Consider the following 71,191-nt stretch of genomic DNA (forward strand, 5'->3'; position numbering starts at 1 on the left):
CCCTGGGGACCCTGGCGCTGTTTCTGGATGCCAGCTTCAACTACACCCCTGACCAGCCCTTTGCCTGAGCCCAGTCCGAGGCTCGGCCCATTCACTCGGCCAAGAAGAAGAGAGGACTACACTTCCCATGATTCCAGAGCGGACCTTCAGCTGCATTCCAAACCTTGGCTTGGAATGCCCACCTTCTCCTTGGAATTCCCACCTCCTTTCGCGTTTGTTAAATTTGAGAGCTATAACAAAGGCATCATTCGGGTTGGCCAAGGCTTGAGGATTTGAGAAGTAAATCCCTTCCAAAAATCACAGGGAATTGGTACAGTATGAGGAAGCATACACACTAGACTAAATATATCAAATTATTGTTAAATATATACAGTTACACAGAGGCAGCTAATTTGCTAGCTATTAGCCTAAGAGCATTTACAACGACATTGTGACTATTGATTGTTTCTTTTATTATCTTGTGGCGTCTTTTTATGGAGGTACGGTGAAAATGCAACTGCTGCTGTGGCATGGTTCACAAAGGATACTGAGGTTCTCATCTTCCAGTAGTTTAAGAGGCTCTGCTTTCTGACTGCACCCTAGGCTTTTGAACTGGGAAGCCACATTTATTTATTTTTATTTTTTTTATTTCTACAGAACCTTTATTATTTTCCTATAAGAAATGTTGACACGTAGATATACAAGCAATGGACCGAATCACACCCTGGTACCATTGAAACGTCATCAGTGTTCTTCGTACATTAGTAGTTAACAAGCGCCCCACCACTCCCAAGGGGAAATCAGTGACTTGGGGTGATAATAAACCGAATGTCGGAAACCATAGCCGTATCCACGTACAGGCCGTAAAGTCAGACGTGTATGTCGTGAATTATGACACCAGGGGGCAGCAGAGGGTAACGGATCATTTTTGACCTCAGTATTCTCATGTCATTTGGTCTCTGGAGGGAAAGGGTCTGTGTAGCAACTCATAAGTATGCTTAGTACACATGGACAAACAACTCAGCTATCATAGAATTTATTAGTATTATGAATAAGAACTGCTATTATTATTTAAGGAAGCTACTGTGAAGCATTTTCAATTAAGATATATTTAATATTGTTCTACCTTGATCAATTGGTTACTCTGAAAAGTCATGACGTTAATATTGATCTGTGATATTTCTGTCACACAGTGGTAAAAATTGGGCCTGCAACACATACATGATGTCCATCTTAACAGGTGCTCCAGGACCTGTCAAATGTTTCACATTTATGGCATCTAATCCTACATCAGTTTCACCCTTCCTCCCTCCATTGGAATTACATGGTACTGCATGTGGGGAAATTTATGTAGGAATAGATCCTATGCATTTTGAAATATGGTGGGAGGTCTTTAAAAAAAAAAAAGAGAGAAAAAAAAGAATATTTCTACAGGTCTTGGAGCACCTGTACCTGTTAAGGTATACATGATCATGAACATAAGTACCTACCATGATATTTAAATAACAAAATAATGACCCCCCACCCCCCATTGCGTTTACAAGTTTTCCATTTTCAACTTTTGAATGCAATTCCCTTATGATTATCTGTGTATATAAGTACACATATCATATAATAAAATCTTAAATCTTTATAGACATGTTTATACAGTTTAAAGCATTTTTGATCATGGAAAAACTGGTTTAAGCAGGTGGTTAATGTTGTGGCTGATCGGTGTATATGGTGTCATTCACAAAGCATGTAAATGTAAATAAAGCGCTATATTTAGCAGTTTCTATGACTTCTCCAGTTCAAAGAACAAAGTCACCTTAAAGACACTGCTATTTGTACTTGTTATTTACCATTAATGATCTTCTTATAGAGGATACTAATGTGTGTGCATTATAAGAAGACTTTTGTGTGTGCGTGTGTGTGTGCGCCCGTGTGTTTGTTTGTGTGTGCAGTTGTGAGCTATTGTCAACAATATCACACACCAAAAACCTGACCTAGCAATATGAAAAGAATCAGAACATCTGTAATTATTAACTCTAAATCCAGAGCAGTTTGTTTGTGTAAAGATTAAGCACTCATTTCCCAGAACTCATGCAATCCGGCATAAGTTACACATGGATAATAATGACTTGAACCCTCTCAGCCTCTGTAGGGCTGTCTTGATGTGGCTGTCTCTGAGAGGGTCAGGAGATACTATAGGGAAATGTATTCCTGGGTATTTGCATGGCTGTACTTCCGTTTGCCTCGAAGCCCCTTAAAAGCCTTCTGTCAGGAAGTAGAACTGGTTTCTGGGCAGAGAAATAAGCCGCAAAATAAAAAAGAGATATAGTACGTAATTCAGTGCTTTATTCCTACTTAGAGCATACTAGCCATTTTTCAATGGTGTTCAATAATTGGTCTGTTCCAGCTGATTTGACAGACTTCCCCTATAGTCAGTGTGTGGTTGGCTTGTGGGAACTATCAGGTAGCACACACACACTCAATCACACACACTTCAGCCAGGTAACACACACACACACACACTTCAGCCAGGTAACACACACACACACTTCAGCCAGGTAACACTCACACACACACACACACACTTCAGCCAGGTAACACACACACACACTTCAGCCAGGTAACACTCACACACACACACACTTCAGTCAGGTAACACACACACACACACACACTTCAGCCAGGTAAAACTCTCACACACACACACACAGTTCAGCCAGGTAAAACTCTCATACACACACACACACACACACACACACTACCTAACGCTCATCACCATTACCGGCTGTGCCGAGGGGGAATCCCCCAGAAGCCCCTGCTCTGACCCGGGGAACTCACTGCAGCCGAACGATAGCTCCCACACAACACCCACTCTCAGTCATTTCTGCTCACGAGGTCGCGTGCAGTTATTGTTTCTACAAAGGCAGGACAGAATGTCTCTGGGTGTGTGTGTCAGGTAGGTTTATTTGTGGGTGTGTGTGTGTGTTTCACTCACTGAGTGTCCATTCACGATACAGTGACTTGGCATTCTGGCACTACAGAGGTTTATGTCACACAAATGTACATTCACACTTGAATGAATGCTATGGATCCGTAGTGCTGTTCATTTCCTAAGGAATGTAATTCATGCACCTTCGTCAAGAAAAAAGCCACAATGATTCATCAATGCATCAGACCAGCAGCATTTATATAACTATCCTAGTTTCTCAGCCCTGACTACACCACGGCAAAACTTAACCTGCGGTGTCTAGTGTGACGTAGGAGTTTAACTTCTCCGAAGGCAAATAGACTCTCAGGTGTGATTATAGCATCACAAGATTCAGGGGCCTGTATCACAAAGCAGAATTACTGAGTTAGCTGGCTAAGTTCACTGAGTAAAACCTGGCGTTTTGACAGGTCTTCCTGACAACGGGTCTTGTTCGATTCCTCCAAATTCTTACATGGTTGTAAAAAAAGCTTTCGATTGGTGGAATCTGTTCTTGTGATGTCATGTACTGTATATGGTTCACACTCGCACATTGGCAGGCAGAGAGGAAGTTGGAGTCTTCATGGGGAACTCCTGTTCTCCACACCGTTACAGCTGAGGGCCCTTGGGTTTTGGTAGCACTAGACAAAAATGTTGTTGTGGCCCTAAAGTGCCCCATACATCACAAAATAACGTTATAGAAATCGAATTGTGAGGCTGAGGGATTGCTCCGAATCCTGGCTGAGGGACGAGGGATGGCCAGGACTGCTCCCATGGAATCGCTCTTAACGTCCGTTTTTCTTTGTAAACATTCCTCTGAAGATGCAGAGGTCTGCTTTTCAGCTGACATTTTTTACAGTCCTCTAACATTTCTCTTGTACTATTATTTCTGAGTTATCGTTTCCATTGTGGACAATTTCAACTTTAACATAACACCTTGAGTCTTTGTCTGCATAGTGTCTGAGGGGACAGATGATTGTCTTCGTTTCTCACTTATCCAATTTTCAACATTTCATCAGCTTTCAACAGCTTGCTGAGATCTGGTCTGCAGTCATAGATACCATAGGGAACACACAAATACATAGAGTATACACACACAGAGAGAGAGAGAGAGAGAGAGAGAGAGAGAGAGAGGAGAGAGAGATGAGAGAGAGAGAGAGAGAGAGAGAGAGAGAGAGAGAGAGAGAGAGAGAGAGAGAGAGAGAGAGAGAGAGAGAGAGAGAGAGAGAGAGAGAGAGAGAGAGAGGAGAGAGAGAGAGAGAGAGAGAGAGAGATACACCAGTAGGGATAAACAGAAACTATTGAGCAGGGGATAGTGGTCTCTCTCTCTCTCGTTACTAAGAACACTGCTGCCTAGCAACCAACCCTGCTCATTGGCTGAGCTGAAATACACAAATCGCAGAACAATAGCCTGGTTATAATGAGCCTGGGCTTGAGCACTACACAGCTTACAGTAGGTGACTGCATGCTGTTCTGTACCCACTGCAAAATAGCAATATGGCTTCTTTCTATTGAAATAAGCCAAAATATTAGCTTGTTTTTAGTTAATATTAGTTACTGTTTGCTATTTTCTTAACCCATTGCTAAATCTTGTAATGAGACAGAATCTCTCAACCCATTGGCAATATTTTTTTTAACAGTAACAAATAAGATTTTAAATCTAAATATAAGACTAAAATACTTATATTGACTTTGGTTCTTGTTGCGTACCTCATTAGACAGACTCAGATGCTTTGTACCATTCGGTCATATAGTACTGATGTCTTAAAGGTGAGTTACAGGCCCCAGGCTCTGATGGTTGGTAAAAAAAGGGGGATACATATTCAATACAGGCATGAGAAACAGTCAAATGATTTTCTTAGGATGGAGACAATAGTGCTCCCCGGAAATGTTGGTTCCACCCTGGTGTGAATGTTGCTAGGCTGCAGTTACCATGAGAGCAGTCTGGGCCTTATGGTTCCAAGACTGAGCTTTGGTTATGTCACTAACGACATGACCATGACCCTACAGCAGTGGGGCACAGCCGGCCTCATTCTATCAGAAATAGGGTGGATTCATTGTCAGCCTAAGTCATTGGGTCACTGAGGGGGATAGCTCATACAAAGATTATACCAACTGCCGAATCAGATACCATTAGTGAGACATACCCCTCTCCTTTAAGCTTAAATCAGTAAAAATTCTAGAAGAATGGTGAAGTTACTAGGTGTTACTTCACCATTAAGCTTCTTTCTCATGATAAGTATCAAGCTCTATGTTCAAGTAAGGTGTTGACTACACATGAGAACAATTGAGTGCTGCCAGTTGTTGAAACTTGTCGTCATACATCCAGGAAGCCGTTGGCTCGTTAAACTGTAACAGGCCGGAACAATTTGTGATAGTAGTAGGTTGTCTGCGATTATGAAAGGCTAAATTGTGTACTCACTTTGTGAAACCAACAATATTTACTTTATCTCAAAATGTCAAGAAAATAACTGGGCTAACTCAGTTAGCCATGTAGCCTACACTAAACGGCTCTGTCTGTATGTAAAGAAAGCCAGCTTCAAACCAGGAGAAAGTTTAAACAATTTGAACCCTGATGCCGCTCAACTTGGCTTTTTTTTAGCTGTGCGCTATGCCAGGCTTAGTGTTGCTGCCAAGTCGGGTTCCAACGCTCCCTCCATAGGTATTTAAAGGCTTGACACCATGTCGAGCGTTTAAACGCTGATCATGTGAAAGCAGCTTTAGAAAGTTCACTTAAAAACATTCCAATCACATATTTGTGATCTTACTCCTTAAAGGACTAATTGGTGCTAGCCTTCTCCTGTAATACAGTGCGGCCAATCCTGGGGGAAATAGGCACAGGAGTGTCAGTGTGTTCAACAGAGGACTGCATGTATTTCAACTCCAGGGTTCAGTGGTGAGTCAAGAGATGCAATTGGTGATTCCGAATTAGAGAGAAAAAAAACAAAAAAAACATCAAAATAGAAAAAAATGCAGGCACCTCAGCAGAAAAATCGACTCCACAACACGTGAGAAAACCATCTCCTACATTCAATACATCTAGGAAAACCTAATTCAGTGGCTGAATTTGAGTCTTTGTATAATTATGCAATAATCTGTTTTTGAGACTACTATATTTTTGCTCAGGGTGTTGCGCAATCGCTGGGCGGTGATGGCACCACTCCAGGAATGAGGAATGCTTCAGCTTCCTCAATGGGCGCTATAATCGCTGCGAATGACAAGTCGCTTTCAGGAAAAGTCACAGAGTGGCATGTTTTATTGGTGACGGTTCGGCGACTCCTTAAAAGCCGGGAGCCAGTTAATCCCAGCTTTTCTATTTGCCTGTTCTCTCGAAAACAAGAGGAGACGCTCAGAACCTAAGGGGTGTTTGAGCGTTTTTTGTGCAGATTTAGTCCCTTTTTCCACCCTGTTGCTCATTGCTTAATTGCTGGTCAACAGACGAATGTGCGTTCACGAGAAAAGAAACTAAGGCGATCCTTTTGTGGGCGCGACAGCTTGGCCCGGGACTCACTTCAGCAGAGGGAGTTTAATCGTGTAACCAGGAGCAACGGGCCTGGTTGGCGGGAGCATTCTTGAAACGAAATCCCCCGGTGATTCTGTGTGCCTGAAATTCCTTGTGTTGGGGAGAAGTTTGCCCAAGATACAATGGGGTCTTTGTTGGCCCAAGTCTGCCCTGGGCCCCTTGCGACAGATCCGCGACCCATTATTTAGTGCTGCTTCAGCCCACGATGAGCAGGAAGCCTCTGGAACATCTTGTACGTTTTGGGAGGGGCATGTTCTCAGGAGGGACATCATCTGTTTGGCATGTAACGGGCAAAGTTCAGCATTCTAAAATGGATGCCAGGTCACTTATTTTCAGTGTGAAGTAAAACGGATTGAGTAAGGCAAGGGTGTCAACAGCTAGCGGACAAACTTTTGGTATGTTCCAGTACGAGTGGTTCGTTTAAGCCATGATTTGGTAAGTAGTCCACTCGCCTAGTTCTCAGGCCCTTAAAATCACCTGCTGATTTGAAAGGAAACCACACACACCTGCAGACACTGTGTCCCACCAGGACCAGACACTGTGGCCCACCAGGAATAGTGTTTGACATCCCTGGACTAAAGAAATGGGAGCTTGGGCTGAAACTGAACTGAAGACGGGAGTTATGGAAGGTTGTGCAAAACCGATGGATTTTAAAGGCTGACTGTGCCCTGCAGTGTCCATATGTGGACACAACTGTGTCTTAAGCTCAAAACATCTGCATGAAACCAGGGATCTCCAACTGCAGGGTCCTGGAGATCTCCCATACACTCTAATAAAATGGTTCTGATAGGAACCCTGTGATTCCAAAGAAGAACCCTTCTAGTTAAAGGGTTCTATGTCAGGCAAAACGTTTTTTTGTCAGGATGTTTCTACATTTCACACATATGACAGAGGAGGTAAGTCTTCAGTTAATCATCAACCAGTCACTTGGTTGAGAGAACAAGGATGTCCCAGTCCCTAGAAAACACTCCCTAGTCAAAGGTGCCTCGCTTGCATATTTGCTTCTGATGCAATAGGGTAGGGGTGTCCAGATGTATCCAAAACAAATGTCCAGTGTGGGTACAGGGATTTTTTTGCAGCCCAGCACAATGACACCTGATTGAACTAATTAACTAATAATGACCTTCAATCAAGACCTTGAAGAATCAGTAGAATCAGGCACCTTCATACTGGGCTAAAACTAAAAGCTGCACCCTTTCTAGAGAAGATTGTACAACCCTGCAATAAGGCTTTTCAACCCCAAAATTAAATCTCTGCCAACATTTGTGACCACAGCCAAACAATCTGACCCAACCTGTTATTCTCTAATTCAGTTATTTTTCCTCTACTGCGATTGGCTCATTCAACTGATCCAGCTTCAATATGAGATTAAGTCACAGCCCCAAAAGCAAATGTCTGGAGGACTTTTGCCTGGAATTAATCAACATCTGCCCTTATATTTGACAAATAAATTTAAATAGGTAAGTTATTTTATTATCGGCCGCATAACTGTGTGTCACAGTTTAGGACAAATATTGATGGAATCTTGACCTTGAACTTGATACCGCAAGATTTCCAGAAAAATATTTGGTACCCATGTGTAAATGTACACTGGAGTTAACCCGCCATTGTGGCTTGTCTGGAAGACAGCCACCCATTCATGGAAATGTAGGTCAGAACTGCTGTTGATTTACAGGAACTGGAGGGAGATGCACGTTGGTTTCTCCTTGGAGAGAAAGACAGGACTATAGTATAACCCCTTCCCACAACTACATTACCTGATTTATACTACCATATAAAACATATAAACCATGACAACAATACTTACCCACAGTCAGCGCAGTTACAATGTAGACCTCACATTAAATATTCAATCTTATATCAATATCAAATGTTTGTAAATCAAGATGGATTTTTATATGTCAGTGATTCGGCAGTAGCGAAATTAAAGGAAGTATAGATTTATTTATTTATTTATTTATTTTTATCTTTAACATAGCCTCCTAGCCGAATAGTTTCAAGATTTTGTACCAACTCCTGTTCTTAATGATTTAATTAGCTGCAGATTGCAAGTTCATCCTAAAGATTTTACAGTACAGGAGTGAACTAATGTAGTTTATAGAGCTGTCAGATAACCTAAAACTAAGGTAATTACCTTACGAACCATCGTGGTGTTCCGCACACCTAGTGCAACCTGTGTTTCTGCAATTAAATGGACAAATAAATGCAAAACCGTATTCTCTATTGGGAAGAGCGGATCACTTCCTGGGAAGAGGGAACGAATTAGAACCCCTGTTTTGTTTGCTGTAGTTTTATAACTCACAAAAAGGACAATATGTGATGCCAAAGGAAGAAAGTTGGGAAAGACTATTCTATCCTTGGATACAGAGACACTTAACAGTCAAATGTTGGCAGTTTAATAGGTGGCTATCGTCCATAGATGGTCTGGGAAAGTGGATCCGCTAAGTAGGCGTTTTGTCTCTAAGCAAATAGTCAATGTCAGTCGAAAAAATTACTTTCTCGTACATTTAAAACGAGCAGCGTCGGTTAGAGTCCACTTCAATAGATGTCCGGTATAGTGCCTGACGTAACGATACTCCTGCAGTTTAAAAACACAGAGAGAGGAAAAAGGACTGCGCGCGTCCCCTCCCCCGTTCACTGGGACTTAAAACGCACGTCCCCGAGGGTTTCTCATTACATATTCAAGGTGCGGCTTTGCCAAACAGGTGAAGCAGATCCGGAGATCTTACACTACTCTGTAGAGGAAAATATTATATATTAGTTGTTATTTACCGACTTGTTAGGATACTGGACTATCCTTCTCGTAACTTAAAGATAAACAAATATTTCTTTTAATATTCTGTTTTGCCGGCAACAGGTGTAGCGAGAATACGCTGGGTTAAAAGGCCCTTTGTGAAGACCCCGTGGTTCTACGAAGGAGTTTCTGTTCTCGAAAAATACTTTTTATTTATTCTTTTTCATAAATAATTTACATTTTTGTAACAAATCTTGTTTTTTTTGTTTTTTCAAAAAAAAAAAACGGAATTCGTTTTTAAAGATGGCCAACTCTGGGCTTCAGCTTCTAGGTTTTGCTCTCTCGCTTATCGGGGTCATTGGACTGATTATCGGCACTATCCTTCCGCAATGGAAGATGTCGGCTTACGTAGGAGACAACATTATCACAGCCGTGGCGATGTACGAGGGGCTATGGATGTCGTGCGCCTTTCAGAGCACCGGACAGATGCAGTGCAAAGTCTACGACTCCATTCTGCAACTTGACAGTAAGTCTCATTTCAGAAAAAAAAAAACAATGCAGTGTCACCATTCGTGTTATGTCTGTGTCCTTTACTATAAGTCCACTTACCCGTTTAACGACGTCACTGCACCCGGCTGTGCATCGGGGTGCAAATATTGCCATGTTGGATGAATAATGATTTTTAAAAGCGATTTATTTGGAATTTCTTTCCGTTCGTCGGATATTTTGAATTTATCCAGAGCGAAGAGTTGGAAGTAAGTAATGGACACACGTCTCACGTAAAGGTCGATGTTTAAATACTTTTTTTTTTTTTTTTTTTTTTGTGTGGGTGGTAGGGGGTGACCGGAGTGCATACACCTGTGCCTGGCCTATTACCTGGCCTCAGATATGTTGCGTGATCTGCTGCGTCGCCCTTGAAATGTGAGACTGAGTATTTTCGAGAAGTACTGACTGAGGTGTCACATTGACCTGATTTGGTAGCACCTTGTCTGCAGTCTCTCGGTACGTTTACCCACCCAGAAACGGTTTGATTTGTTATTCCTAAGCGTTATGCATATTCCGGGGCAATGGCTCTGTTTTGACTGTTATCAGTGTAGTGTTTTCTTTCTGTTCATGTCCTTTCTTTTCTCCCATACGCTCCCATAATTTGCCTCGCCTTCACCTATGTATGTGATAGTATCGCAGCAGTTTAAGGTTTGGGTTTTTATACCCAAAAGTCAGACACTGTACACAGGTGGGGCATCATCCTTGTACCCTGATCCAAGATGCTGAACTTTAACTGCTGCTGTAACTATCCTGCTTTATTAATGGGTAATGCATAAAAAAGTAATCCAGGAAAAGGTCAATGTTGTGAAAAAAAAGCTGTGGGGCACCACATAGCTGGCCTGGTAACGAATGCTTGAATCCAAGGTCCTAAAGAGGCTGAGCTGGGAATGTTTGGTTCAAACAAAACAAAACAAAACACACCTTCCATTTTGTCTCCTGCTGCAGCAGCCCAATACACTCACTGATGCATACACAGTTTAAAGTATTCATGCCCTTGAGGCACATGTTAAATAGTCTTTCTTAACATTCACAATGGCACAGTAGTTCATAGAACTGATTTCTCATGTTAACAATGCAGTGTTGTAGTTCCTACTACAACTCCCATGTAGTAGGAACTCAATGCAGTCGGAACTTAATGGGCCTTTTTTAAATATGTTTTATTGGCTTGAAGCCTCATTTGTAGCTGTGGTTTGAACATTAAGTTGAGCAAATCCCACTGACTGTGACCTGTCCTAGATTATTTTCCTAGGTTTAAAATGGATGGCTATGTGCAGTGGTTTTTCTAAATGCATTTGACTCCTACAGCAACATAAAGGCATATTGGCATATTGAATTATTGCCCTGTGTAGCGCTGCCAGGTTTCGGGCTGAAAGCTAAACTGATGGCCGCCTTTGTGTGTTTCTCTGGCTCTGGGAAAATACCTGATGCAATTTTCCCAGAATGCAGTGTTCCCAGAAGTATTTTTTTCCCCTCCCTGTTGATTTGTGTGAAGTTAGCATGCTATGCTATGGTTGCCCAGTTGCCAAGGAAATGATTAGGCTGGCTTTCAGTGGGCATGATCTGTGCTAGACCACACCTCCTTGGAGTGCTGTTGGCTGGGTAAACCTTAGTTTAAACGTACGCACCGGAGAACAACAGCAGTGTTTAGTAAGCACCTGTGGTGTTTGGGGTGAGGTGGGGGAGGGCTGAGTGAAACCAGCCAACCTTGTGTTTAGTCAGCGAAATCTCAGGTTGCATTCCTGACCCCTCCCTCCTGACCCCCCCACCCCCACCACACAGAGTTGAGAGAAATGAGGAATTGGTTTGGAATGCTAACACTTAAGAGGAAAAAAACGGAAAGGTCAGTTTTGAGAAGCACCTGTAGGCGTTTGCTCTGAGGCTGTTGTGTTTCATCAGACCCCCATGCACTTGAGTCACAATGAGTGTGTATGTTCCGGGATATCAGCTTCCCACCCAGCCAGTGGTCTGGTGCCCTCATATGGCCAGGGGTGTGTTCAGGAAGCAAACCTTGAATGCTGCATTTACTCTGAACAGTTTGGAAAATGTTTGACAATCTTTGTGTTTGGTCCGTGTTAGGGGTGCAATAAGCGGTGTGTTTGAGTGCTGTACACAATCGCCTGCCATAGTAATGGAGCTCTGTAGCAGGATGCTCAGTACAGTAACATTTGGACACAGCCCAGGAGTTCAAATGTGTTTTTGGTGGGAAGGGTATCCTTTATGCAGCCACAAAGGCTGTGGGTGTGTGCTCTTCAAGCCCATGTGATTTAATTATCTGGACTGCTTTATTTAAACTTGAAAGGAGGAGACATTTTGTAGTGTGGATCCAACAAGTGTGCACCTGGTGTTTTTGCTGAATTCCAGCCTGCTTCCTGAACTTGCGTTTTACTGTGGGGGCCCTTGGTTGGGGGTGTCTCGCCCATGTGTGAATCTCTGCACTGCACAGTTAGTCCACATACAGTATTATGTTTGCATTTATATGACTGGCAGCCACTGTAGGCCCTGGCACAGTTCAGTTTCTGTACCAGATCATGGGAGTGATCTTTGGTATATACTGCAACAGAATGAGCCACTCAGCCTGGGGGCAATATTATTTATTCATGTTATCCAATGAAGAAATATAGTTTGTTCTCAAGAAATGTCTCTACAAAATGGGTTATAGCATGACGTTTCAGCTATGCCCTTTTCACAAGCTATTTGTAGTGTTTGGCTGTGAGTGGTAAGTAGAATTAATCCAGTCTTTCCTCATAGTATATTAATACTATCCATAAACACTGTGTTTACTGTAGAAGTTCAGGCAAAGTCCTTGGCTGCAGACATAATGGCAGTACTCCTGAACTTAAACATGAAATTCAAGGTCTGCTTCACCGCTAACCCGCAAAACTGCCCCCATTGCCAAAACCGGATTCAGTAGGGTACTTCTAATTCTGTACAATAAGTTAGTGAACACCATAATTCATTGGACAGTGACACATTTATTTTGTTGTTTTGGTTCTGTACTCTAGCACTTCGAGTTTGAAAGGATACAACGACACTGAGGTTAAAGTGCAGACTGTAAGCTTTAATTTGCAAGGAACATTGTATGCCTGTATCGAGCCATAGAACATGCCAGTGAGATAAAATGTTAAAAAATACTTTGTAATTGGATTGTTTCCTCTTCTTGTTACCACTGGTATGTGTGGAATGTTTTTCAATCAGTCAAACTCATATGTGGTGTGTGCAGTAGGAGTGTGGGTCTTACTGAGTTTGGGGAGGACTTCTTTCACAGGAACTCGGGTCAGAACATTGCTGGTGTAGGACTGGAATTTTGTGGGTTTTGAACTCCAGTTGCCACTGCCAGTGTCCTTTTGAACGGGGAGTCTTTCCTCCCTGAAGCACGAAGCACATGATGCAAGGATGAACGAACAGGAAGTGTGCAGCCGTTGTGCAGGATGTAGTGAATAACATCTTAACGTTTCAGAAGAACGCAGTCGTCAGTGAAGGGCTGCACGAGCTGCGATAAACAGGCTGGCTGCTGACCGCTATAACTGCGTGCCAGTGTTTGTGTTGCTTATCAGACCTCCTGATAAACATTAATTGCTTTATTATGCTTTATCTCAGTGTAAATACTATTTACAATATTGTGAACTGATTAGAAACACAATGACTAGGTTTAAACGCCGTTTACGATCCTTCTCAGAAGAGAGTTATTTTAACCTTGCTCTTAATAATGTAAACTCCTATCGACAAGGTTACACTGTCTGCGTAGGCAATAAACATTTGCATATTATGTCCAAAAACTTGCCACGGGACTAAGAATTGATCAATTAACGGCGCAGAAATAAAGGTCTACTGCTTGGTATGTTCAAGGTGCATTCTACTGAACTCGTCCTCGTACTGAATACATTTGTGAAATATTTGCATCTTGAATTTCAATATTTACCTGCGGGTAGGAAGTGAGCCCCGTCAGTGTCACAAATTAAAATTACAGGAACAGAGCAAAATGGCGTCGGCATATTAACCCTTTGAAGGTCTCAAGATCACAAGATTACATTCATCGGAATGTTCTCAACTGTTACTGGTAATTGAAAAGCAATGGGGTCCTAGAAGATTGAACATTTTTGAAACAAACATTCCAAAGAACCTTCTCTTCATGAGTTTAACATGAGAAGTATTGCATGCTGGGGATACAGAGGTGGGCGGGGGGGGGGGGGGCAGTCGTTTGGGAAGGTGCTGAATTTGAGATCTGGTGGTAAGCCGGTCCTGTGAGGGGGGGAGTTTTGGCAGTCGGTCCGGTGGACCGGGCGCCAGTGGAGCCCAGCATCTGCTCCAGTGGTTGCCCAGGCCCAGCTGTAGGTGGCAGTGTCTTTGTGCCCGCTGATGGACGGGCCCTCACGGTACCAGGCCCTTTGTGCCGACCCATGAGGCATGCCACGTCGCCGTGGTGACGGAAGCAGGCCTGTGTGCGTGTGACTGTCCCCCCCGCATTTAGGGGCGGGAACCTGTCACGCCCACCCCAGCGCTCGCGAAATGTGATTCCGAACCTCCCCGCAACCGCCTCCCAGCTCATGGGCTTCACGGTCAAACCAGTACTTCCAGTTAGCAGTGGGTGGGAGGGAGGGGGGGGAAGGTGGCCACAAAGGCTCTTGGGGAACACTTCCGGTTTAAACCAGTTTGGACCGCTCACACCGGACTGGAAGGTGGAAAGTTCAGTGGGGGTGGGAAGGTGCAATGGAGTGGTCAGGGGAAGTTCTTTTGGACAGGTGGGGTGGGGGAGAAGGGGCGGTGGGGGAAGGGGGAGAACGACAGAACGGGCCCTTTTTGCCTTCGTGGTGAATGAGCTTTTTGTGTTTGAATGCTACAAGAGAGGAGTAATTCTCCTGTATGCCTCCTTGTCCTCCTCCTCCCCCTGTAGCCCTGAGAGCACAGGAACATACTGGAACAGACTGGTTCCTTTTAGTCCCCCCCCCCCTGTCCGAGATTCCCTTTTTATGGGGAGGCGAGGGAGAGGGGGGTAATAAATTGAATTCGCTGTGCTGCACTTTCAGTGACTTCTTTCACAAAGGAGCAGATGAAGCTGTCTGATCCGCATAATAAAATATCCTGACACATTTAACCAAAGGCCTGTCACGTCTGCTAGGCGGAGTGTGTAAATTCCTAGTTTGGTCGGCAAATAATGTTAATCTTTGTGCTTGGAAAGGCTTCTGTTGACCTGATGGTGTGTCATATGCTGTTTGCACAGTATCACTTTGCGTCTTCACACACTGAAGGAGGCGTTTACCGAAACTATGATGTTGTTCCCCTGCTGTGGTAGGACTGAGTTAATAAAATAACATAACATAATGTAATGCCAAGAACAGGCCATTCAGCCCAGCAGTGCTCGCCTTTTCCTACACTTAAGTGTACCTACTGCTTAATTTGCCTAAAGGCAAAATAGTAACTAACAGCGTATCGAGCCTGGTCTTGAAAATCCCCAGTGTTTCTGCCTCCACCACATGTCCTGGCAAGCTATTTCACATAGTGACCGCTCGCTGTGTGGGGGGGGGAGGGAAACAAAACTTCCTAATATCAGGATATGTAAGCAAGTCTTTGCTGCTTTATTGTGTCCCAACCTTTTGTGTTTCCTTTTGTACTATTGTGTGTGTGTGTGTGTGTGTGTGTGCACCATGGTTCTCCATGTTCCTGACCAAACATTTAATTATTTTGGATTAAAATGTTTATGCCTTACTGAGGTTGTTTGGCGTATTGGAACCTATGAAAGGCTCTCGAATTGAAACCCCCAGCTTCTGGCTCAATTACACCAGGCAAGGTCAGTCGAGCACAGAAAAGGATTTTAATCCAAATGTATTGCATATTTGACCCAGGTCTGGTGTACTGCTCATCTCTGTACAGAGGTATGCATCAGGGACTTGAGTATGATTGACAGATGTGGTAAATGGTAAATGGCAGGCATTTATACAATTGGCAGGCGCTGTACAATTGATGCTTCTCCATTCACCCATTCATACACACACTCACTGACGGCAATTGGCTGCCATGCAAGGCCCCGACCAGCTCGTCAGGAGCATTTGGGGGTTAGGTGTCTTGCTCAGGGACACTTCGACACAGCCTGGGCGGGGGATCGAACCGGCAACCCTCCGACTGCCAGACGACTGCTCTTACTGCCTGAGCCATGTCGCCCCCATGTGGAAACGTCAAGGAAAATGGAGTTTAACTAGCCATCATTAACCCCGCATGGGCAGGTGCGACCTGCACGTTACATCTCCCATAACAGACAAAATGCGACGCCAGCGTTGTATTTGATTATATGACCGTCTTTAAAGACCCATGACCTAGGCCTTTCTATGGGTTTTCTGTAGGGCGCCTCAGTCAGTAATGGGTTAACTGTCCTCCCTTCTCTTCCCTCAGGCGCCCTCCAGGCGACCCGGGCCCTGATGATCGTGGGCATCATCGTGTCGGTGGCGGGGCTGGGTGTGGCCTGCATGGGTATGAAGTGCACAAACTGCGGGGGAGACGACAAAGTGCGCAAGTCTCGCATCGCCCTGACCGGGGGCATCATTCTGCTGGTGGGGGGTGAGCCTGCACTGCTTTAATTTCTTCTTTATGATTCTGTTATACTTTCTGCTTGTCTGAATTTAAAAAAATGTTTTTACAAAAAAAAGTTGAAAAGGGCCTAAGTTTATTGTGGGTGCACATATCCAAGAAGCTTAACTGTCAGTTCCTGAAGATGGTCTGTTAATAAACTATAGATAATACAGTAATGGCATTAGTTGTAGCTCAGACCACGCCCTTTTTTCACCCTAATTAATCTCACACTGTCTTCCTCAGCTCTGTGTGCGATAGTGGCATGCTCCTGGTTTGCCCATAATATCATCAGAGCCTTCTACAACCCCTTCACCCCCGTCAACACAAAGTAAGTTTCCCCCCCTTCACCTGCTCGGGTCCCTGTTAGTCTACCGTTTCCGCTCCAAACCTAGCAAAGCTCAACAGCTAGAGCTCTCATTCAGCTGCTATTTGGTATTACATTGAATTACATTATTGGCATTTGGCAGACGCTCTTATCCAGAGCGACGTACCGTTGAGACTAAGCAGGAGACAATCTTCACCTGGAGCAATGCAGGGTTAAGGGCCTTGCTCAAGGGCCCAACAGCTGTGCGGATTGTGGCTACACCAGGAATTGAACCAGCGACCTTGCGGGTCCCAGTCATTTACCTTAACCACTACGCTACAGGCCGCCCTCGGTAGAATCAGGTGTGCCCATTTAGGGTTGAAATGAAAACCTACTGGATGGTAGAACTCCAGGAACAGGGTTGGGAAGCAATGCTGTGAAGAGTTTGTGAGCATATCTGTCAAGTGCCGTAAAGATAAAAATTGAATTATTAACTAAACCCTGGCACTCCCCCACCACTCCCAATTATTATAATAATATTTAATAAAAGCATTGAACACTTTTCCTGCTGGGGGATCCCTTCAGGGATGGCGTTGGGTCCTGTGGGAAGTGTGCGGGTGTGTCCTCGCCTCTCACCCCTCTCTCCCCCGTGCAGGTTCGAGTTTGGAGCGGCCATCTTCATCGCCTGGGCCGGCTCCTTCCTGGACGTCCTGGGGGGCGCCATGCTGTCCGCCTCCTGCCCCCGGAGCAAACAGGTGTCCAAATACCCGCCTAGCAACCGCCCCCCCAGCAGCGCCAAGGAGTACGTCTGAGTGAACCAGCCCCCCCGTCCCGTCCCCCCCCCCACCCGCTGGTCTCCCCTCCGTCGGCACACGGACAGGACACGGGCGTTAATCAACCTGCGATACCCCTGGTCCCGTCTGGGTGTTTTACACGCTTTGTCCCGTTTTCGATTCCGTGCATGCTGGCGGTCTCCCTTCGGCGAAGGCATTTCTTTTATTGTATAACTTTTTTAAAAATAATTGTCATGTGATGAGATGAGCACACCGTTCTTGATTTCATTTTGCGGTACATTGCTGAAGTGTTCCTCCTGTAGAACACATTTTATCGTTTTACACCTAAATGGAGTGTGCTCCTCATCCTCCAGAATACTCGTGTCTGTGTTGTGTAACTCTTCTCCCTCAATGACTCCTTTAGTTGTCTCTCAGGTAGCTCTTCTTGCGTTTCTCTTTTACCTCCCGTCTTCCCCCATCCCCCTTTCTTTTCTCCTCTCTGCCCCTTCTGTACCTCCCTCTCTTCTTCCTCTTTCAGTTGAACAAACATTGTGTGCTATCTCCACCTGCTCCTCCCTTAGGACATTCTGATGCAGATTCTACATTATCAAGTCAACCTTTATGTTGGCACCATGATGCCCATGTGTTGACATCACCCCCCCCTAATTGGAGAAATCGGCCATTTTCAGTTTGGGTTTCAGATGTTTGGCCCTCGCTCCTGACCTCAGGGTGGACTAAGAGGGTGTGTGTATAAATACCCATCAGTGTGTCTGTCCTGGTACGCCCCTGACTTGGCTGAGTCAAGAAGGGGTGTGTGATTAGTAAACGGGTGTGACCGGTACACAGGAATTCACAGCTCAGAGCTCTCTGAACCGCAGGCATCTTTCACACCGTTTTCCCATTTCACCCCCAAAAATGCTGTTTTGCTTCTTTTCCACTAATTTCAGTACTCGTCCATCTGGAGAGAAATTTCATTTTAATTTGTGATTATCGATTATATTCTTTAAAACTGGAGGTCATTGTCCTTTCCAAAAACTGCACCTTTTAGAAATGTCCGTTCAAACAACTGTGCATCTTAGAACTGATCTTCTTTAAGCCCCCCCCCCCCCAAAGAAATGTATTCAAATCACATTCAAATTGAGTGAAAATCAGGTCATTTCCGTGCCCGCCATTGCAACACGCTGTAGAATATGACTGAAGTGGGTGGGTGCCCCTGTCCACCATTTGCTTTATTCACGGGTTCCATGTTGATCCAACTGGAGTAACGTTCCAGTACTATAGTTGCACAATCCTTGGCCAACTTTTTTTTTATTCTTTTTTTTTTTGTCTCCCTTTGCCCACTTCAGTAGACCTTTGTTCTTGTACACACATCGTCTTTGTTCTGTATTTCATGCGTTGGAAAGCCTATCCAAGCTTTTTAAATTATTCTTTTTTTTAAATACTGGAACACCATTTGATTCAGCTTCTTCCCCCTTTTTAAAATGTTTGTAACATAATGGCTGAGGTGCTATGGTGGGGTTTTTTAATGTAAAAGTTCAGATTAAGTCCTTCCACGTGTCAGAGCACCATTTCTTGCTGACTTTTTTTATTTGCAAAAGTGTTTTAATAAAATTATGAAATGCCATATTTGCTTGGGACTGTTTTGTTTGATACTTCAAGGGAACCTTGTATGTGATTAAATTCACTAGATGATTACAAAGGTCTGTGTGCAAGCTGTTTTTTTTTTTTTTCTCCAAAAAAGAACACACCTGAATGATAACGAATGCAATTTTAATCAAACCCATTTCATAATCATTCATGTACAACAACAGTCAATACAGAAAATAACATGGCGTGCATATATTGAAAGCGAATTCAAATTCCTACGAATTTACTGCCATCTGTTGACTGGTTTCACAATTTCACCGGCCACAGTAAGAGATGAACCGCATACTTTCAGCCAAGATTCAGGTGATAAGGAATGGAATCAAACTGTTTTCCGTTGTTCAAAAGCGCAATGTTCCAATAAATGCATGCAATCTTCCAATAAATGCATGCAATCTTGGGCCGTGTACGTACGTTTGATTTCCAACAGCCGGGCCATGGCCTTGAAATAGACCCGTGAGACGTTTTTCAACGTCAACTTAACTTGTACTGGAAAATGAGGAGTTGCCCAGTGTTACCGACTTAATGACCACGTCACCAGGTGTCGAATAGATATTGTATCGATTAGGTGACCATAAGTACCATACACAAAAAAATGTTCAATGTTTTTCTGTTTTCCAAAAACGAACATGCATTGTGTGTTTATCATAGGAGACTGTACAACATGCAAAACATGTACCTCTGGATAACGCGCAGTCGTGCGTCTGATGACTTCCGTGGAAGTTGCTTAACGTTTTGAGATTCACCTAGTGAGTGTACTGCGAGGCAGGATTGGCAACACTGGGGGCACATAAACCCACGCACATTTGCTGCAGTGAATATTAACCTGTGTTCGACTCTGAAACGCATGCACAAGCTGTACAAACTGCAACTTGATATGAATGTACTCAACACCAACCTCAACACCGGTAAGACCCGTAAACATGAATTCTTGGTTTAGGTATGCGTGATCACTTGGCCTACTCACAAAACTGCACCGCTGCTGTAAAATGTAAATTATACTTGAAATATGATAAATATTTCATACAACTTAATGTAATTTTAAAAAAATGTTTTCCAAATTGTTAACGTTGTTTCAACAGGCTATACTCGCCTAATAAAGGAACAAGGACGGGCCCTTTTTATAATCGCATTTGGTCTTTACACACTCTTTATACTTGTTCTAGACCAAATATTCCAACATATCTTCTACATAATGTCTCCAAACTAAATAAAATTACAGCTTTTCATGTATCTTCATTTTAACACAAACATTTCACATCAGCTATGAGCAGCGCAAGCTGAAAATTCACTCGGGAGTCGGGACTACGTTTACTTCGCCCTCGTCTCTGATATTATGATGTCAGAAGACCCTAAACAAGTGGTCTCAAACTCAATGCAATGGAGGGCCGTAGGTATGCTGGCTTCTTATTCCGGGCTCAGATATGTATTATATAAATTGGCAGATCTTTATAATGCAATTACTTGCTAAAATATGGTTGTAAGTTCGCACATAATTCATATAAAGTGAAATGCATTATTTATGTTGTCTAAATAACTGTTGCTTACGGTCTGTGCTTTACTGCTGTTACATGCATACGAATGCAGGTTGAATGAGTAATTGAAATCAATTAAGGCAACATGAATTGATTCGCATGAGAACCTGCATAATGTACACACGGCCCTCCGTGGCAACGAGTTTAAGACCACTCCCCTGAACACTGTTAAATGACAACAATGTTCCAAATTAGCGATGATGTGCTTGTGCATCGAGCCCTTTGGTAGTTTAAACGCCACCATAAACTAAAGCGTAATCCTCTCCCAAGCGGTAGCTATGCAGACTAACTTAGTGCACCAAGCCCTCTTTTCCTCGACAAGGTCGAACAGGTTTTTAACCAGCGTTTCTCAACCTTGGTCATGGCGAACCACTGAATGCTGGTTTTCTTCCAAGACAATCTCTTGATTCATTCTGCTTGTTGAAAAGGTAAGATCTACCAAAATAGTGTGATTAAACATACATACACAATTAAACGTTTCCAATTTTCTGTTATTAAATTATTTTTTAATGAAACCAATTAAACATCTATTTTATGTGTAGTATTATTTGCATTACAAATAAATTCGTGGTTCATGCGTAGTTAATAAAAACATAAGTTGGTCTGACTTATTGAAATTCCTGGGATGTGAATATGGGCCTTTTATGGCATAGCAAAAATAAAAAAAATAAAAATGGTAGGCTATGGCATAGCTACATTGCCATTTATGGCATAATGTGACAGAAGAGGGTAAATTGACATTCCGTGGAAGTAACAAGTCTAATGAGCTAGGCTATTGGTTTATAATTAAGAACAATTGACAGCTCATTGCAATGAAGGTCGTACGAAAACCAGCATACACAGGGGGTCCCAGCCAGGGTTCCGAAACGCCATTTTAAACAATAAAGCTCTGATGTAGCTAGGCCTTCGTGCAGTTGGAGGCGCCGCTGTGTGTTGAGTTTGCGTTATAAGCGCAACTGTGAAACTGCCACATGGTAAGCTAATGTGACTGCTTCATAGAAATTTGGGGAAAACTTGCGTTGGCTTGTGTTTGCAGAGGTCTCATTTACCAAAAGGCGGCGTAGCCCATGGTTCGACCTGACACTCAAACTTGTTGATTGGGCCTACTTAGGCGATAGGCGAGAGGTTGAGGGGAACAGGAAATTGCCCGTTATTGTTCATGATGTCGTCCAAGTCTTCATCTTCTATGACCACTGTAAACAAAAGAAAGAAAGAAAGAAAGAAAGAAAGAAAGAGAGAGATATTTGGAGTGACTATCCTCTCTGCATCATTAATACAGCCACCACTAATTTATGAATGATAGGCTACATTATTTAATCAATAGCCTACGATGAACAGCAGCATTGAACTAGTGGGCGGGTATTAGGCTATTGATCTCTCGCTAGAAATCCTAATGCTGAGATTATACTGTACCTACGTATAGCATATGCACGTAGCATTCCTCCATGAGGTCTTTAGTCCAGGGCAGGCTATCACCCACTGCTGCACTAACCTCTCTTCGAGCGTCCGATTTGTCCCAATTTTGGAGCCCGCTGTCCGAGCCTCCTCTGCGGCGAGTCGAAGCTTAGCTGACTGCCCAGTACATTTCCCAAGGCTTGAACGTGGACCGGAGCGGGCTGGAGCGAGCTGGCCGGCGGGAGAAGATCGGGAATTCCCGACATTCCGTACATCTCCGGTTCTGGTCGTGCGTTCACCGAATCTCCCTCACTTTGACTTCTCGCCAACGCTTTCTCCCCGTTCACGCTGTCCCCGTCTGTACTTCCACAACAATACAGCATACAGAAGCTTGACTCCCAGCGGCCAAATGTAGAGGAAATTGGTTTTTATCACGACCTAAGGTTTAGAAGAGAAAGGAAGACATACCTTGAAAATGGAGCACGCAACGTCTTGTTAATAATTAATACACCACTCCAACGAGGTAAGGCAGATCCATTACTACTGCCTTCGTTCGAAACTGCAGATTGTCATGCTGGTATCGACGTTGCCTACGTAGGCCTATTAAACATGTATACACGTTATTTATTAAGCTATAAAAAGCACCGTTATATATAACTAGATGTGTAGGCCATGGTTAATGTATGCTATCGTCAGGATTATTCCCGACGGTAGGACAATATTTAGTTTCGAGGCGCCGTTGTCTAGCTATACAATAACAGCATTAAGGATCTGGCTCAAGGTGCGTAGCCCGCAAACATTGAATTTTTACATTATTTTTGTTTTGTTTGCCTTGTATCTATATCGATAGGTAACATTTTGCTCCTTACCTGGTAGATAAACTGTCCTCTTCAGCGAAGAAAGTCTGCCGTAGCCTCCTTTTGTCGGCGATGTTGTCGTCTATTTTGACATGGCGCTACAGTTTCAGGAAGTCCCGACCTCTTAAAGGAGAAGGAGCGCTTGCTGAAAGCGTGACTTGGGGATTTCCTCACGCATATTTACTGGCTGCGTCAGAACGCATGAAGTGTACTTTGAAACCTGTTACATAACATTCTCAACTGCAGGTGTGGTTGCGTGGAATATCTCCACTCGTCACGTTCAGGTGTCATGGAAATAACTTTAACTTCCTCATATCTTGCATTACGGTGAGAAGTGGATGTAAACAGATTGGCTGTTGATTTTTTAAAATTAGACTGGGATAAATCTGACCACCTGGTTTTCATATATACAGTAACTGATTGACAGCTCGGTTTAGTGACTGATTAAAGTCACTGGCCGGTGATTTTTGCATTTTAATCAGCCCGACTGTGGCCTTTAGGTTATTGATTTTTATGTTTGATCCCGTTTTCTTTAGATGTTTTCTTTGCCATTTCACGATTACTTATTTATTCAGAAAATTCGTAAATTCAGATATTTATGTAAGCAAAAAAAAAAAACAAAATAAAAACTGTTGGTGAACAATGTTATTTCTTATTCATACAGTACATTCATAGATCCATAAAACATAGATTCTGATGATGATGTGTTATAATTTATAGCAAAGTAGCAATAAAATAAAACAAAATGACATTCCTGTGGTTCAGCTATTTAAAGTACATGGAAATTACTTTGGAGTAACTGAAGTGGTGATCAGTGCGTCAGGCGCAGACTCCAGGAACTCCAAAGATGAGACGGCAATAGCAGGTCCAATAAGGACGCACACAGTGCATCTCAAAAGGCTCGTCTGGAGTCACATTCTTACAGATGTTCCCCTCCCTTGCTTCAAGGGGGGAATCCCCAAAAGGCCAGGATGAAATATCGCAGTCACGCCAAGTGAGGTTTGGCTCCAAATTATGACAGGGGGAGTTATTCCCTTGCTCCCTCATTCTCCACCCTCCTGCCAAGGGCATGGAATGCAAGGTTCCGACGAGAAGGAAAGAGGTCAGCTGAATCAGTGCTTTCAGACGGAAGAGGCAATATGTTTTGTAGGATGAGTTAAGAAGGTTCAGGAGTAATTCTTCAGCACGTGTTGAGGGATGGGCGGGGGGCGGGGGGTGGGGGGCGGGGGGCGGGGGGAGTTATCTTTATCAGATACTTTGGCCTACATGTTTTTTTTTCTGTTTGTGTTCTTGAGTGATTTAAGAAATCCTCACTAGTGTTTTATAAGACTGGCTGGTGTGTTTTTATTATCACTGAAATAAACTAAGGTGATTGTTGCCATATATAAGACGGTTCAATATATTCACAAAAGAGAAACGTATGACTACAAAACATATTAACACCTGAATACAATGTACATCTACAATACATATGATAGAAAGGATAATTAATTATTCATGAGTTAGTCCTTTATTCAGTCATCCAACAGAAAAAGAAAATACTTGCACACGAAGCCGAGGCTACCATAGGGTAGCACTTCCTTCATAGGTTGAGAAGGGCATTCGGTTCCGTTTCAGGTTGTTCGTCATCTGTCTTCCATTGCCGAGCACTTGTCACATATGTTTGCTTGTGCTTCCAAAAAGGGTGCGCTGATGTCTTCTTGCTCAAAGGAAAGATTCTTCTAGCTTCTAGCTCATTTAAGGGGTTGGGATGTCCTTAAAGGTGGCGGACCTCGATCGGTTTCCGGGAGCAAGGAAAGGAAAAGTGTTTAGGAAAATAAGCTATTTGAGCCCGTTCCCTCATCAGGGTGCCCCTCTCCGCCCCTCTCCATGTCTGCCATCATGCCACCAGTTGGGTTGGCGTCATGGCCTTGTAGCTGTGACGTCTGACACACATTAGTCCCCAAACATGAATCAGGCCGTGGAAAGAAAGTGAGGTTATAAACTCTCAGGAGAACCCATAATAATGGGTACATCCTCAGATAATCAGATCCACCTTGGATGTATACACTCACTCATTGACTACTTTATTACTTACGTGTTATACTTCTGCTGCTGTAGTCCTTCCACTTCCATGTGTTCATAGATGCTCTTCTGCATGCCACTGTTGTAACGCCTAGTTATCTGAGTCACTGTCACCTTCCTGTCAGCTTGAACCAGTCTGGCCCTTCTCCTCTGACCTCTCTCATTAACAAGGCGTTTTACCCCACAGAGCTGCTGCTCACTAGATGTTGTATGTTTTCTGCAACGTTGTCTGCAAACTTTAGATAACGTGTGAAAATCAGCAGTTGCTGAGAACCATCCCGTCTGGCAGCAACAATCACTCCACTGTGAAAGTCACTTCGATCACATTTTTCCCCCCATACTGATGTTTGGTCTGAACAGCAACTGAACCTCTTGACCATGTGCTTTAGTTGAGTTGCTGCCACATGATTGGCTGCTTAGATATTTGCATGAACAAGCTGGTTTACATATAAAGCACATATTATCATAGGCAGTTTCCTGTATCACACATTTGAATAATTTTAATGAATAGTAATACTTTTGCAGAAGAAAATGAAGTACTGCATCACCGTGCGTGCGGTAAATGAGATGCACCCCTCTGTTTGGCCAGAAGGGGGCATAATAGAACTACTCATTGGCTTTGCAGAGAAGGTAAAGGAAGACGTGGGATGCACCACATTTCTCTTGTATTATGTAATTAAAATGCCATCTCCACTCCTACTAAAACTTGAAACTGTAATATTAATTAATTAATTAATTATCCTAACCCACTTATCCTGAATAGGGTCGCAGGGGGGCTGGCGCCTATCCCAGCATACATTGGGCGTAAGGCAGGAATACACCCTGGACAGGTCGCCAGTCCATCGCAGGGCACACACACCATTCACTCATACACTCATAGCTACAGGCAATTTAGACTCTCCAATCAGCCTACCCTGCATGTCTTTGGACTGTGAGAGGAAACCCACGCGAACACAGGAAGAACATGGCAAACTCCCCGGCCGACCGGGATTTGAACCCAGGACCTCCTTGCTGTGAGGCGGCAGTGCTACCCACTGCACTATCCGTGCCGCCCAACTATAATATTGATAGTGTAAATTTGTAGCAATAATTAATATTCAAATGCAGATTAATTAAATACACAAATTTGAATATATTCACAAACATTGTGTTTGTTTTTTGAATGTTGTAATTTCTAAATATCTGTATGCTCTTACGCATGCATGCATGCATGGAGCCCATGGGCACACCCACACACATCCTGTGTATATTAGGCTGAGAAATGGTACATTCTTTACATTACATTTGGCAAACGCTCTTATCCAGAGTGAGGTACAGTTGATTAGATTAAGCAGGAGACAATCCTCCCCTGGAGCAATGCAGGCTTAAGGGCCTTGCTCAAGGGCCCAAGGGCTGTGTGGATCTTATTGTGGCTACACCGGGGATCGAATCACCGACCTTGTGGGTCCCAGTCATGTACCTTAACTACTGTGCTACTGGCTGCCCCCTCTTTATCCTTGATGACGGGTTTTTTTTTGGCTCCCCTGGCCAAACAGAGCTCAGCGGCATGTTGAAACACAACCAGGTAATCACCCTTTCTGGTCTCTGGATTGGAATATTTCACCTTTTCAGATTAAGTGAATTCCTGCTTAGTTCACAATGGGGTTCATGTGTCTCATTTCTTACCTGGAACGGGCTCATTGTTCCTCTACAATAAGCTTTATTTTCCACGGAGGTAGAGGAAGAAGAAGGGTAGTCATGCACATGATTCATTACCATTTAGAGATTGTTGTTGGATCGCTTGGATATTTTCAAAATGAACAATAAATGGTAGAGTTTAGAAGCCAGATACCACTACTGTAGACTTAATAATTGAATATGACATTTTGGGTTTGGGCCATTTCAGAACATTTTGGATGTGCCTTATCTGAGGAAAACACATTCCTCAGTCAGCTCATCAAACAAAGAAAATACTTGAAAAAACATGGGTTACCTTACAAGAGCTTTTCGTGTCGTGCCTTTTACACAGAGTGTGACTGCTTTTTCTATGAGGACACTTGGCTGGCTGGCTCAAAAAGTGAAGCAATTTCTAATTTTGTAGAAAATACCATGGATGTACTGTGATTACTCAGTGAATTGCTGGATTTTTCTGTTTTCTTTACCATTCTTTTGTCAAGAGTTTGGTTAAATATTTGCTTAAAAGCACAGATTAGTTAGTACCTCACTGGGCAACTGCAGGACCTATATTTACGATGACCTACTGGCAGAATTAACAGGAGATAATAAAACAAAAATAAAACATGTTCAGGTACTCGGCTCTAACTGGACGTCTTTTGAAAATTTACATTGTGTTCTTTCTGCGTAATCTCACGATTGCTTCAAGGTCTGCTTGCTCGACACTACTCTTCTAGACGTAAGAGCATCTGAATGTTATGGGTTTGTCCTGGCATTGTAATTTTATCTAGACTGACTGAATTCTAAAGACGGTAGCTTGGGTCACAGTGTACTCTGTCCTGGCCTCTGTGCTGAGTATGGTAGGAGTTATGAAGAACTGTGTAGATTGTGAGTGCCACTCTCAGTCATATTGGTATTATGGCATTTGGCTTTGAGACTTGGGTTTTCTATACAATGGTGATATAATGAGGTGATATGTCTCTTCATTGGGGTAATGCAAACTTGCACCTGTGTTTAATGTGGGTAATTATTGGAAATGATGCTGTTATATTTGTAATGTAATGTAATTGTTAGAAATATAATTTGCAGTTTCTTTCAAGTTCGTTCAACTGTTTCCTTCACACGTGCTAAGTGTAGTTCATTTACGACTTCAATCAGTTTTTCATAAACTGCTTTACATTTTTTTAATGCTGCACCTCGTTCCCAAGTGCACAACTCATCCATCGCTGAAATGATGTGACGTAGTCCACCCACCACAAGAGATATACACGCGTACAGTGACGTAGTCTGCATAACACAACAGACATACACGCGTACAGTGACGTAGTCTGCATAACACAACAGACATACACGCGTACAGTGACGTAGTCTGCATCACACAACAGACATACACGTGTACAGTGACGTAGTCTGCATCACAAAAGACATACACGCGTACAGTGACGTAGTCTGTATAACACAACAGACATACACGCGTACAGTGACGTAGTCTGTATAACACAACAGACATACACGCGTACAGTGACGTAGTCCATCCACCACAACAGACATACACGCATACAGTGACGTAGTCTGCATCACACAACAGACATACACACGTACAGTGACATAGTCTGTATCACACAACAGACATACATGCATACAGTGACGTAGTCCACCCAGCACAACAACAACAGACATACACGCGTACAGTGACGTAGTCTGCATAACACAACAGACATACACGCGTACAGTGACGTAGTCCGCAGAACACAACAGACGTATACGCGTACAATGACGTAGTCCACCCACCACAACAGACATACACGCGTACAGTGACGTAGTCTGCAGAACATTATTTTTTTATTTTTTTAAACCAGTGTTGTTGATGCTTTGACCCTGTAGTTGGGCTGTGATGTTAGTCACATAGACTAAATAGTCTCTCCATTGACTCTGTCACAGATTATATGACTAAAGACTCTATAAAGCACTGTGACTTAAACATCGTAGTGTTAGGATCCCTGTGACAGTTAAATACCGGTCGACATACAGAATAAGTAACAGGACCAATCCAGAGCCACCCACCATAGTCTGGTGTCATTCAGAAAGCTGATGTTATCATGGATATCGTCTGTGGCTTGTTGAAGAGCGAAGAATGCATGTTTTTCTCTGGCTATGATCCTCCTTCACATTGTTTAGACATAAACAAAGCCATAGTCTCCTTCCTCATGGTGGATGATGCCAAGGAATTTGCCAGAAAAAGGCAACAAAACGTTGAAACGTGTCCTGGCAAATGTGAATGAGGAGAGGAGCTGGCACTCACACAGGGGGCTGGGTGATCCGTGTGTGTGTGTGTGTGTGTGTGTGTGTGTGTGTGGAGGTGGGGGGCGGGGAATTATAAGAAACAGGAGAAGCAGGTGCCTCTTCCACTGGGACACTTATTCACATTAAGCACCGTATCGGGATTGTCTGGGAGTGCAGCCGGGATGTCCAAACTCTTCTGCCTGAGCGTTCTGCTCCTGCTCATTACCTGGTGTGGCTCCACAGGTAAAGCCCTCACCTGACCTGAGACACAGGCTTTTTTGTTCACCCGACATCCACAAAGGACACTTAAGGCACAGATTTTATTCCTCTATGTTTCCCCCCCCCCCCCCCCGAGTCAAAGCCATGATTAGCATTTGACCGTGAAGCTGTCGGAGTTGTCCGCTGCCGTGGCATTTGGATTTCATTGTTTTATTTCACATCGGTTCATCTCTTCCTAGAATGTGTCGGTTTTTCAGTTTGTTTTAACTGCTCATTTGCGAAACAACCGTGAAACATCTCTCTGCCTTATCTCTGCCCAGTCGAGTCCCGTCGATGGAAAAGGGGGAATCTTCGCGCTCAGTCCCGCACTCAACCCCGCGCTCAACCGCACAATCAACCCCGCAATCAACCCCGCAATCAACCCCTGCTCGAATGCAAGTGTAAAGGTGAGCCGACCAGCCAATATTTGGGTCTGAGTTGTATAATACTTTTTGGATGTTTTTGAACTCTTCGGACAAGTGTAAAATGTGAAACTGCTCCTGCAGACTGAGAATGAGAGAATTTTAATGAAACAGTTTCTAACCAAAGAATAAAATCATGCAAAATAAGACTTTTGTTCTGGGTATTGGTGAATGAAATGTTCATGTGGTCAGTAATCAGTAATTATTTAGATCTTTTGTGTGTGTTTTAAGAAGAGTCATTGCTTAGATGATAGCAGGTTGTGCTGAGGAAGTTCTGAGGAAGCAGGGGTGTAAATGATAATAATAATAACAAGTTATTAATATTGTTATTATTGTTGTTGTATTATTATTGTTGTTATTGTTTGCCTGGACTGTTCAGGTATTTACAACCACAGGGATTATGATGTGCATTTGTTTGTTCATTGTTTGGGGTCTTTGTTAGATACACGGTACTGCTAATTTCCTCTTGCCCTCTCTCCCTCCCTCCCTCCCTCTCTCTCTTTCTCCCTCCCTCTCTCTTCTTCCCTCGGTCTCTCTCTCTCCCTCTCTCCTTCCCTCCCTTCCCTCTCTCTCCCTTTCTTCCTCCCTCTCTCTTCTTCCCTCGGTCTCTCTCTCTCCCTCTCCCTCTCCTTCTCTTGTTCGCTCCCTATCCCTCTCTCCCTCCCTTCCCCACTCTCTTTCTCCCTCCCGCTCTCTCCTTTCCTCTCTCTCTCTCCATCACTCCCTCCCTTCCCTTTCTCTGTCTTTCTCCCTCCCTCTCTCTTCTTCCCTCGGTCTCTCTCCCTCCCTCTCTCTTCTTCCCTCGGTCTCTCTCCCTCTCCCTCTCCCTCTCCCTCTCTCCCTCCCTTCCCTCTCTCTTCTTCCCTCGGTCTCTCTCTCCCTCTCTCCCTCCCTCCCTTCCCTCTCTCTCTTTCTCCCTCCCTCTCTCTGCTTCCCTCTCTCTCTTTCTCCCTCCCTCTCTCTGCTTCCCTCTCTCTCTCTCCCTCTCCCTCCCTCTCTCTCTCCCTCTGTCTCTCTCCCTCTCCACACAGTTTTGCCCAACATGAGAGTGGCCTGTCAGAGGGCGGCCTTGCCACGGACCCACAAACAGAAAATGGATATTTTGAAATGCCTGTGCAAGAAGCACCGCTTTGGTATGTTAGCACACCCGGTGGACAGAGTGGGTACTGCTAAGGCAAAGTACTGCACATGCTCAGTGTAGATGGGAGGGTGCCCTGGAGAGGCTGCCACTGATGTGTCTGTCTGTCTGTCTGTCTGTCTGTGTATGCACAGAGCGAAGGATGGATCTGAATCTTCGAAAGACCTGCAAGAAGATGTACGGAGATTTTTCCATCCCCCTCACTCTGGCTTGAAGAGCTGTGCTCAGCGAGGGTTCAGCTGTGTCTCGTGCGTTTGGAGGAGTGCTTTCGTTCTTCAACACATCGCTGTCTTCATTTATTCTTTTTTCAATTCCATTCTGACCAATTAACTCACTTTCCCCTCACAGTCTGGCAGCATTGTAAGAATGGGATATCCTTTTGTTGCGATATCCCACAGGGCGGCTGTAGAGTAGTGGTTAAGGTAAATGACTGGGACACGCAAGATAGCCACAATAAGATCCGCACAGCCGTTAGGCCCTTGAGCAAGGCCCTTAACCCTGCATTGCTCCAGGGGAGGATTGTCTCCTGCTTAGTCTAATCAACTGTACGTCGCTCTGGATACAAATGCAAATAATGTAATGTAATGTAGAACACCTTATGCGGGACTCGCAACTGTAAAAGAAAGTATTGTCCCTCCTGTAACCCAGAATGCACCACACAGGGAAATGATGTGGAAAAATATGCAAGTGATGCTTCACCGACACCGAGCTTGCGATTGTGACTTGTGATTAAACAGCTTGTGCAGCAGTGTGCAGTTATGTGCCTAGTTATGAAATGGCTTCTGCTACAGTATTGAATGATTGGCTGGTGAATATACACTCACTGAGCACTTTATTAGGTATTTATTAACTTTTCTTTTCTTTTTTTTTTACTTATTGGACTTCTGCTGCTGTAGCCTATCTACTTAAGTTGTGTGTTCAGAGATGTTCTTCTGCATGCAACTGTATTGTGTGGTTATTTGCATTACTGTCACTTTCCTGTCAGCTCCTGTCAGTCTGGCCCTTCTCCTCTGACCTCTCTCATTAACAACGTGTTTTTGCCCGCAGAACTGCTGCTCACTAGATCTTTTTTGTTTTTCGCGCCATTCTCTGCACACTATAGCGACTGTTGTGTGTGAAAATCCCAGGAGATCAGCATTTTCTGAGATACTCAAACACCCTGTCTGGGTGCAGTCAAGAGCAATCATTCCACGGTCAAAGTCACTTAAATTACATTCCTTCCCCATTCTGACATTTGGCATGTCTGTATGCTTCTATGCATTTAGTTGCTGCCACATGACTGGCTGATTAAATATTTACATTAACAAGCTGGTAAACCGGTTTACCTAATAAAGTGCTCAGAGTGTATAAAAGGCTTGAGGAGGCATAGTGGGGTGTCCTTAGGTTTATTACAGCGATGCTACAATGATGTTTATACCTGCAACGTCAACTTTCCATAGGGCTTTCAGATGCCATGCCTTGTGTGCAAATGAGATTATCATGTCACACATTTTGCAATATGTGTATAATCCAAATATCTTTCAATAAAAACCTAATTTCTTATGATTACAGACGTCGTGTGCTTTATTCATGTCCTGTTGTTAATGTGTGTTAATTTGAAGGATGGCAGATTCAAACATGCAGCTCTTCTATTTTAATCATATTAATATTATTACGTCAATTATCCGAAATACCATGATGGGACGGTTAAAAATGGTTCCCCCCACACCTTCATCTACCCTGATCCTCAACCCATGGTCATTTCACATTTCATCAGGGTGACAGTGTTTACTGTCTACACAGAGGAGTGATGGGGGGAGGACGTTGTCTTTCTTCTTTACCTGATCAGGGTTATTTGCCTTCCAGCCATGGCCTTGGTCCAATGTTGATCTTTCCCAATGCTTTCCTGACAAACCACACCAGTTTCTCCAGAACGAAAAGTTTCATCTTCACAGCTTGGGAGTCAGGAAGGCTTGAAGGTTACCCTGGGGAACGTTGACCAAGTTCTCATTTGCTCATCCGCGGGTCCTGGTCTGATGCATTGATTTTAATCTGTCGGCGAAGGAAATTGATATCCAGAGGTAATTAGCGACCGACACTGGCGACATATCATAAAGAATCTGGAACGGGCCGCATTATCTGCGGGCCATCACCATGCTCCCAACGTCCTTCATGGGAACTGAGGCCATCCGTGTCAACCTCGGGGGGAAAAGCTGTTTATACTAAACAAGATGCAGCAGTGAGCTAAGAAACGCGACCGGCCTGTTTTTTGACCAGACCCGTGGTGTGACGACTCCATCTCCCTCAGTCCGGTCCATCTCCTGTTGGGACAGCAGGATAGCTATTCCCCTTACCCGACCACCCGGGACCCGATTCCAGATTCACCTCCGCACAGGTAGGACCCCCCTCGTCAGTGAGCTCCACTGATATTTGCCATGATTGTGAGAAAATAATAAATCTTTTCCGTCTGCTTCACTAGCATCGTTACTTCCTTGCTGTGTTTTCTTACTTGGTGATATAGCCTCCTAACCGTTTTAATAGTAGGTGTTTTGTAATATTTTTTCAAGTAAGTGTACCAGAACTCCATTGCTTTCAATTGCCAGCAGTGATCGAATGCATTAGAACAACTAGTTCATTCTTATTTCTTGTGAATCGTAACTTCATTGTTATTACTAATGTACTTTGATGTACAAATATATTTGGAGTTAAAGGTGGAGCATGTGACCAAAAAATGTTGTCCAAGCACAGAGCCTTGTGGTACAACTGGCTAAATCAGAATTTATAATAATGATAATAAATGCTGTTTTATTAGAGCGCTTTTCCAGAGCTCTAGGCTACTTAACAAAAGTTAAATACACGGTATGCATAGAAAGCAAAACACATACACAGTGCAGCGATGCAGTAGAGAGGACAGATTAAAATATGCGTCTTAAACAGGGGTTAGGAGACGTATCTTCGACTGCGGGTTAGACACGAGGTGGTCTCTCTCTGGTCTTTAGTAGGGATGGAGAGAGATCTGGACTTGCAGGAGCCACTTGTGGTCCGGTCCCAGCCAGGGAGGGCCACGGAACCGGGGCAGTGGAGTACCGGACTGTGTGACTGCTGCAGCGACATGAGCGATTGTGAGTCCGTGGCCCTGAATCGAGTTTGTGTGTTTCTGTCTTTGACCCTACCTACCTGGGTCCTATTTCAGTTTGTGAAATAGGACCCGTGCTTTTATCTACAGCTCAGATCTATGTCAGCATATTTGCCTTGTCTGTTTTAGTTGACCTGCGCCTTTCCCGTCAGTCTGTCTGTCTGTCTCTTTCTGTTTTTTTCCATATGTTTTCGCTTGAGTGTGCATTTTTGTGTCGGTTTGCCTTTGAATCATATCTTTGTGTGTGTGTGTGTGTGTGTGTGTGTGTGTTTATGCCTGTGTGTGTATGGCTGAGTGTGTGTGTCTGTGTGTATGTGCCTGGCTATTAATTTCCTCTTGCCCTCTCTCTCTACCCGCCCCTTTCTTTCTCACCCTCCCTCACACCCCCTCTCTCTCTCCCCTCTCCCGCCCTCTCTCTCCCCCTCTTTCCCCCCTCTCTCTTTCCCCTCCTATCTCTCTCCCCCTCTCCTCCACCTCTCTCTCCCTCCCCCTCTCCTCCCTCTCTCTTTCCCCTCCTCTCTCTCCCCCTCTCTCTCTCACTCCCCCCCCCCTCTCTCTCTCTCTCTCCCCCCCCCCCCCCCCAGGCTGTTTTGCTCTCTGGTGCCTCCCAGTGTTTGTGTGTAAGACCACACATGCAGTGGGGTCGTGTCCCTGTCTTCCCCTGCTGGACTGCGTGGGCTGCGTCCCGTCTGCATCGCTGGCCATGCGGGCCACGATACGCCGGCGATACGGCATTAAGGTACGCTCCGCACGCACCGCGGCGCTCCACAGCCCGCGGGAACGTCCGGGATGTAGGTCCCCCCCCGCGGGAAAAACTGTGCCTGTTAAAGCATGTCGAATCGACCGTTTGAAGACGGATGATGTGTGAAAGAGGAAGCGGTACTTGATATTCTCACTCATTCAGAGAGAAAATCTCAGATTGCATGTGAGCTTTGACATGCACCGAGCAGGATACAAAAGCATTATGTTTTTTTGTTCCTTCTTGAAATCAATAGCTGTGCCAGGATAAAAAAAAAAAGGAAGAGCACGATATAAAAAACATGAAACACTCATGAGGCATCTCCTAAAAGAGGAAGAGAAAAGAGGACCTGTGTGAAGCACGAAACAGAAGAAGCAACCAAGAGCGCCTCCCAGATGGGCCCTCCCGTGATACCCTTGAGTATGGTTCCTAATGTTCTTAATGCCCATAAATACCATTAGTAATAGTACATTCCGTGGAAGTTCTGGGTACGAAACGCACTGAAATCAGGAGACGCCTCCACAGGTCCCAGCATCCAGTCAGTGCCATCCAGCCTACACTTACCGCCATCGCCTACTGGCTGGCCTGCGCGGTATCAGGCCGTTTCATCTGCAGATACCTCGTCTGCAGGCCTGGGAGCCCTGTGAACACAGCTCCGTGGCAGAGCCCTGCCCCTGCACGACCGTGGAAAGTGCTAAAGATGCCGACAAAGGAGCAGGGAGATATCAGAATGGTTGGGACTGGAGTGGGACCTGCCGACACGTCAGCCGGTTTTTATCAGCGCATTTCTGAAATGAGCACAGTGACACCTGCCAAGAATCGCACGCACGAGGAAATGAGCGAGATAACGACAAAGATAAACATCTTCGGGGCAAGGAGAGTCACGTCAAAACGCTGTTGGGTCACAGGGGGTGTAACGAAGACGGCCGGTTGCATAGTTATGGTGAATTCAGGTACTTTGGGACACTTATCAAGACTGGTGATGAGGGCAGACTGAGAAACTGAATTTACAAGGAAGCTACTGTGCGTATTACCTTCAATTACACCCTGAATTAAAACTTCAGTTGTGGTTCTCATTAAACTCCAGGGTCACAACTTTAATTAAGCTATAATGACTGCTATCACAACTCCAAGTAATCTCTAATTACTTGAATCACAGCTGTGATTAAGCTTTAACAATCATGATCACCATTCTAATTAGGCTACAGTGACCTGGATCGCAGCGCTGCTTGGACCATAAGCTGTAACAACCTGGTTCACAGTTCCAATTAAGCTCTAACAACCTTGCTTCACAGCAGTAATTATACTCTAACGACCTTGATCACTGCAGTAATTGCACTGTAACAACCTTGTCCACACCTCCAGCGACCAGAGAGGAGATTTGACACCCTGATACCTTAGCCTAGTGGTTAAGGTACATGACTGGGACCCGTAAGGTTGGTTGTGAAGCCCTGGTATAACCGTGACAAGATCCATGCAGTTGTTGGGACTTTAAGCAAGGACCTTAACCCCGCATTGCTCCAAGGGGGATTGTCCCCTGCTTAGTCTAATTAAATGTAAGTCACTTTGGATAAATTATTTATTATTTCTTTGACAATGTGGTGAGTACCCTCAACTCTGTAGTGCACTGTGTTGCACTACCCCCAGTAGTGAACATGAAGCCACTCGCACCAGGAAGCTACTTGCCAGATCCTGTCTGTTCATTGTACACTGCGACTTGACTATCAGATTCGGTAAGGAATTACAGAAGCAACCACCAGCAGCAGATTACCTGTGCAGGCTATGACAGTGCAGGTGAGAGATTCAGTAGCCCACAGCTGCATAAGCTTTTAACATCTGGCTGCGGCAATTGTCGTCAGCAGCTGCAGGAAATGTTTTGAGACTCTGGAGGCATTGCATTTCCTGCTGTGTGTTTCAACCCTGCTGGGCCAGCTCAATCTTCAAGTTGGTCACGCCAGGGTTCATATCATCATGCCAAAGGACATACATTTCAGCTGGGCTGGAGGGTAAAAGAACTGCTCATTTTCAGCAGGGTATTTCCAGTATAACAATGGCATGCTTGTCCTGTCTTCACTTCTGTATTGAAACAAGAGTCTTTCTTTTTGTATATTTCGGAGAACTGCCATTTAACTTGCGCAAGCCACAAAGGGGGGTTGTTTTAACTTGAATTCTATGCAGTATAGTGTTTCCTGCTTATAGAATAGATTAGAATAGATTTTCTTCTCATGTAATCTAAAGTAATCTAATTGCTTCCCTCTAGGGTCTTTCAGCGAACTTATCCCTGGTTATGGGTATGCACTTTGTTGTACGTCGCTCTGGATAAGAGCGTCTGCCAAATGCCAATAATGTAATGTAAAGTATTCTAATAGAATGGGTAGTTTTACATGGACATGGAGACTATGAAGGAGAATATGTGCCCTCAGCCTCCAGACGGGGCATAAAAAGTTGTAAAATAGATACTTTTGCACAAACAACAGATAGAGAAATAGTAAAACAGGGCTACTGTCTGCTGGGATTCCGGGGGCCCGATGTGCCCCACTGATTTGATTTAAAAGAAAAAAGAAAAAACTAAACATTTGCATTATTGCTGTTGCTCTCATTAATTGTTATTAATTCATTTTCATCAAGGGGTGTTGAAAAATGTATTCTGGGTTGGTGTGCCCTATTCACACTTTGAGCACTTGTCCGTGAAAAGGTCACAGCCCTGATGGAGGTAGGTCATGTTGTTATGTTGCTGGCTGTATGTTGTTTGACAATATATTTTGTAGAGCTGTGTTGTGTTGTGCTGTATTGTGTTACATGTTATAAGTTTAAGGTTAAGCTTTTAATCCCTTGTTTTTCTGCACCAGGGCAATGTCTGGAGCGACTGTTTCTATGGCTGCTGTTGCTATGCCCTGTCCTGGTGTCAGATATCTCGCGAGATGAAGAGGCGTGCAGTCCTCCCGTAAGCTTCAGGAGACGGCTTCAACTGCGTTCTGCCCAGTCCCCTCCACCGCCCATCCCTCACACACACCCCGGCACCCACCAGCCCTGACCTGCCCAAGACCCCCCGCCACCCCCCACACCTTGCCACCCACCAGCCCTGACCTGCCCAAGACCCCCTGCCACCCCCCACACCTTGCCACCCACCAGCCCTGACCTGCCCAAGACCCCCTGCCACCCCCCACACCTTGCCACCCACCAGCCCTGACCTGCCCAAGACCCCACACCTTCATTCCACCGTACCTGAGTGTCCCCTTACAAAATTATACCTGGAAGCTGATATCTGCTGTTAAACCTCGCATGAAGGATTTTCTTCTTCTTCTTCTTTTTTTTTTTTTACTTTTCTAATAAAAACATCATATGTCCTGCTTGAACGTCATCTTTGTGTACTTTGCACGTCATTTGTCCGCCGAAAGCTGAAAACAAGATTAAGTAGACTGTAGATATCAGGGCCGAGGCAATGGTCCCCGTGCCAGGGAATGCAGATAGGTGGATATCGGGGAATGAGGCCGGCCCGGGAGTGATGAAGGTGGAAGAGGAATGCAGAGGCAGGGGTAGAAGGAGGACAGCGAGACAGGGGTGGATGCAGCAAAGAGATGCTGGCAAAAGGAGGTTTGGCCATATCCCAGGAGTGACAGGTTCAGTGGGTTTGGAAGCTGATGGCTTGAGATTCTCACCGTGGTCTTCTTAAACTCCCAACAGCTGCATGGATCTTGTCATGGTTATACCAGGGCTTCACAACCAACCTTACGGGTCCCAGTCATGTACCTTAACCACTAGACTAAGGTATCAGGGTGTCAAATCTCCTCTCTGGTCGCTGGAGGTGTGGACAAGGTTGTTACAGTGCAATTACTGCAGTGATCAAGGTCCTTAGAGTATAATTACTATATAATTAATGTATAATTAAGTGTTTATTTCTGTCTGCACGTATTTTCACTTGTAGTTTTGTGCTCAGGTGATGCGTCTGAGGATCATGAACTGCAGAATCCGTCCGGAGATGCTGCTGTTGTCATTGTATGACATTCACCGTTTTCTGCATATGGCTGTTAAAATCAGACCAACTGAAACAGAAATCAGACCAACTGAAACAGAAATCAGACCAATGTTACCATGCTACCAAGCCTTTTTCTGGAATATCACTTACTAGTCCTATAGACTAGTATAGTCCTATAGATACTATGTGTAGTAATACCAATTATAATAATTATAATAATATTTTCTTCTTAGTATTATTATTATTATTATTATTATTATTATTATTATTATTATTATTATTATTATATTATATTAGATTAGAAATGGAAGAAGACGAAAAAGATGTTTAATAATTTTCTCTATATATATTTTCTCTTCTACCCATATTATATACCCAGATACAATAACAATGTCACAGGTTTGATCTCTAATGGCAACATGGCAGATTAGCATCTGTTGCCTCCGGTGCTGCTGGGATTGCGTTTCACCATTCCGTCAGCGGCGTTCAGGTGGAATGCAGCCAATCAAGGTTGGCTCTCCATTCAGAAGGGAGACGCCCCCCCCCCCCCCCAGCATTCCTGCCTGAAACTGCACGTCTGCCTGCATATCAGGCCCTGGGTGGGGCTAGAGTGAGGGCAGGGGATGATGCTGTTTGCAGGGCTTATGATCCAGTGGTATTAGATATGAACTCAAATTCCATTAGTTGATTGCACTAGATATACTGTGCATTCAAATTCCATTGGCCGGTGGCACGAGATAGGTGCTGAAATTCCATTGGTTGATGGTATTTCGCACGCACACTAGCAATAGTATGTACACATAATGTTATGGCTTTGGACTCACAAAGTACTCACAAAGATTTGAGGTCGGAAACTACCTGCCTAATTTATGTTTTGAAATATTCTATTTGAGGTCACAGCCTTGGTCTCATTTCAATTTATGCCAAACAAAATGGCCACTTGGTCTTTGACTGTGTGTGTAGACTCGTTAGTGTTAGTTATGGAGACAGCTTTGTTGTGCAACACAAGTCCCTCTGAATATATTTTCTCAGTAACATATTTTACTTGCTCAATTTATTTTAAGCAGAGGTGGTCCTGTATTTCAAACCAGATTGAGGGAGAACATTGAGATGGGCACCTGTCTTGTGCTTTGGGTCACTTTATTTCATGTAAATATTTTATGTTTTAAAAGCTAGCCGACACATGTGGTACTATGCAGTTAGCAAATTTGATATCCACATTATCCATCTCTCTCCTGGGTCAGGTGAAGTTAGCTGTAAATTATACAGTATCATGCCAGGTGGACACAGCCTTGAATGTCACCCAAGGACAGAATACAAACATCACAAAATAAACAAAATAAATCAGTCTAAGGTTTGTAATTTTATGGCGTTTAACTTGCATATGGTGTTTTAGCTGCCACTTTGGTCGATGGTTGTACAGAGAAAACTGGTTCTGATTTTGCTCACAGTTACATTTCCTTCCTAATAAACATGTATCTATGCATATAGTCATAAAGGGTGACCCACTATTAAAATGCAGAAAAACAAATAACTATTAACAGAAAAACAAAAAACTTATTTAAAAGCATTAAAAAATATTTGTGCAGACAACTTAAACCATAAACCCTCACTTTGTTATGGATTCATGTATTATTTTCACTCAAGCATTGTCTCTATTTGTCACAGCAAAGGTATTTTAATGGTATTTAGAACCTGCTGGACCAGATGGTTTGAGGTCCTTTCTAAGACGGCCTACTGTCTTAAAACCTTTCCCTCCCGACTCCTGATAAAGACGACCACTTCCTGCCCAGCTCCACTTCAGGAGACAGACATCCATGTGTTGGGACGACACCACACAGGTAAGACATCACCTGCGCTCTGTCAGAACACAGGGTGTCTGAGGAACATATTTGGCAGACATTCCAAATTGTTTTGACAGCTCTATAGCACTGACACAGTACAGTTTCTCCACAAAAATGCTCCATTTTACAAATTCTCTGTTGTTGCTGTGCACTAGACTTCAGTACAATTATGAGGGAACAAAGACAAAATCAACTTTATTTTTTGTGTGTACTTAGTGGTACCATAATAGCAGGATGTTCTCCAATAGCACCGTGTCACAGAAGTGGAGATAGGAACGTGTGATGAGGTGTATTATTGGTACACAAAATATTATTCCAGAATTACATGAAGAAAAAAAATCCCAGATTTTCATTGTGACTGCAGACCTCTGGACCCCATACATATCATACTACACAAGACGTATGGTTATTTCACCTTGGGCAAGACCACATTACCTGCATCGTTAATGACATGGTTTCTATACAATCAAACTTCTCCACTATCACTATGCACAACCTATGGAAACCTACTTGTAGAACCAAGTGTCAGTATACCGCATGGCATTTAGCAGATATCTCCAGAGTAACTTGTGATCTTTTTACATACAATCCTTTTATACAGCTGCTGGGTATGTAATTCAGGTTGGGGATGACATTGGCTCAGGCTGTAAGAGTAGTTGTCTGGCAGTTGGAGGGTTGTTGGTTCGATCCCGCCCTGGGTGTGTTGAAGTGTCCCTGAGCAAGACACCTAACCCCCAAATGCTCCTGATGAGCTCGTTGGTGCCTTGCATGGCAGCCAATCGCTGTTGGTGTGTGAGTGTGTGCATGAATGGGTGAATGAGAAGCATCAATTATACAGCACTTTGGATAAAGACTCTATATAAAAGCCAACCATTTACCATTTAATTCAGGTTGGATGTAATTCAGGTTGGATGTAATCCAGCTGGATGTAATTCGGGTGAAGTACTTTTCTCAAGAATGGCAGCCTGTTGCATTTGAACTGACAGCCTTTGAGTTGCAAGAGCAAATTTTTATTATTCTGTGTGACAGACAAGAAAGAATGAACTGTGATATCAACAATGTATTTAGATTGTGATGGTTTGTGCCTCATGACATTACATTAGTTATTTTGCCGACTCTTTTACAGTTGACTAGACTAAGCAATGTGAGGTTAAGGGAGTTAACGGATCTTATTGTGGCTATGCTGGGGCTTGAACTACCAACCCTCCGGGCCCCAGTCATGTACCTTAGCCACTAGGCTACAGGCTACCCTGTCATGGCTGTGTCCATGTGGAATTTGATTTAATTCTATAAACTGTTCATTCTTTTTTTCCACCCGGATTACGGAGAGTAATTAAAACACCCCTGTCTGCCTGTATCTAGACTTCCAGTTACCATGACGGCAAAGATGGTTGTCCAACAGCCGCGGCCCTTTGTGGTGGCCACTGACTCCACTCAGTGGAGCTCTGGCATCTGCGATTGTGGGAGAGATCCAGCTCACTGTAAGTGTTTGAGCTTGTGTGCCTCTGAGTGTGTGTCTATGTACGTCTATGCATATGGGTGCTTTACCGTTGTCATGCGCATGTGTGAGTGTGTGTGATTTGGTGTATTCCAAGCGTGTAGGTGTGATGTTGTTTTGTTTGTGTGTGTGTGTGTGTGTGTGTGTGTGTATTCAGAGTGTGTGGGTGAGTTGTTGTTGTATATGTTTATGCATGTGTGTATATTTGTGTGTATATGTGTGTGTGTATGTCTGTGCACTCAGAAAAAAGGTAAAACTGTATCCCTTGCCATTGCATTAAAAATGTATTTGTACCTTTTTTTGTTTGCAAAAGGTTCTTATTTCTACCCAAAAACCATGTTGTACAAAACTGTACCTCCACTGTACCTTTAGCTCTACCTGTAGCTTTTGTGCATCTGTGTGTGTGTGTATGTGTTGTGTATATGTGTGTATGTGCGTGTGTGTGTGCTTTTGTGCATTAGTGTGTGTGTGTGCGTTTATGTGTGTGTGCATGTGTTGTCATGCATTTGCGTATGTGTGCGTGTATGTGTGTGTATGTTTGTGTGTGTGTGCATGTGTGCGTGTATGTGTGTGTGTGTGTATGTGTACGTGTATGTGTGCGCGTGTATGTGTGTGCATGCTTTCGTAAATATGTGTTTGTGTATGTGTGCGTGCACTTTCTCCATCCTGATTTGTTTGTTGAATTCTCTTAGGCTGCTTTGCATTCTGGTGCTTCCCGTGCTTCGCCTGCAAGACGGCGTCGGACTACGGGGAGTGTCTCTGTCTGCCAATCCTGGACGCCTTCGGTCTCATTCCACCCATCACACTGGCGATGAGGGTGTCCATGCGCCACCGCTACGGCATCACGGTAGGGACAAACACAGCCACCCGGAGGCACCGCATGAATAAGTGGGTGTACTTGTGTTCAGCGATTGTATGTGTGTTCAGCTCTTGGTCATGGTTTACAGTTCATTCTTTTTTTAGTTTTTTGGTGACAGAGGAACATCTGTGATGACTGTGTGTACAGTTTCTTCTGCGCGCCCTGTTCCTGGTGTCAGATCGTTTCAGTGAACTCTGAACTCTGAACCCTGAACTCTCATTTTGTTTTTTTGGTGACAGGGGAACATCTGTGATGACTGTGTGTACAGTTTCTTCTGCGGGCCCTGCTCCTGGTGTCAGATGGCCCGGGAGATGGAGACTCGCCTCCAGCCAATCACACTCATCAACGCCAGGGCCAAATAATCTAGAGCCATCCCATTCCTCTCGCTTCAACCCTCAGCCGACCCCCGATCAGTGCTCAGCGGACCACGCAGAGCCACGGCTTGTTGTCCGCTGACCTGGGATCAGTAAACGCTAAGGGAGTAAGGCACCCTAAACAAAGTGGCATAAATGACATACACTCTCAAAACAGATGTGTTCAAAACAACGCATAACGTGGCTTTTTTTGTTTTTTTTTACCTCCATGACTAGTTAAGGACAATACATTTTGTGTTATGGTCTGTGTTTAAAAAATAGTCTCCCTTCGCAAAAGTAGTAACATTGACAGAAAACGTATGTTGAAAATAACACAAATGTAGTCATACAAAAAGTATGATGAATTACCATTATACACACAACACATCCATTTTGTAGTGTAAATGTTATTGACATGTTGTGGGAGTGTTTGATAGATCCAAACACTACAGGTTATGTTAATGGGGCAGAATGGCCATTATGAGCCACTTGAGACATTCACAAGGGCTAAGCCATTCCTAGGATCTTATTTCTGTTACTGCTGTCTTGCTACAGCATGATTGAAGGATCATTGTCATGATTTTTAAGGGAGCGTCACTATTGTTTATTCAATTAATTTAATTCTATACTCTGAACAGTGAAATATCGAACATTGGCTATTTCAGTACCGTGAAATATATGTGCCTGTATCTGTATAGGATGCATTAAATATGATTAAATAACACAAACCAAAACCTCTCTTTAATAAGAAATGATTTCTATTATTATTGAATTTTGAGCAATGGTTGACCTTTCAGATTTGGTCCTCAGAAAACATTCTTTATGGTTTTGTACATGGCTCTGTGAAATAATCATCAAATAAAATGCTTTCCTTACAGTTCGGTGTTCTGTTGAAACTTTCTGAACTCATTCGTGATTTTTTTAGATATAGACACACATCCCACATGTTCCAAGCCGTCAGGGGCGGTTCTAGGATTTTTTTTTACTGGGGTAGCCAAGGGGGGTCCAAGGGTTGCCTGGGGGTGGGCACCATATCTCCTGGCTTCGTGCACACAAATCATTTTTGGGGTGATTTATATTTGTTTATTGTTTCATGAGTCTACACATACAGACACAGAGCATTCCGTTCCATTTTCCATGCCACACTGCCTGTTTTAGTACATAGAGCACTGAAGAGCCTCCAAATTGCACCAATTATGACAAATTTGAATTACAGTATATCATACATTACATCGTATATTGTTATCATAAGACAATTAGATGCTTATGGACCAAGAATAAAAACGAATTGTTTGACCATATTTAAGGCCATTGAAGTCATAGACTGTTTTCAGCAGAACAAACTACAAGGTGTAGAGCAATCTTGGTTTGGTACGCCAACATAATACCATTTTACAGGCGTGTTTCAATTGGAGAAGAAGAATAACACGCCCGTCTGGTATTCAATGTTCCCAGACATTCACATGTCACCCCCCTGCTCAGCAACCTCCACTGGCTGCCTGTTATGGCTTGCATCAAATTTAAAACTTTGGTGCTCGCATACCAGGCAGTTAAAGGATCAGCCCCTGTATATATTCAATCCCTTATCAAGACCTATACACCAACATGACCCCTCCATTCTGCCACTTCATGCCGTCTGGCGCCTCCCCCTCGCCACACCTGCACTTCACGCTCACGACTGCTGTCTGTCGTGGTCCCACGGTGGTGGAATGACCTCCTGGTGGATGTCAGAACAGCAGAGTCTCTGACCTCCTTCAAGCGCAGACTGAAGACCCATCTCTTCAGGCTACACCTTTCCCTCCTCACTCACCATGATTAGCCTTAGACTGTAATGGCACTTATGTATAGATATCGTTACTTGTACAGATATTGTTGTTTTTATTGGCTGTTGTATTTGTCATGGTGGGAGGTAGTTAACTCCTGGGGAATTAACTTCCCCAAGAGTATTTAAAGCCAGTGCTGACTCCCTTCAGTGCTTTTGTGTTCAATGTTTGCACGTGCACAAAGCCGGTAAGACACCAGGTAGACTCTGTACTGGTAGAGTCAGTGTTGGTTATTTATCAAAAATCTCTGAGACTACCAAAAAATAGGTAAGGAAGGCGCTTGGTTGTGGTGTTTGTTCACCGACGCCTTCCTGAAAGGTTTTCATTTCTTCCTTTTTGTTTGGGGCTCGTGTGAGCCAGTGGTAGAGGGACGTTGTCCCCGGTATTGTATTTTAGTTTGTGTTTTTCTTCCTGAGCTGCGCCTCATGGGTTTTTGTTTTGTGCCTTGCGGTTTTTGCTAGGTTGTACTTTTATTTGGGGAATTCACTATTATTACTCACAGTGCTCACTTCCCAGCACTATATCTGGTTTGTGTATTCGCCCTGTTTTCTGAGGGTTGTTTTTATTTTCTACAGCCGTTTATTGGGCTTAATTTCTGTTCTTTCCAATTACCGCCTACGGGTTAGTTTCTGTTCCTCCCTGTGTCCCGGGAGAAGGTCTTTCTTTCTTTATTGTGAGTTCGCCTTCAAGGGTCGAACCTCAGTCGCTACTGGCCCTCCACCCTGCCCCTACCCTACAGTATTGTTGTATTCTAGCTGCCAACTGTGGTATGCTAGTTTGAAGGTTGATTGTACTCTTCAAGGGTTCTGAATTTCTGTATGTTTACACTAGGACCCGGAACTGTACTGTCCTCTCCGGTCCTCTTGGCACTTGTTCTTGTGTTTGATTTGCACTTTGTTTGTACGTAGCTCTGGATAAGCTAAATGCTACGTAATGTAATGTAAAGTGACTGGATAGGTAACACAGGCATCAGAGCTGGTAAGAATGCGATTTGACAGCAAGAATGTGAATGTGTGGACCAGGGTTGCCTGTGACCTGTGACATGTGAAGAGGAAAAGTTATTTTGTTCATGCAAAATCAGCTGGCACAGGTTCCAGACCCATATGGAAATTCAGTTGAATCAACAAACCCTCCCTTCAGTTCCTATTTCACAATTAGGCATTGTCAGAGCAAGACAACTGAGGAGAGAGGTAAGTGCCAGGTAGATTTATTTTCTTTATAGAGAATCGGGGTTAGGTTGTTGTGCGTAATGCATGCAATACACACGGCCAAATGATTTCAGATGACTTCGGTTTCACCAGGATGTCTTTATACTGGGGTTGGCTACACATAGACTTTTTCCATTATGAGGGGAGGCTGAGGGGAGCATACTGTATCTACACTGATGGACTAATTATACAGCATTGGGCCAAACTGAGAAAAACATCATTGCAATCTTTCATTTGTTTCATTTTTCCCACTGTCATTAATAACCTCTGCAAACAATCTTTACTGAACTACTAATCATTTGCTTTGCAGTAGTTGTGTGAATCTTCATAACATCTTTCTGGTAGGTTTGGCTCAAATGCATGTTTTTAATGGAAGTTTTGTTCATGACAATAATTGTCAAAGTATATTTCATAATTATTCAAATATATGAATTTGTGAATAAAAAGCTCAACTTGAGCACTGCCCATAACATTGTTATTGACAAGAGGACAATTTAAACCTCACTGTTTATCTCTCCAACTGCAGTGAACACTATGGCAACTAATGTGGTAATCCAGCAGTCACAGGTTCCAACTGTGATGGCTGGCCAGTTTAATGACTGGAGCACAGGAATCTGTGAATGCTTTGATGACATGGCTATCTGTGAGTCTTTCTACAGTACCTCTGTGTGACTAGCTGTCTGTGAATCTTCCTACCTGTTTGTGGCTGACTGTTTGTCTGTCCATTTCTGGCTGTGTATGACTGTCCGCTTGCCTGTGAGTCTGTCTGGCTGTGTGTGACAGTTTGTTTGTCTGTGTGTCTCTTGAAACAAGTGCTGACAGTTAATACCATAGCAATTCTTCTTATGTAATGTTATCAAACCAACACAGTGGCATCTGGAGAATTCCATAATCAATCTCTGACCGTGTAACCAGGCAAAAACATAATGTGTGTGTGTGGTTATACAAAAATGGAAATTGACAATGGATAAATTACACAGATATTAGGAAGTATTTTTTCACACAGCAAGTGGTCACTATGTGGAATAGCTTGCCAGGACATGTAGTGGAGTGAGGGTTTTTGAGAGCAGGCTTGATACGGTGTTAGATGCTATTTTGTTTTTAGGCGAACTAAGCAGGAAGTACACTGTAAAACATCAGTGCTTCCCCTGCTTATATCCCTAACAAGCGACAACCAAGGGCAAATGACGAGGGATAGGTGGGGGTTTGGGAGTTGTCGGAAGTAAACATGAACCGAAAAGGGGAGGGGGGAGTAGGTGGAAGCAAAATTTTTAACCTGAATTGTGTGTCCCATGAAAGTTTGTGGCACTAAAATAGACATAGAAATAGACTTTTGCAAGCAGCCAGGTCTAGTATAAATACGAACAGTGCCACTGTGTAGCTGCCACAGCAATGCTGAGGGAACACTATGTGCTAGCTGGACTTCTGTCTCCCACAGGCTGTTTCGGATACTGGTGCCCTCTCTGTTTCGCCTGCAAGACGAGCACAGACTTTGGAGAATGCGTCTGTCTCCCCGTGATGGACAGCCTGTGGACAATCACGATCTGTTTTGGTGTGCCCACGTGTGTGCCTCCCGTGGCCTTTGCCATGAGGGTTGGGGCACGCAACAGATACAACATCCAGGTACTCAATTATGGGAGGTGTTGGGTGGAGGGCTGCTTTCAGAGGTATACCCCATTTTCTTTCAGCTACCATGACTCATGAAGGTACAGGGGGCCTGCAGACTTACATTGTCCCTATTATTTTGAAAGAATTTGACTGACAGGCGTGTCTGTCCACAGGGGGATATGTGCACAGACTGCATCACCGCAACCTTCTGCAACACGTGCTCCTGGTGCCAGATTGCCCGGGAGATAAAACGTCACAAACGGAACATGACCGTGGTCAATGCCCAGCCCAATGTCATTGCACCTGTAGTCATAAATTCCACAGTCATGCAAGCTCCGCCACCTGTGGCACCTGTGGCACCTGTAATAATAAATAACACAGTCCGCTAGCCCCAGCTCCAGGCCACGAGCTCCTGATCACATGAGTAATCATGTGACTGCCCAATATGTTTTGCTATTATGCCCTCAATTTTGCATACAAAGTCAATTTTTACTGCATTTATTTTAGTATATTCGGTGACTGCTTTATTCGGTAGGTGCATGCATGTCTCTCTATCAAATAAAATAATTCATTCACACAAACAGTGTTCTGCTGAAACTTTCTTTTTTCTTTTCTTTTTTTATATAGTTTTCTTGTCTTCTTGTTTCTTGTTTTTTGTCTAGCAGGAGAGCGCTGCCAAGTTGAATTTCCCTCCACAAGCTGCATTCTCAGAGCTCACGCATGCTCAGTCCATTTCTGAACTCAATCATGGTTTTTTAGGTGCAGACACATGTCCCGCATGTCCCAACCTGTCTTCAGTTGCACTTTGGTGTACCCACGGACCTACGGGTACCTTGTATGTCAGTGGTCCTCACTACTGGTCATGGACAGCCACAGGTTCTGCTGATTTCTGTTTTTGCCATAATACCAGCAAGGTGAGTGAGGTCAGCTACAGTAATTGTGATCGACTGCTTTCATTAATCAATGAATAGTTGAGTAACAATGAAAGCCTGCACACTCTGTGGCTCTCCAGGGTCAGGAATGAAGACGATGTCACCACTCTGTTTCCACCATGAGACCTGTCGGGATTTAAGCATGCATTTCCGTGGTTACCCTCCAGGGGTCAGCCAGTCTAATAAAAAGAAAAATGCAGCCATATGAAGCAGGGGTGTCTAATCTTACCGGAAAAGGGCTGGTGTGGTTCCTTTTTGTTGTTGTAGCCCAGCACTAAAATGCCAGATTCTACTATACCAACCAGGAATACACCAACATTTTGGGAAATATACCTTTTCCAACTTACGCACACTTAGACAAGATGTTTGATTTCATTTTCATTTTTGTGCATTCACTGGCACAGTTTCCAAGTTAGCATAACGTGTTAGCTTAGCATAAAGACTTGAAGCCTATAGGAGTCACTAGCCTACCTCCTTCAAAGTGAAGAAGTTAGACAGTTGGAAGTATAACTGCTGAACAAACCTTCAGTTTTCTGCTGGTTGCGTGTAGTGATCCACGCACCTTCTGAAGGTAGAGCTATTCCTCACTGTGCTCAACCAGTGGATAGGCTACATGTGTGTTCAGCGGGGATGAAAGTCCTCCTATACCTGGATAATTGGCCAGTCTGTGCCATATATAGAGGACACAACCCATTTGTTGTCCCATGTGACAAAACCTGGTCTCTGTCAACTACAACAAATGCTCACTCTTGAAAGTATGAGCATACCGGGCCTAATCCCCCTGAGGAGGTGACAACAGATGCCTCCCTCACAGGTTGGGACTGCAGTCTGGCAGCACAGGACTGTCAGAGGACTATGGTGCCCCCCTCAAAGGCTGGAAGATATAACATCCTGGAACCCATGAAGAAATGCTTGTGTCTTCTTCTTAATTATAACTCTGTTCGCTGCTGGTACTTCAAATCGCATTCAGGAAAGAAAGAGTGCAAGGCAAGTTCAGCTCTTTATTTGTGGTTCCAGATCATCTGTACATTCTCCTGAGCTTTCTCCAAACTTGCACAATCTTTATTGGGAAAGATACAGTTTTTATGCAGTATCTGAACAAATGGAAACTAGCTGAAAGGAAGCGCTTCATCCTCTGTGACAAAACACTCATTTAGATATGATCATTTCTATTGACAGGTTTCCGGGTTAGGCTAAAGACAAATGGTTATCGGCACCTAGACCTCAAATCAAGGCATTTCAAAGGGAATTTAAATAGAGTGGGGAAACAGGGTGACTGTCGGGACATGCATTTGAAGGTTGTGCGAATAGGACCAGAACTTGCGTGTAAAAAAAATGTTTTTATCAGTTATATCTTGAAGCTTGATAAAACATCGAAATCGAACACCCAGGAGTGTTGATTTAACCCTCAAACACTTCCTGCAAAGGACAAATGTGTGCTTTTGATTAAAAATCACTTTTGCAGCCAATCGCCTCCTTTTGCCCCCTCTCCTCCTTCAATTGGATCACAGAGCATAAGAGTTCAGTGTATTGATCGGATAAAGCACAGAAACAAAAAGGCCGTCCCCAATAGACGCCCGGGGAGTTTAGAACAGACATGCAAAGTATTGGGCACAGGATGCCAGTATATTACATTATTAGCATTTGGCAGACACTCTTACCCAGAGCGACATACAGTTGATTAGATTAAGCAGGAGACAATCCTCCCCTGGAGCAATGCAGGGTTAGGGGCCTTGCTCAAGGGTCCAATGGCAGTGCGGATCACATTGTGGCAATACCGGGATTAGAACCACCGACCTTGTGTGTCCCAGTCATTTACCTTAACATCATAATAATCATCATAATATTTTCGAGGTGAAAATCCTGCATAGTATGCCTTTAAGCAGGAATTTTCCTCAAGGATGATAAAAAAAATCTTTCAAACTAAGTAAGGTGACAAGACTTCCTGGTCTGTTTGCTGTACAAAATCCGGTGCCTTTGAAAGAAGCCGTGTAAGTGACAGGGTGTTTTTTTCAAACAAACAGCATATATTAGAAGTAATGCGCCTGTGTGGTTAATTCAATGATCCGGAGGCTTGTATGCACACTGGAAATTATTTATTCTTTTTTGTCAGGTGAATATGTTATACACATGTAAGACACAGAGAGGCATACATATTGCACACATACTGATCACTTGCTAAGGTTTGATCAAAGTCACTTACTTTCGTTGTTTCTGTTGCAGTTTTAGTGGGCTGGTTTAATAGAAAGACCTCTCTGCACAGAATTTCCCTTTTCTGAACTTTCTTTGTACACAACTGAGTGATATGTCAAAGCTACTGATTATGATTAAAGGGTAGAACAGTATAGCCCCATAGAATAGTGCAGAGGATCTGGGTGCATGCCACTAGGTACAGTACGAGCCTGTTTCTGCAGCATGCATTAAATGTCCTCTGAGGCAGTGTCAGTCCATTTTTCCTGCCATGGCATTGCTTTCCGTTTCTCCGTTTTTTTTTTTCCATCTGCTACCTCACTGACTTCCTTTTATTTTACATTAATGGCATTTGGCAGATGTTCTTATCTCGAGCAACGTACAACAAAGTGCAAAATGCATACCCATAATCAGGGATAAGTGCACTGAAAGACCCTAGAGGGAAGTACAACTTCAACTGCTACCTGTAAAACAACAATAGGGACAAGTGCGTATTTGATCATCAGTTTATTTATTTTTTTATAGTAATACCATAACATGCAAATGTAGGAATAAACTGCTTACCTAGCCAAACAAAACTAGCAAAGGTATCATCCTAATACACAAGTAAATAACACAGGTAAAGACAACGGTTAAGGTTTACAGGGAGGTAGGGAGGGATGGGGAGAGGTGCAGCTTGAAGAAGTGTGTCTTCAGTCAAGAGATTCTGCTGTTCTGACCTCCACGAGGAGTTTGTTCCACCACTGTGGAGCCAGAACAGACAGTACTTGTGAGCGGGTGGTGGAAGTTCGGAGAGGAAGAGGCGCCGGGCGACCTGTGGTGGCCGAACAAAGAGGTCTGGCAGGCGTGTAGGGTCTGATGATGTTTTGGAGGTGAGCTGGGGCTGACCCCTTAACTGCTTGGAAGGCTAGCACTAATGTTTTGAATTTGATGCGAGCCATGACAGGCAGCCAGTGGAGGGAAGTAAGCAGGGGAGTGATGTGAGAGTGTTTGGGAAGGTTGAAGCTGGTACATCAAGGAGAGTGCGCCCCACAACACTGGCATCAACGCCAAGCTGATGGAGGACAAGGTGGACCTCAGTTTCTATGCGAAGATGCTGCAGCGGACGCTCGAGTATCGGCGCAAAGGGCCGGTGATGCGCTTCCTGTACGAGCAGATGGAGATGGGCTCCATGCAGTCCCTGGGACACGATATCTGCACCAAGATGGCCGCCCTCATGCTGGACGATTCTGAAAGGTAGTATTAAGTGGGTGGTAGCAAACCACCCTTGATATTTGAAACTTTAGAAACTGTTGTTGACTACATAATGTGCATTTACACTTCCGGTAGCTCACAGATACATAGAGAGGCACAGGAGAAGTGAAGAAATCTGCTCATTGCAGAGGATTTTAACAAACTGTTTGCCCTCTCTTCGGTTCGTCTTTCACTTCAAAATCATTAGGCATTGTCAGAGCAAGACGAAACTGAGGAGAGAGGTAGGTGCCGGGTCAAATGTTTTCCTAATAGAGAATCGGGTTTAGGTTGTTGTGCATGATACATGCAATACACACATCTACAGTGTATCTACAGTGATTTACTAATTATACAGCATTGGGCCAAACTGAGAAAAATATCATTGCAATCTTTCATTTGTGTAATCTCCCAGTGTCATTAATAACCTCTGCAAACAACCTTTACTGAACTACTCATCATTTGCTTTGCAGTAGTTGTGAGAATCTTTAGAACAACATCTTTCCGGCAGGTTTGGCTCAAATGTATGTTTTTAATGGAAGTTTTGTCCATAAGGGCACAGAAAACAATAATTGACAAAGTACATTTCATAATGATTAAAAGATATGAATATGTGAATTAAAGCTCAACTTGAGCACTGCCTATGACATTGTTATTGACGAGTGGACAATTTAAACCTCACTGTTTCTCTCCAACTGCAGTGAACACTATGGCAACTAATGTCGTAATCCAGCAATCACAGGTGCCAACTGTAATGACTGGGCAGTTGAATGACTGGAGCACAGGAATCTGTGAATGCTTTGATGACATGGCTATCTGTGAGTCTTTCTACAGTACCTCTGTGTGACTAGCTGTGAATCGCCCTACCTATGAAAAATATTCAATCGTGGTTTTACAATTAGGGGAGCAGCCAGTTTTAATAAGTACGGATGAAGGTTATCTTCCCGAATTCTTTTTTTAGGGTCAATATACAATAGTGCTTGGGAAACTTCACCTTCAGAGCATAGACTAAGGGAGAATTTTTCCCCGATCAGAGGGACCCTTGTTAGGCCTTGATTTAATTTTGAGGGGTTGGTTAAATGTGTTCCCTACATTAATATTATCAAGAATTAGGCCCGAATCTGGTTTGAGTTGTTGCGGAAACGAGGGCTTGGTGTTGTTATTCATAGATTTAATTTTTCAAAATTTGGAAGGATTGCTGTAATGCTCATTCATGTCAGCGCATTGATGAAAAATTCTGATTTGGCCTTTCTGATCGAGGCGAGGCATTTCTTTTTCAGTTGTCTGAAGGATTGCCAGTCTGAGGGGAGATTTGATGCTTTGGCTGCTGACCATGCCTTGTTTCTATTAATAAGTAATTCAGATAATGCAGAAGAGAACCATGGATTAGATATATCTTAAATTCTTTATTTCTTAAAGGGTGCGTGTTTATCTGCGATTGAATTAAAAATGTTGGTAAAATGTCTGAACGCTAGTTCAATGTCGGGGATAAAAGAGGTCATATAAAAATTGCTGTTCATTAAAATGCTTAAAATTCATTTTGGTGATAAATCGTGGGCGAGATTTTGGAAGGTTTACGTCTCAAATGCATGCGACGGGGCAATGGTCACTTGCGTCTAGAGGGAAGACTGTTCCATGTAGGTATTTATGTGGCTTGTCAGTTAAAATTATGTCGATCAGAGATAATCTTTTAAAATTAGGTCGCGTAGGTTCAGTGATGAGCTGCGTCAAGTTTAAATAATTACAAGTGTCCTTGAGTGTGTCCTTATAATTAGTTCATAATGGGAATATTCCGATAAGATCATTGATAAGGTATCGATGGCGCAACGGTTTTTGTTAAGCCAGGATTCAGTGATTAAAGACATATCCTGGTTGCGCGGTAAAACCCATATCTGGATAAAGTACCATATCTCTAGAGTTAAAACAGAGCAGGCCCAGTCCTCTGTTGCGCGATGTAAAATCTGAGGGGGTGGAAATTAAGACCTTGTTGTTGTTCAGATCATTTACATGCACAGACTCATCACCATTCTCACTTGCGTGCCAGGCCGACAGTTTCCACTGATATAAGATTATTATAAATGACGGTCAATGACGTGATTTAGGTAAAATGTGATGGCTAATGATTGCAGGTATTATTTTTGTCGGCCTGAAATCAAGAAAGGTGGGAGTGCCAGACATGTCAAGGGGGGTTCGTATTGCAGGTACCCCTGGGGGTCATGTGTTAAAACAGCAGTTATGGAGTGTACATTACTAGGAGCAGTTGGGCTCACAACTGAAGTAAGTCAGAAGTAAAAATGAACCGAAAAAGAGAGGGACATTTTACACCATGAACGTTTATGGCACTAAATGACTGAATAGACCACTTTTGCAAGCAGCCAGATCTAGTATAAATACTAACAGTGCCACTGTGTAGCTGCCACAGCAATGCTGAGGGAACACTATGTGTTAGCTGAACTTCTTATCTCCCACAGGCTGCTTCGGATGCTGGTGCCCTTGCATTTTAGCATGCAAGACGAGCGCAGACTTCGGAGAATGCTTCTGTCTCCCCCTGCTAGACTCCATGTGGAACATCATGGGTGTACCCACGTGTGTGCCTCCCATCGCCTTGGCCATGAGGGTTGGGACACGCACCACATATGGCATCCAGGTACTCAATATGGGAGGTGTTGGGTGGAGGGGTGGTTTCAGAGATACAGGTATACCTCGATTTACGAAGGGGTTACGCTCCTGAGAAACTGTTCTAAAACCGAAATTTCGTAAACGAAACAGCATTTATCATTGATTCAATAGAGATACGTTCCGGGCAGTTGATAACGATAAAACATTTTTTTTAAATATATAATATTTAGGCCTATTTTCATTCATTGGTAAACCATCGGAACATCTGCGTGGTTATTAAATTAATGACTGCAACTGCAATGGCAACTCCGTTTAAAAAACACATTTTGAGTTAGTAATCAAAACATGGCTGCCAACGTTGTGCCTATGGCCAGCAATGTGCATGGATGTAGGCTAATGTGATGTTCTTCCCAGCCACCAGTCACTGTATAGAAATGAAACGATCAGTGCAACCGCAACGACTGAGAAGTAGAAATTAAAATCTCTGCCTAGCGAACTAGTTGACGGATACACGGGCAGACTTCATGTTCGGTTTCTAAATGTAGTCTACCTCTCTTCCATGCTTAAGTGTAATATCCATTTTCATATCGAGGTGACTTTCGCTTTTTGGCTGAAGTAACTGTTAAATTGAGTAAATCTCGGAGCTTCGCCCTCCATTTGAGTTTAAACTGGTAAATGTGCAAATGCAAATTAGGCTGCTGGAGTGGGAAAGTGAAAGCGTTTCATTCCAGTAAAAATATTTCAAGCACTAGAGGGCAGCATTGGGTCTGTTGCGATGTCTGCTGACTTCCAAGCAAGAACGTTTTTCTCCATGTAAAGTTCCGTTCTAGTGAACATTCCATTCGTTAAATGAAAAAAATGTCCATAGAATGTCGTGTTCGTTAATGTGAAAATTCGTAAATAGAACGTTCGTAAATCGAGGCATACCTGTTTACCCCCATTTTCTCTTATCCACTACAACTTACATTGTACCTATTGTTTTGAAAGGATTTGACTGACAGGTGTGTCCGCCCACAGGGGACTATATGCACTGACTGCATCTACGCAAGCTGCTGCAACACGTGCTCCTGGTGCCAGATTGCCCGGGAGATAAAACGGCGCAAACGGAACATGACCTTGGTCAATGCCCAGCCCAATGTCACTGCACCTATAATCATAAATTCCGCAATCATGCCACCTGGGGCACATGTGGCACCTAAATTAGCAAATTAACTCAGTCCGCTAGCCCCAGCTCCTGGCCCAGAGCTCCAGATCATATGAGTAATCATGTGACTGCCCGATGTGTTTTGCTATTATGCCCTCAATTTTGCATACAAAGTACTGCAAAAAGAAAGAGTTTTTGCTGTATTTATTTGAGTATATTGCAATATACACTCAGTGACTGCTTCATTAGGTAGATTTGTGCATGTCTCTCTATCAAATAAATGATTTCTTCACACGATAGTGTTTTCCTGAAACTCTCTGAACTCAATCATAGTTTTTTAGGTACAGACACATGTCCTGCATGTCCCAACCTGTCTTCAGTTGCACTTTGGTGTACCCACGGACCTACGGGTACCTTGTATGTCAGTGGTCCTCACTACTGGTCCTGGACAGCCACAGGTTCTGCTGATTTCTGTTTTTGCCATAATACCAGCAAGGTGAGTGAGGTCAGGTACAGTCACTGTGATCGACTGCTTTCATTAATCAATGAATAGTTGAGTAACAATGAAAGCCTGCACACTCTGTGGCTCTCCAGGGTCAGGAATGAAGACGATGTCACCACTCTGTTTCCACCATGAGACCTGTCGGGATTTAAGCATGTATTTCCGTGGTTACCCTCCAGGGGTCAGCCAGTCTAATAAAAAGAAAAATGCAGCCATATGAAGCAGGGGTGTCTAATCTTACTGGAAAAGGGCTGGTGAGGTTCCTTTTTGTTGTTGTAGCTCAGCACTAAGATGCCAGATTCTACTTAGAGGAATACACCAACATTTTGGGATAAATATACCTTTTTTCGAGCTTACCCATTCTTAGACAAGATGTTTGATTTAATTTTAATTTTTGTGCATTGACTGGCTCAGTTTCCATGTTAGCATAACGTGTTAGCTTAGCATAAAGACTTGAATCCTATAGGAGTCTCTAGCCTACCTCCTTCAAAGTGAAGAAGTTAGACAGTTGGAAGTATAACTGCTAAACACACTTGTGTCCTTCAGTTTTCTGCTGGTTGCGCATAGTGATCCATGCACCTTCTGAAGGTAGAGCTATTCTTCACTGTGCTCAACCAGTGGAAGACGGAAGGATAGGCTACGTGTGTGTTCAGCGGGGATGAAAGTCCTCCTATACCTGGATAATTGGCCAGTCTGTGCCATATATAGGGGACACAACCCATTTGTTGTCCCATGTGACAAAACCTGGTCTCTGTCAACTACAACAAATGCTCACTCTTGAAAGTAACATTCATCAGCAAACACATAGATTCCTGCAAGATGGAGGCTACCTCTTCTCCTCAGCGTTAAAATGCAGCCACTGATTTCCCTCGTTTAGCGAGGGGATGAAGAATTAACCTTCAGCACATACCTCAGATTTATATTCCCGCTTTATTAAACCAGGTGCGTCACATTGAGATGGTTTTCTCTTTTACAAGGGAGCCCTGACCAAGGGAGGAGCAAGCAGAGATTACAACATCAAATAATGTGATAAAACACCAAAATCGAACACCCAGGAGTGTTTATCTAACCCTCAAACACTTCCAGCCCTTTCTCAAGGACAAACGTGTGCTTTTGATTAAAAATTATATTCATATCATCTCTCCCAAACCCAGATCTCCACTGTAGTAGCCAATCGTCTCCTCTTGCCCCCTCTCCTCCTTCAATTGGATCATAGAGCATAAGAGTTCAGTGTATTAATCGGATACAGCACAGAAACAAAAAGGCCATGCCCAGAAGAAGCCAGAGGAGTTTTTAGAACAGACATGCAAGGTATTGGGCAGACACAGGATGCCAGTATATCATAGTAATGACTGAGCATGTTTGTTTCATAATATTTCCAAGGTGAAAATCCTGCATAGTATGCCTTTAAGCTGGAATGTTCCTCAGGGATGATAAAAAAACCCTTTTAAAATAAGTACAAAATTAGAAAATGGCAAACAGCACTGAGGCTTATAGGAGGTTGTTTTTGTGAATTATCAACCTATGACTTCAGCCAATGTTGTGAGTTGGGTGTGTAGAATAGTGCAGAGGATCTGGGTACTTGGTATAGTACGTGCCTGTTTCTGCAGTGTGCATTGTGGTTTCTGCAGCGTCTTCTGTGGTTTCTCCTCCTCTGTCTTTTTTTTTCCATCTGCTACCTCACTGACTTCCTGTTATTTTACCTTGATGGCATTTGGCAGATGCTCTTATCTAGAGCGACGTACAACAAAGTGCAAAATGCATACCCATTATCAGGGATAAGTGCACTGAAAGACCCTAGAGGGAAGTACAATTTCAACTGCTACCTGTAAAACAACAATAAGGACTAGGACCTATTTGATCATCAGTTTTTTTATTTAATTAAATTTTTTTATTTTATAGTAACACTGCAACATGCAAATGTAGGAATAAACTGCTTACCTAGCCAAACGAAACTAGCAAAGGTATCATCCTAATCCACAAGTAAATAACACAGGTAAAGACAACGGTTAAGGTTTACAGGGAGGTAGGGAGGGATGGGGAGAGGTGCAGCTTGAAGAAGTGTGTCTTCAGTCAAGAGATTCTGCTGTTCTGACCTCCACGAGGAGTTTGTTCCACCACTGTGGAGCCAGAACAGACAGTACTTGTGAGCGGGTGGTGGAAATTCGGAGAGGAAGAGGCGCCGGGCGACCTGTGGTGGCCGAACAAAGAGGTCTGGCAGGCGTGTAGGGTCTGATGATGTTTTGGAGGTGAGCTGGGGCTGACCCCTTAACTGCTTGGAAGGCTAGCACTAATGTTTTGAATTTGATGCGAGCCATGACAGGCAGCCAGTGGAGGGAAGTAAGCAGGGGAGTGATGTGAGAGTGTTTGGGAAGGTTGAAGCTGGTACATCAAGGAGAGTGCGCCCCACAACACTGGCATCAACGCCAAGCTGATGGAGGACGAGGTGGACCTCAGTTTCTATGCGAAGATGCTGCAGCGGACGCTCGAGTATTGGCACAACGGGCCGGTGATGCGCTTCCTGTACGAGCAGATGGAGATGGGCTCCATGCAGTCCCTGGGACACGATATCTGCACCAAGATGGCCGCCCTCATGCTGGACGATTCTGAAAGGTAGTATTAAGTGGGTGGTAGCAAACCGCCCTTGATATTTGAAACTTTAGAAACTGTTGTTGACTACATAATGTGCATTTACACTTCCGGTAGCTCACAGATACATAGAGAGGCACAGGAGAAGTGAAGAAATCTGCTCATTGCAGAGGATTTTAACAAACTGTTTGCCCTCTCTTCGGTTCGTCTTTCCCTTCAAAATCATTAGGCATTGTCAGAGCAAGACGAAACTGAGGAGAGAGGTAGGTGCCGGGTCAAATGTTTTCCTTATAGAGAATCGGGTTTAGGTTGTTGTGCATGATACATGCAATACACACATCTACAGTGTATCTACAGTGATTTACTAATTATACAGCATTGGGCCAAACTGAGAAAAATATCATTGCAATCTTTCATTTGTGTAATCTCCCAGTGTCATTAATAACCTCTGCAAACAACCTTTACTGAACTACTAATCATTTGCTTTGCAGTAGTTATGAGAATCTTTAGAACAACATCTTTCCGGCAGGTTTGGCTCAAATGTATGTTTTTAATGGAAGTTTTGTCCATAAGGGCACAGAAAACAATAATTGACAAAGTACATTTCATAATGATTAAAAGATATGAATATGTGAATTAAAGCTCAACTTGAGCACTGCCTATGACATTGTTATTGACGAGTGGACAATTTAAACCTCACTGTTTATCTCTCCAACTGCAGTGAACACTATGGCAACTAATGTCGTAATCCAGCAATCACAGGTGCCAACTGTAATGGCTGGGCAGTTGAATGACTGGAGCACAGGAATCTGTGAATGCTTTGATGACATGGCTATCTGTGAGTCTTTCTACAGTACCTCTGTGTGACTAGCTGTGAATCGCCCTACCTATGAAAAATATTCAATCGTGGTTTTACAATTAGGGGAGCAGCCAGTTTTAATAAGTACGGATGAAGGTTATCTTCCCGAATGCTTTTTTTAGGGTCAATATACAATAGTGCTTGGGAAACTTCACCTTCAGAGCATAGACTAAGGGAGAATTTTTCCCCGATCAGAGGGACCCTTGTTAGGCCTTGATTTAATTTTGAGGGGTTGGTTAAATGTGTTCCCTACATTAATATTATCAAGAATTAGGCCCGAATCTGGTTTGAGTTGTTGCGGAAACGAGGGCTTGGTGTTGTTATTCATAGATTTAATTTTTCAAAATTTGGAAGGATTGCTGTAATGCTCATTCATGTCAGCGCATTGATGAAAAATTCTGATTTGGCCTTTCTGATCGAGGCGAGGCATTTCTTTTTCAGTTGTCTGAAGGATTGCTAGTCTGAGGGGAGATTTGATGCTTTGGCTGCTGACCATGCCTTGTTTCTATTAATAAGTAATTCAGATAATGCAGAAGAGAACCATGGATTAGATATATTTTAAATTCTTTATTTCTTAAATGTTTATCTGCGATTGAATTAAAAATGTTGGTAAAATGTCTCAACGCTAGTTCAATGTCGGGGATAAAAGAGGTCATATAAAAATTGCTGTTCATTAAAATGCTTAAAATTCATTTTGGTGATAAATCGTGAGCGAGATTTTGGAAGGTTTACGTCTCAAATGCATGCGACGGGGCAATGGTCACTTGCGTCTAGAGGGAAGACTGTTCCATGTAGGTATTTATGTGGCTTGTCAGTTAAAATTATGTCGATCAGAGATAATCTTTTAAAATTAGGTCGCGTAGGTTCAGTGATGAGCTGCGTCAAGTTTAAATAATTACAAGTGTCCTTGAGTGTGTCCTTATAATTAGTTCATAATGGGCATATTCCGATAAGATCATTGATAAGGTATCGATGGCGCAACGGTTTTTGTTAAACCAGGATTCAGTGATTAAAGACATATCCTGGTTGCGTGGTAAAACCCATATCTGGATAAAGTAAATTTTATTTACCATATTTCTACAGTTAAAACAGAGCAGGCCCAGTCCTCTGTTGCGCGATGTAAAATCTGAGGGGGTGGAAATTAAGACCTTGTTGTTGTTCAGATCATTTACATGCACAGACTCATCACCATTCTCACTTGCGTGCCAGGCCGACAGTTTCCACTGATATAAGATTATTATAAATGACGCCCTTTGGTCAATGACGTGATTTAGGTAAAATGTGATGGCTAATGATTGCAGGTATTATTTTTGTCGGCCTGAAATCAAGAAAGGTGGGAGTGCCAGACATTTCAAGGGGGGTTCGTATTGCAGGTACCCCTGGGGGTCATGTGTTAAAACAGCAGTTATGGAGTGTACATTACTAGGAGCAGTTGGGCTCACAACTGAAGTAAGTCAGAAGTAAAAATGAACCGAAAAAGAGAGGGACATTTTACACCATGAACGTTTATGGCACTAAATGACTGAATAGACCACTTTTGCAAGCAGCCAGATCTAGTATAAATACTAACAGTGCCACTGTGTAGCTGCCACAGCAATGCTGAGGGAACACTATGTGTTAGCTGAACTTCTTATCTCCCATAGGCTGCTTCGGATGCTGGTGCCCTTGCATTTTAGCATGCAAGACGAGCGCAGACTTCGGAGAATGCTTCTGTCTCCCCCTGCTAGACTCCATGTGGAACATCATGTGTGTACCCACGTGTGTGCCTCCCATCGCCTTGGCCATGAGGGTTGGGACACGCACCACATATGGCATCCAGGTACTCAATATGGGAGGTGTTGGGTGGAGGGGTGGTTTCAGAGATACAGGTATACCTCGATTTACGAAGGGGTTACGCTCCTGAGAAACTGTTCGAAAACCGAAATTTCGTAAACGAAACAGCATTTATCATTGATTCAATAGAGATACGTTCCCGGCAGTTGATAACGATAAAACATTTTTTTTAAATATATAATATTTAGGCCTATTTTCATTCATTGGTAAACCAAATCAAAACATGGCTGCCAACGTTGTGCCTATGGCCAGCAATGTGCATGGATGTAGGCTAATGTGATGTTCTTCCCAGCCACCAGTCACTGTATAGAAATGAAACGATCAGTGCAACCGCAACGACTGAAAAGTAGAAATTAAAATCTCTGCCTAGCGAACTACACGGGCAGACTTCATGTTCGGTTTCTAAATGTAGTCTACCTCTCTTCCATGCTTAAGTGTAATATCCATTTTCATATCGAGGTGACTTTCGCTTTTTGGCTTTTTTCAAACTGTTAAATTGAGTAAATCTCGGAGCTTCGCCCTCCATTTGAGTTTAAACTGGTAAATGTGCAAATGCAAATTAGGCTGCTGGAGTGGGAAAGTGAAAGCGTTTCATTCCAGTAAAAATATTTCAAGCACTAGAGGGCAGCATTGGGTCTGTTGCGATGTCTGCTGACTTCCAAGCAAGAACGTTTTTCTCCATGTAAAGTTCCGTTCTAGTGAACATTCCATTCGTTAAATGAAAAAAATGTCCATAGAATGTCGTGTTCGTTAATGTGAAAATTCGTAAATAGAACGTTCGTAAATCGAGGCATACCTGTTTACCCCCATTTTCTCTTATCCACTACAACTTACATTGTACCTATTGTTTTGAAAGGATTTGACTGACAGGTGTGTCCGCCCACAGGGGACTATATGCACTGACTGCATCTACGCAAGCTGCTGCAACACGTGCTCCTGGTGCCAGATTGCCCGGGAGATAAAACGGCGCAAACGGAACATGACCTTGGTCAATGCCCAGCCCAATGTCACTGCACCTATAATCATAAATTCCGCAATCATGCCACCTGGGGCACATGTGGCACCTGAATTAGCAAATTAACTCAGTCCGCTAGCCCCAGCTCCTGGCCCAGAGCTCCAGATCATATGAGTAATCATGTGACTGCCCGATGTGTTTTGCTATTATGCCCTCAATTTTGCATACAAAGTACTGCAAAAATAAAGAGTTTTTGCTGTATTTATTTGAGAATATTGCAATATACACTCAGTGACTGCTTCATTAGGTAGATTTGTGCATGTCTCTCTATCAAATAAATGATTTCTTCACACGATAGTGTTTTCCTGAAACTCTCTGAACTCAATCATAGTTTTTTAGGTACAGACACATGTCCTGCATGTCCCAACCTGTCTTCAGTTGCACTTTGGTGTACCCACGGACCTACGGGTACCTTGTATGTCAGTGGTCCTCACTACTGGTCATGGACAGCCACAGGTTCTGCTGATTTCTGTTTTTGCCATAATACCAGCAAGGTGAGTGAGGTCAGGTACAGTAATTGTGATCAACTGCTTTCATTAATCAATGAATAGTTGAGTAACAATGAAAGCCTGCACACTCTGCGGCTCTCCAGGTTCAGGAATGAAGACGATGTCACCACTCTGTTTCCACCATGAGACCTGTCGGGATTTAAGCATGTATTTCCGTGGTTACCCTCCAGGGGTCAGCCTGTCTAATAAAAAGAAAAATGCAGCCATATGAAGCAGGGGTGTCTAATCTTACCGGAAAAGGGCTGGTGTGGTTCCTTTTTGTTGTTGTAGCCCAGCACTAAAATGCCAGATTCTACTATACCAACCAGGAATACACCAACATTTTGGGAAATATACCTTTTTTCCAACTTACGCACACTTAGACAAGATGTTTGATTTCATTTTCATTTTTGTGCATTCACTGGCACAGTTTCCATGTTAGCATAACGTGTTAGCTTAGCATAAAGACTTGAAGCCTATAGGAGTCACTAGCCTACCTCCTTCAAAGTGAAGAAGTTAGACAGTTGGAAGTATAACTGCTGAACAAACCTTCAGTTTTCTGCTGGTTGCGCGTAGTGATCCACGCACCTTCTGAAGGTAGAGCTATTCCTCACTGTGCTCAACCAGTGGATAGGCTACATGTGTGTTCAGCGGGGATGAAAGTCCTCCTATACCTGGATAATTGGCCAGTCTGTGCCATATATAGAGGACACAACCCATTTGTTGTCCCATGTGACAAAACCTGGTCTCTGTCAACTACAACAAATGCTCACTCTTGAAAGTATGAGCATACTGGGCCTAATCCCCCTGAGGAGGTGACAACAGATGCCTCCCTCACAGGTTGGGACTGCAGTCTGGCAGCACAGGACTGTCAGAGGACTATGGTGCCCCCCTCAAAGGCTGGAAGATATAACATCCTGGAACCCATGAAGAAATGCTTGTGTCTTCTTCTTAATTATAACTCTGTTCGCTGCTGGTACTTCAAATCGCATTCAGGAAAGAAAGAGTGCAAGGCAAGTTCAGCTCTTTATTTGTGGTTCCAGATCATCTGTACATTCTCCTGAGCTTTCTCCAAACTTGCACAATCTTTATTGGGAAAGATACAGTTTTTATGCAGTATCTGAACAAATGGAAACTAGCTGAAAGGAAGCGCTTCATCCTCTGTGACAAAACACTCATTTAGATATGATCATTTCTATTGACAGGTTTCCGGGTTAGGCTAAAGACAAATGGTTATCGGCACCTAGACCTCAAATCAAGGCATTTCAAAGGGAATTTAAATAGAGTGGGGAAACAGGGTGACTGTCGGGACATGCATTTGAAGGTTGTGCGAATAGGACCAGAACTTGCGTGTAAAAAAAATGTTTTTATCAGTTATATCTTGAAGCTTTATAAAACATCGAAATCGAACACCCAGGAGTGTTGATTTAACCCTCAAACACTTCCTGCAAAGGACAAACGTGTGCTTTTGATTAAAAATTATAAAAATGATCCCAAACCCTCCACTTTTGCAGCCAATCGCCTCCTCTTGCCCCCTCTCCTCCTTCAATTGGATCACAGAGCACAAGAGTTCAGTGTATTGATCGGATGCAGCACAGAAACAAAAAGGCCATGCCCAGAAGACGCCCAGGGAGTTTTTAGAACAGACATGCAAAGTATTGGGCAGACACAGGATGCCAGTATATTACATTATTAGCATTTGGCAGACACTCTTACCCAGAGCGACATACAGTTGATTAGATTAAGCAGGAGACAATCCTCCCCTGGAGCAATGCAGGGTTAGGGGCCTTGCTCAAGGGTCCAATGGCAGTGCGGATCACATTGTGGCAATACCGGGATTAGAACCACCGACCTTGCGTGTCCCAGTCATTTACCTTAACATCATAATAATCATCATAATATTTTCGAGGTGAAAATCCTGCATAGTATGCCTTTAAGCAGGAATTTTCCTCAAGGATGATAAAAAAAATCTTTCTAAATAAGTAAGGTGACAAGACTTCCTGGTCTGTTTGCTGTACAAAATCCGATGCCTTTGAAAGAAGCCGTGTAAGTGACAGGGTGTTTTTTTCAAACAAACAGCATATATTAGAAGTAATGCGCCTGTGTGGTTAATTCAATGATCCGGAGGCTTGTATGCACACTGGAAATTATTTATTCTTTTTTGTCAGGTGAATATGTTATACACATGTAAGACACAGAGAGGCATACATATTGCACACAGACTGATCACTTGCTAAGGTTTGATCAAAGTCACTTACTTTCGTTGTTTCTGTTGCAGTTTTAGTGGGCTGGTTTAATAGAAAGACCTCTCTGCACAGAATTTCCCTTTTCTGAACTTTCTTTGTACACAACTGAGTGATATGTCAAAGCTACTGATTATGATTAAAGGGTAGAACAGTATAGCCCCATAGAATAGTGCAGAGGATCTGGGTGCATGCCACTAGGTACAGTACGAGCCTGTTTCTGCAGCGTGCATTAAATGTCCTCTGAGGCAGTGTCAGTCCATTTTTCCTGCCATGGCATTGCTTTCCGTTTCTCCGTTTTTTTTTTCCATCTGCTACCTCACTGACTTCCTTTTATTTTACATTAATGGCATTTGGCAGTTGTTCTTATCTCGAGCAACGTACAACAAAGTGCAAAATGCATACCCATAATCAGGGATAAGTGCACTGAAAGACCCTAGAGGGAAGTACAATTTCAACTGCTACCTGTAAAACAACAATAAGGACAAGTGCGTATTTGATCATCAGTTTATTTATTTTTTTATAGTAATACCATAACATGCAAATGTAGGAATAACCTGCTTACCTAGCCAAACAAAACTAGCAAAGGTATCATCCTAATACACAAGTAAATAACACAGGTAAAGACAACGGTTAAGGTTTACAGGGAGGTAGTGAGGGATGGGGAGAGGTGCAGCTTGAAGAAGTGTGTCTTCAGTCAAGAGATTCTGCTGTTCTGACCTCCACGAGGAGTTTGTTCCACCACTGTGGAGCCAGAACAGACAGTACTTGTGAGCGGGTGGTGGAAGTTCGGAGAGGAAGAGGTGCCGGGCGACCTGTGGTGGCCGAACAAAGAGGTCTGGCAGGCGTGTAGGGTCTGATGATGTTTTGGAGGTGAGCTGGGGCTGACCCCTTAACTGCTTGCAAGGCTAGCACTAATGTTTTGAATTTGATGCGAGCCATGACAGGCAGCCAGTGGAGGGAAGTAAGCAGGGGAGTGATGTGAGAGTGTTTGGGAAGGTTGAAGCTGGTACATCAAGGAGAGTGCGCCCCACAACACTGGCATCAACGCCAAGCTGATGGAGGACGAGGTGGACCTCAGTTTCTATGTGAAGATGCTGCAGCGGACGCTCGAGTATCGGCACAACGGGCCGGTGATGCGCTTCCTGTACGAGCAGATGGAGATGGGCTCCATGCAGTCCCTGGGACACGGTATCTGCACCAAGATGGCCGCCCTCATGCTGGACGATTCTGAAAGGTAGTATTAAGTGGGTGGTAGCAAACCGCCCTTGATATTTGAAACTTTAGAAACTGTTGTTGACTACATAATGTGCATTTACACTTCCGGTAGCTCACAGATACATAGAGAGGCACAGGAGAAGTGAAGAAATCTGCTCATTGCAGAGGATTTTAACAAACTGTTTGCCCTCTCTTCGGTTCGTCTTTCCCTTCAAAATCATTACGCATTGTCAGAGCAAGACGAAACTGAGGAGAGAGGTAGGTGCCGGGTCAAATGTTTTCCTTATAGAGAATCGGGTTTAGGTTGTTGTGCATGATACATGCAATACACACATCTACAGTGATTTACTAATTATACAGCATTGGGCCAAACTGAGAAAAATATCATTGCAATCTTTCATTTGTGTAATCTCCCAGTGTCATTAATAACCTCTGCAAACAACCTTTACTGAACTACTCATCATTTGCTTTGCAGTAGTTATGAGAATCTTTAGAACAACATCTTTCCGGCAGGTTTGGCTCAAATGTATGTTTTTAATGGAAGTTTTGTCCATAAGAGCACAGAAAACAATAATTGACAAAGTACATTTCATAATGATTAAAAGATATGAATATGTGAATTAAAGCTCAACTTGAGCACTGCCTATGACATTGTTATTGACGAGTGGACAATTTAAACCTCACTGTTTCTCTCCAACTGCAGTGAACACTATGGCAACTAATGTCGTAATCCAGCAATCACAGGTGCCAACTGTAATGGCTGGGCAGTTGAATGACTGGAGCACAGGAATCTGTGAATGCTTTGATGACATGGCTATCTGTGAGTCTTTCTACAGTACCTCTGTGTGACTAGCTGTGAATCGCCCTACCTATGAAAAATATTCAATCGTGGTTTTACAATTAGGGGAGCAGCCAGTTTTAATAAGTACGGATGAAGGTTATCTTCCCGAATGCTTTTTTTAGGGTCAATATACAATAGTGCTTGGGAAACTTCACCTTCAGAGCATAGACTAAGGGAGAATTTTTCCCCGATCAGAGGGACCCTTGTTAGGCCTTGATTTAATTTTGAGGGGTTGGTTAAATATGTTCCCTACATTAATATTATCAAGAATTAGGCCCGAATCTGGTTTGAGTTGTTGCGGAAACGAGGGCTTGGTGTTGTTATTCATAGATTTAATTTTTCAAAATTTGGAAGGATTGCTGTAATGCTCATTCATGTCAGCGCATTGATGAAAAATTCTGATTTGGCCTTTCTGATCGAGGCGAGGCATTTCTTTTTCAGTTGTCTGAAGGATTGCCAGTCTGAGGGGAGATTTGATGCTTTGGCTGCTGACCATGCCTTGTTTCTATTAATAAGTAATTCAGATAATGCAGAAGAGAACCATGGATTAGATATATCTTAAATTCTTTATTTCTTAAAGGGTGCGTGTTTATCTGCGATTGAATTAAAAATGTCTCAACGCTAGTTCAATGTCGGGGATAAAAGAGGTCATATAAAAATAGTTGTTCATTAAAATGCTTAAAATTTATTTTGGTGATAAATCGTGGGCGAGATTTCGGAAGGTTTAAGTCTCAAATGCGGGGCAATGGTCACTTGCGTCTAGAGGGAAGACTGTTCCATGTAGGTATTTATGTGGCTTGTCAGTTAAAATTATGTCGATCAGAGGTGATCTTTTAAAATTAGGTCGCGTAGGTTCAGTGATGAGCTGCGTCAAGTTTAAATAATTACAAGTGTCCTTGAGTGTGTCCTTATAATTAGTTCATAATGGGCATATTCCGATAAGATCATTGATAAGGTATCGATGGCGCAACGGTTTTTGTTAAGCCAGGATTCAGTGATTAAAGACATATCCTGGTTGCGCGGTAAAACCCATATCTGGATAAAGTACCATATTTCTAGAGTTAAAACAGAGCAGGCCCAGTCCTCTGTTGCGCGATGTAAAATCTGAGGGGGTGGAAATTAAGACCTTGTTGTTGTTCAGATCATTTACATGCACAGACTCATCACCATTCTCACTTGCGTGCCAGGCCGACAGTTTCCACTGATATAAGATTATTATAAATGACGCCCTTTGGTCAATGACGTGATTTAGGTAAAATGTGATGGCTAATGATTGCAGGTATTATTTTTGTCGGCCTGAAATCAAGAAAGGTGGGAGTGTCAGACATGTCAAGGGGGGTTCGTATTGCAGGTACCCCTGGGGGTCATGTGTTAAAACAGCAGTTATGGAGTGTACATTACTAGGAGCAGTTGGGCTCACAACTGAAGTAAGTCAGAAGTAAAAATGAACCGAAAAAGAGAGGGACATTTTACACCATGAACGTTTAGGGCACTAAATGACTGAATAGACCACTTTTGCAAGCAGCCAGATCTAGTATAAATACTAACAGTGCCACTGTGTAGCTGCCACAGCAATGTTGAGGGAACACTATGTGTTAGCTGAACTTCTATCTCCCATAGGCTGCTTCGGATGCTGGTGCCCTTGCATTTTAGCATGCAAGACGAGCGCAGACTTCGGAGAATGCTTCTGTCTCCCCCTGCTAGACTCCATGTGGAACATCATGTGTGTACCCACGTGTGTGCCTCCCATCGCCTTGGCCATGAGGGTTGGGACACGCACCACATATGGCATCCAGGTACTCAATATGGGAGGTGTTGGGTGGAGGGGTGGTTTCAGAGATACAGGTATACCTCGATTTACGAAGGGGTTACGCTCCTGAGAAGCTGTTCGAAAACCGAAATTTCGTAAACGAAACAGCATTTATCATTGATTCAATAGAGATACGTTCCGGGCAGTTGATAACGATAAAACATTTTTTTTAAATATATAATATTTAGGCCTATTTTCATTCATTGGTAAACCATCGGAACATCTGCGTGGTTATTAAATTAAAGTAATGACTGCAACTGCAATGGCAACTCCGTTTAAAAAACACATTTTGAGTTAGTAATCAAAACATGGCTGCCAACGTTGTGCCTATGGCCAGCAATGTGCATGGATGTAGGCTAATGTGATGTTCTTCCCAGCCACCAGTCAGTGTATAGACATGAAACGATCAGTGCAACCGCAACGACTGAAAAGTAGAAATTTAAATCTCTGCCTAGCGAACTAGTTGACGGATACACGGGCAGACTTCATGTTCGGTTTCTAAATGTAGTCTACCTCTCTTCCATGCTTAAGTGTAATATCCATTTTCATATCGAGGTGACTTTCGCTTTTTGGCTGAAGTAACTGTTAAATTGAGTAAATCTCGGAGCTTCGCCCTCCATTTGAGTTTAAACTGGTAAATGTGCAAATGCAAATTAGGCTGCTGGAGTGGGAAAGTGAAAGCGTTTCATTCCAGTAAAAATATTTCAAGCACTAGAGGGCAGCATTGGGTGTGTTGCGATGTCTGCTGACTTCCAAGCAAGAACGTTTTTCTCCATGTAAAGTTCCGTTCTAGTGAACATTCCATTCGTTAAATGAAAAAAATGTCCATAGAACGTCGTGTTCGTTAATGTGAAAATTCGTAAATAGAACGTTCGTAAATCGAGGCATACCTGTATACCCCCATTTTCTCTTATCCACTACAACTTACATTGTACCTATTGTTTTGAAAGGATTTGACTGACAGGTGTGTCTGCCCACAGGGGACTATATGCACTGACTGCATCTACGCAAGCTGCTGCAACACGTGCACCTGGTGCCAGATTGCCCGGGAGATAAAACGGCGCAAACGGAACATGACCTTGGTCAATGCCCAGCCCAATGTCACTGCACCTATAATCATAAATTCCGCAATCATGCCACCTGGGGCACATGTGGCACCTGTATTAGCAAATTAACTCAGTCCGCTAGCCCCAGCTCCTGGCCCAGAGCTCCAGATCATATGAGTAATCATGTGACTGCCCGATGTGTTTTGCTATTATGCCCTCAATTTTGCATACAAAGTACTGCAAAAATAAACTCAAAATTGTATTGAGTTTTTACTGTATTTATTTGAGTATATTGCAATATACACTCAGTGACTGCTTCATTTGGTACATTTGTGCATGTCTCTCTATCAAATAAATGATTTCTTCACACGATAGTGTTTTCCTGAAACTCTCTGAACTCAATCATGGTTTTTTAGGTACAGACACATGTCCCGCATGTCCCAACCTGTCTTCAGTTGCACTTTGGTTTACCCACGGACCTACGGGTACCTTGTATGTCAGTGGTCCTCACTACTGGTCCTGGACAGCCACAGGTTCTGCTGATTTCTGTTTTTGCCATAATACCAGCAAGGTGAGTGAGGTCAGGTACAGTAACTGTGATCGACTGCTTTCATTAATCAATGAATAGTTGAGTAACAATGAAAGCCTGCACACTCTGTGGCTCTCCAGGGTCAGGACTGAAGACGATGTCACCACTCTGTTTCCACCATGAGACCTGTCGGGATTTAAGCATGCATTTCCGTGGTTACCCTCCAGGGGTCAGCCTGTCTAATAAAAAGAAAAATGCAGCCATATGAAGCAGGGGTGTCTAATCTTACCGGAAAAGGGCTGGTGAGGTTCCTTTTTGTTGTTGTAGCTCAGCACTAAGATGCCAGATTCTACTTAGAGGAATACACCAACATTTTGGGATAAATATACCTTTTTTCGAACTTACCCACTCTTAGACAAGATGTTTGATTTAATTTTCATTTTTGTGCATTCACT

General features: G+C 43.4%; 5 protein-coding genes across 6 annotated transcripts in view; all 5 read left to right on the plus strand.

The window, feature by feature from the left end:
- Positions 1-68, plus strand: part of chrnb1l (cholinergic receptor, nicotinic, beta 1 (muscle) like) — a 16,884-nt gene extending 16,816 nt beyond the window's left edge. The window contains exon 12 of the mRNA XM_061234031.1: positions 1-68. This exon is cut by the window's left edge and continues 73 nt beyond it. Within this exon, the coding sequence (XP_061090015.1) occupies positions 1-68 (68 nt within the window).
- Positions 69-9,016: 8,948 nt separating this feature from the next.
- Positions 9,017-17,440, plus strand: cldn7a (claudin 7a). Its single transcript, XM_061235148.1, has 4 exons — positions 9,017-9,718; positions 16,123-16,287; positions 16,543-16,627; positions 17,259-17,440. The coding sequence occupies exons 1-4, from the start codon at positions 9,496-9,498 to the stop codon at positions 17,413-17,415; spliced, it is 630 nt and encodes a 209-aa protein (XP_061091132.1). The 5' UTR covers positions 9,017-9,495; the 3' UTR covers positions 17,416-17,440.
- Positions 17,441-32,486: 15,046 nt separating this feature from the next.
- Positions 32,487-37,540, plus strand: LOC133123106 (placenta-specific gene 8 protein-like). Of its 2 annotated transcripts, none has more exons than XM_061233393.1 (4): positions 32,487-32,999; positions 33,607-33,726; positions 34,325-34,479; positions 37,329-37,540. In XM_061233393.1, exons 2-4 carry the CDS (start codon positions 33,609-33,611, stop codon positions 37,425-37,427), a joined length of 372 nt encoding a protein of 123 aa, XP_061089377.1. In that variant the 5' UTR covers positions 32,487-32,999; positions 33,607-33,608; the 3' UTR covers positions 37,428-37,540. The 2 variants fall into 2 exon arrangements, with proteins under 2 accessions (XP_061089377.1, XP_061089376.1); XM_061233392.1 differs by having other exon boundaries at positions 32,490-32,999; positions 33,604-33,726.
- Positions 37,541-40,143: 2,603 nt separating this feature from the next.
- LOC133123105 (cornifelin homolog A-like) lies at positions 40,144-43,886 on the plus strand. Its single transcript, XM_061233390.1, has 4 exons — positions 40,144-40,296; positions 41,662-41,780; positions 42,490-42,644; positions 42,896-43,886. The coding sequence occupies exons 2-4, from the start codon at positions 41,675-41,677 to the stop codon at positions 43,016-43,018; spliced, it is 384 nt and encodes a 127-aa protein (XP_061089374.1). The 5' UTR covers positions 40,144-40,296; positions 41,662-41,674; the 3' UTR covers positions 43,019-43,886.
- Positions 43,887-45,004: 1,118 nt separating this feature from the next.
- On the plus strand, positions 45,005-48,229 carry LOC133124923 (cornifelin-like). Its single transcript, XM_061236498.1, has 4 exons — positions 45,005-46,022; positions 46,567-46,683; positions 47,479-47,663; positions 47,822-48,229. Exons 1-4 carry the CDS (start codon positions 45,902-45,904, stop codon positions 48,035-48,037), a joined length of 639 nt encoding a protein of 212 aa, XP_061092482.1. The 5' UTR covers positions 45,005-45,901; the 3' UTR covers positions 48,038-48,229.
- Positions 48,230-71,191: the final 22,962 nt, after the last annotated feature.

This window comes from Conger conger, chromosome 3 (genome assembly GCF_963514075.1).
Source record: "Conger conger chromosome 3, fConCon1.1, whole genome shotgun sequence".
NCBI lineage: Eukaryota > Metazoa > Chordata > Actinopteri > Anguilliformes > Congridae > Conger > Conger conger.

Excerpts from the sequence above, each read along its gene's own strand:
- LOC133123106 (XM_061233393.1), top strand. The coding sequence starts at position 33,609 with ATGGAGAGAGATCTGGACTTGCAGGAGCCACTTGTGGTCCGGTCCCAG. Across the intron at positions 33,727-34,324 it reads CTGCAGCGACATGAGCGATT|GCTGTTTTGCTCTCTGGTGC; the intron begins GTGAGTCCGTGG and ends CCCCCCCCCCAG. Across the intron at positions 34,480-37,328 it reads GCCGGCGATACGGCATTAAG|GGCAATGTCTGGAGCGACTG; the intron begins GTACGCTCCGCA and ends TTTCTGCACCAG.
- LOC133123105 (XM_061233390.1), top strand. The coding sequence starts at position 41,675 with ATGACGGCAAAGATGGTTGTCCAACAGCCGCGGCCCTTTGTGGTGGCC. Across the intron at positions 41,781-42,489 it reads TGGGAGAGATCCAGCTCACT|GCTGCTTTGCATTCTGGTGC; the intron begins GTAAGTGTTTGA and ends GAATTCTCTTAG. Across the intron at positions 42,645-42,895 it reads GCCACCGCTACGGCATCACG|GGGAACATCTGTGATGACTG; the intron begins GTAGGGACAAAC and ends TTTTGGTGACAG.
- cldn7a (XM_061235148.1), top strand. The coding sequence starts at position 9,496 with ATGGCCAACTCTGGGCTTCAGCTTCTAGGTTTTGCTCTCTCGCTTATC. Across the intron at positions 16,288-16,542 it reads CATCATTCTGCTGGTGGGGG|CTCTGTGTGCGATAGTGGCA; the intron begins GTGAGCCTGCAC and ends TGTCTTCCTCAG. Across the intron at positions 16,628-17,258 it reads TTCACCCCCGTCAACACAAA|GTTCGAGTTTGGAGCGGCCA; the intron begins GTAAGTTTCCCC and ends TCCCCCGTGCAG.
- LOC133124923 (XM_061236498.1), top strand. The coding sequence starts at position 45,902 with ATGCAAAATCAGCTGGCACAGGTTCCAGACCCATATGGAAATTCAGTT. Across the intron at positions 46,684-47,478 it reads CTTTGATGACATGGCTATCT|GCTGTTTCGGATACTGGTGC; the intron begins GTGAGTCTTTCT and ends TGTCTCCCACAG. Across the intron at positions 47,664-47,821 it reads GCAACAGATACAACATCCAG|GGGGATATGTGCACAGACTG; the intron begins GTACTCAATTAT and ends GTCTGTCCACAG.